Below are 72,089 nucleotides of genomic sequence, written 5' to 3' on the forward strand. Positions count from 1 at the left end.
AGTAGCTCTGAATTATAAGATAGTGTCTCAGAATAATGAGATAGTAGCTCTGAATGATAAGATAGTATCTCAGAATAATGAGATAGTAGCGCAGAATAATAAGATAGTGTCTCAGAATAATGAGATAGTAGCTCTGAATTATAAGATAGTGTCACAGAATAATGAGATAGTAGCTCTGAATTATAAGATAGTGTCTCAGAATAATGAGATAGTAGCTCTGAATTATAAGATAGTGTTTCAGAATAATGAGATAGTAGCTCTGAATTATAAGATAGTATCTCAGAATAATGAGATAGTAGCGCAGAATAATAAGATAGTAGCGCAGAATAATAAGATAGTGTTTCAGAATAATGAGATAGTAGCTCTGAATTATAAGATAGTATCTCAGAATAATGAGATAGTAGCTCTGAATTATAAGATAGTATCTCAGAATAATGAGATAGATGTTCAAAATAATGTGTCTCAGAACAAGTGTGTAGTATACAGTTAGTGTTTAGTGTGTAGATAGTGTAGTGTACAGTTAGTGTGTAGTATACAGTTAGTATGTACTGTGTAGTTAGTGTGTAGATAGTGTGTAGTGTGTAGATAGTGTGTAGTGTATAGTCAGTGTGTAGATAGTGTGTAGTGTACAGTTAGTGTGTAGTGTGTAGATACTGTGATAGTGTGTAGTTAGTGTGTAGTGTGAAGTTAGTGTGTAGTGTACAGTTAGTGTGTAGTGTGTAGTTAGTGTGTAGTGTACAGTTAGTGTGTAGATAGTGTGTAGTTAGTGTGTAGTGTACAGTTAGTGTGTAGATAGTGTTTAGTGTACAGTTAGTGTGTAGTGTGTAGATAGTGTGTAGTGTGTAGATAGTGTGTAGTGTGTAGATGGTGTGTAGTGTACAGTTAGTGTGTAGTGTATAGTCAGTGTGTAGATACTGTGTAGTGTGTAGTTAGTTTGTAGTGTACAGTTAGTGTGTAGTGTGTAGATAGTGTGTAGTGTGTAGATAGTGTGTAGTGTGTAGATGGTGTGTAGTGTACAGTTAGTGTGTAGTGTATAGTCAGTGTGTAGATACTGTGTAGTGTGTAGTTAGTTTAGTGTACAGTTAGTGTGTAGTGTGTAGTTAGTGTGTAGTGTACAGTTAGTGTGTAGTGTGTAGATAGTGTGTAGTGTGTAGATGGTGTGTAGTGTACAGTTAGTGTGTAGATAGTGTGTAGTGTGTAGATAGTGTGTAGTGTGTAGATAGTGTGTAGTGTACAGTTAGTGTGTAGTGTGTAGTGTGTAGTTAGTGTGTAGTGTACAGTTAGTGTGTAGTGTGTAGATAGTGTGTAGTGTGTAGATGGTGTGTAGTGTACAGTTAGTGTGTAGTGTGTAGATAGTGTGTAGATAGTGTGTAGTGTATAGTTAGTGTGTAGTGTGTAGATAGTGTGTAGTGTGTAGATAGTGTGTAGTGTACAGTGAGTGTGTAGTGTGTAGTGTGTAGTTAGTGTGTAGTGTGTAGATAGTGTGTAGTGTACAGACAGTGTTTAGTGTGTAGTTAGTGTGTAGTGTGTAGATAGTGTGTAGTATGTAGATAGTGTGTAGTGTACAGTTAGTGTGTAGTGTGTAGTTAGTGTGTAGTATGTAGATAGTGTGTAGTGTACAGTGAGTGTGTAGTGTGTAGATAGTGTGTAGTGTACAGTGAGTGTGTAGTGTGTAGATAGTGTGTTGTGCACAGTGAGTGTTTAGTGTGTAGATAGTGTGTAGATAGTGTGTAGTGTACAGTTAGTGTTTAGTGTGTATATAGTGTGTAGTGTGTAGATAGTGTGTAGTGTACAGTTAGTGTTTAGTGTGTATATAGTGTGTAGTGTGTAGATAGTGTGTAGTGTACAGTGAGTGTGTAGTGTGTATATAGTGTGTAGTGCACAGTGAGTGTTTAGTGTGTAGATAGTGTGTAGTGTGTATATAGTGTGTAGTGCACAGTGAGTGTGTAGTGTGTAGATAGTGTGTAGTGCACAGTTAGTGTTTAGTGTGTATAGTGTGTAGTGTGTAGATAGTGTGTAGTGCACAGTTAGTGTTTAGTGTGTATATAGTGTGTAGTGTGTAGATAGTGTGTAGTGTACAGTTAGTGTTTAGTGTGTATATAGTGTGTAGTGTGTAGATAGTGTGTAGTGTACAGTTAGTGTTTAGTGTGTATATAGTGTGTAGTGTGTAGATAGTGTGTAGTGTACAGTTAGTGTTTAGTGTGTATATAGTGTGTAGTGTGTAGATAGTGTGTAGTGTACAGTTAGTGTTTAGTGTGTATATAGTGTGTAGTGTGTAGATAGTGTGTAGTGCATAGTGAGTGTGTAGTGTGTAGATAGTGTGTAGTGCACAGTTAGTGTGTAGTATGTAGATAGTGTGTAGTGTACAGTGAGTGTGTAGTGTGTAGATAGTGTGTAGTGTACAGTGAGTGTGTAGTGTGTAGATAGTGTGTTGTGCACAGTGAGTGTTTAGTGTGTAGATAGTGTGTAGATAGTGTGTAGTGTACAGTTAGTGTTTAGTGTGTATATAGTGTGTAGTGTGTAGATAGTGTGTAGTGTACAGTGAGTGTGTAGTGTGTATATAGTGTGTAGTGCACAGTGAGTGTTTAGTGTGTAGATAGTGTGTAGTGTGTATATAGTGTGTAGTGCACAGTGAGTGTGTAGTGTGTAGATAGTGTGTAGTGCACAGTTAGTGTTTAGTGTGTATATAGTGTGTAGTGTGTAGATAGTGTGTAGTGCACAGTTAGTGTTTAGTGTGTATATAGTGTGTAGTGTGTAGATAGTGTGTAGTGTACAGTTAGTGTTTAGTGTGTATATAGTGTGTAGTGTACAGTTAGTGTTTAGTGTGTATATAGTGTGTAGTGTGTAGATAGTGTGTAGTGTACAGTTAGTGTTTAGTGTGTATATAGTGTGTAGTGTGTAGATAGTGTGTAGTGTACAGTTAGTGTTTAGTGTGTATATAGTGTGTAGTGTGTAGATAGTGTGTAGTGCATAGTGAGTGTGTAGTGTGTAGATAGTGTGTAGTGCACAGTTAGTGTTTAGTGTGTAGATAGTGTGTAGTGTACAGTTAGTGTGTATGTGGGGGGGGGGGGGGTTGGCGAGGTGCCAGCAGTCTAACAGCAGTAGAGTGATGGAGAGCCTCAATTAGAGACCCGAGGTCCAACTCAGGAGCCAAGGTCAGAGATATATATATATGTGTGTGTGTGTGTGTGTGTGTGTGTGTGTAATTGGTCACCTTGACCTCTATCAATGTGTGAACATCCTTTGATCTATTCACAGACTGATCACACACACACACACACACTCACACTACACACACACACACACACACACACACATATATATATATTTATATTGTGCGAAACAACATTGTATTAAAATGGCTAAAATACATGGTTTATTGTAATACTATATGTTGCAGTTTGAAATATATATATATATATATATATATATATATATATATATATATATATATTTATAGAAACCAACAACACAATGCATTTCTTTTTAGCAGCTTTTACCTGGAAATATAAATATTTTAATGTATTATTTATCATTAAAATATAACTAAATGTTATGATATATTGCTGCCATATACCGTCTACATAACAATATAATATAATATATATTTATATATATAAAAGAAGTTGTAGTAGAAAATATCCATTTGTACGGGCAATTATTGACACCTTTGCTAAATATATTCAGACATTTCTCTCTTTCTCACTGTATTTCTCTCTCTCATTCTCTCTCTCTCTCTCTCTCTTTCGGTCTATTTCTCTCTTTCTTTTTTCTTTCGTTCTTTATTTATCTCTCTATGTCTCTCGTTGTCTTTACTTCTATCTCTATATCTCTCTCCATTTATTCCTCTCTCTCTCTCTCTCTCTCTCTCTCTCTATTTGTCATGTTTTATCCATGAGTTCTTTCATTACAGTGGGGGAGAGAGAGAACAGAGAAAAGAGAGAGAGAGAGAGAGAGATAGTGGGGGAGGGAAACTCTTGGAGAGGGATAAAGAGAAACAGAGTAAAAGAGGAAGACACATATGTAAGTGTGTGTGTGTGTGTGTGTGTGTGTGTGTAACATTTGCATAATCACCATCCCAGAGGAGAAGTGTGCAGGGGGCGGGGCTAAACTTCAGACAGGTATTTGCATTTTGAGAATCATCAGGAAATAAAATATGAGAGGAGACTTTTAATCAGCTGACCTGAACCTGCTGATTCAACACTTTATATAAATGTAGGTTAATTAATGATATACACAGAGGCGGAGCTAAAGTCTTTCAATAGAGTTAATATACAGTTATAAATAGACAAGTCCAAGAAATGTGAGTGCATCCCTCATTTTACAGGGAGATCAATACAAAGTATATCATTTTGAAATGGAACTGAAGTGATAAATGGTTCTGTGGATCTCTGCAGCTCCTCCAGAGTGATCATGGTTCTCTCATCCTGCTGGAAAATGAAATCTGCATCTCTATAAAACCATCACTGATTGGTGGAAACTTCACACTAGACCTCTGGACAGATCTTTGGACAGTGTGTCTCTCCACTCTTCCTCCAGACTCTGCTGCCTTGATTTACAAATAAAATATATAAAAATATATAATCAATATATAAAACTTACTGATGATCAGTGATGGTTTGGAGAGTCATGTCTGTCATCTGCTGGTGTTGATCCACTGTGTTTTATTATCAAGTCAAAAGTCATAATCTTACAGCACTTCATGCTTCCCCTGCTGATAACAACTTTTATAGAGATGCAGATTTCATTTTCCAGCAGGACTTGGCACACTGCCCACACTACAGCCAAAAGTACCAATACAGGAATTGCAAAAAAATAATAAAGCTGGATATAATAGCATGTAATAAGACAGAGATTCAGACAGTGGGTCTTTATTTCATTTTCCTGTGTGTGTGTGTGTGTGTGTGTGTGTGTGGTGTGTGTGAGTGTGTGTGTTGAGTGGCTGTGTGATGGACAGGATAAAGAGGTAATGAATTGAGGCCTGTTACTGTTCAGTAACTGTCAACCAGATGCTTTTACACACACACACACACACACACACACACCTCGTAGCTGAAGGAAGGAAGGGTGTGGATAGAGTGATGGATGGACAGAAGATAAAACAGAGCGATAAACTGAAGGAAATTACATTAATCAATAAAATCAGTCTTTATTATTTAAATATGTCTCTCTGGGGTTTTAAAGGGGAAGTCCGGCCTAATTTTACAATTCTTTAAATATGTATCCCTCCACCATTATAAACACATTTAATCTGAGAACTATTTTCTGCCACATAACGCCTTGCATGAACAGTATCCTTCCACTATGTTAATGATATGTGATTTGGGGACTATTTTTTTGCCACACAACACACTAAATGTATCCTTACAATATTTAAAAAATATTCAATTTGGAGACTACTTTTTTAACCACAAAACGCCTTGCACATATCCCTCCACCATTTTATCGCTAAGCGATTTGGGGACTATTTTTGCCACACAAAACTCTGAATGTATCCTTCCCCTTCTTTATCGCACAAACCCTTGCACGTATCCCTCCACCGTTTTATCGCTAAGTGTCTTATGGACTATTTACCACACAACACACTAAATGTATCCTTCCTACCTTTAAGTAATATTCGATTTGGGGCTTTTTTTTATACCACAGAACACCTTGCACGTATCCCTTCATCATTTTAATGCTAAGTGATTTGGGGACTATTTTTTTCTTTTTTACCACAAAATGCCTTGCATGTATCCCTCCACAAATTTAATGCTAATCAATTTGGGACTATTTTGTTTTTACCACAGAACAGCTTGCACAAATCCCTCCACCATTTTTATGCTAAGCGATTTGGGGACTATTTTCTACCACACCATCCTTTGAATGTATCCCTCCACAACTTTAATGCTAAGCAATTTGGGAACTATTTTCTGCTACACAATACCTCCATGTATCCCTCCCCAAGTGATTTGGGGACTATTTCTTCTTTTTTACCGCAAAACACCTTGCATGTATCCCTCCACAAATTTAATGACAATCAATTTGGGACTTTTTTGTTTGTACCACAGAACAGCTTGCATGTATCCATCCGCCATTTTTATGTAATTTGAGAACTATTTTTTCTTTTTTGCCACAAAACGACTTGCATGTATCCCTCCACAAATGTAATGCTAATCAATTTGGGATTATTTTGTTTTTACCACAGAACAGCTTGCACAAATCCCTCCACCATTTTAATGCTAAGCGATTTGGGGACTATTTTCTACCACACCACCCTTTGAATGTATCCCTCCACAATTTTAATGGCAAACAATTTGGGACTATTTTGTTTTTACCACAGAACAGCTTGCATGTATCCCTCCCCCATTTTAATCATTTTTGATTCATTATTATTAAAATGGTTCCTTATCCAGGCCACACCCTAAATGTATCCCTCCACCATTTTTATGAAATGTGAATTGGGGACTATTTTCTGCCGCACAACACCCTGCATAATACCATTTTACATCATATGTGACAAAAATCTACTTATATCCCTCCACCATTTTAATAAAATATGTTTTTTAAACATGTTTTAGACTCTTATTAATATTTATTTTATTTTTAATATATCAATTCATCACTCTGTCCATCCTTCTCTCTCTCTCTCTGTGATCAGGTGATTATGAGAGTGTGTGACTGCAGCTGTGATGATGTCATGAACCTTTGGCCTATTATCCATTATTACCCCTCCCATCACACACACACACACACACACACACCACACAGCTTTGATCTGCATGTATAAGTGTGTATGGGTGTGTGAGAGCTGTCTGGAGCAGCTACTGATCTGGCAAACTATCAGCTCTATCAGCCAATCAGAGCAGCCCATTTCTACTGTGAGGTAACCTAATCGCCATGGCGATGTGTGAGTGGCCTCAGAAAGGGTAACACTGCGGGACGCCAACAAACGAGCATCATTAATTCATTTATCTGTGTGTGTGTGTGTGAGGGGGTGTGTGTGAGGGGGTGGGGGTATCTGTCTATCTATTCATGTATCTGTCTATCTGTCTGACTGCCCATATGTCTGTCTATGTGTCTCTTTATTTATATGTATATGTCTGTCTGTCTATTTATGTATCTGTCTATGTGTCTCTTTATTTACTATATGTATCTGTCTGTCTGTCTATTTATGTATCTCTCTATCTGTCTCTTTATTTACTGTATGTATATGTCTGTCTGTCTATTTATGTATCTGTCTATCTGTATCTTTATTTACTATACGTATCTGTCTGTCTGTCTATTTATGTATCTGTCTATCTGTCTGTCTTTATATATCTGTCTATCTATTCATGTATCAGTCTGTCTCTGGGTGTGTTTATTTAATGTGTGTATCTGTCTGCCCATCTCTATATCTGTCTGTCTACTTATGTACCTGTCTATCTGTCTGTTTATTTTGATCTATTTATTGTATTTATTTATCTGTCTGTCTGTCTATGTATGTGTCTGTCTGACTCTTTATTTACATTATGAATGTGTCTGTCTCAATTTATATATTTGTCTATCTGTTCATGTATCGATTTGTCTGTGTATTTCTCTATTTACTATATGTATCTGTCTGTCTGTCTGTCTGTCTATTTCTATATCTGTTTATGTGTCTTTCTATTTATGGTATTTATCTGTCTGTCTATGTATGCCTGTCTATTTCTGTATCTGTCTGTCTGTATGTCCCTCTATTCACTATATGTATTTGTCTGTCTCTCTATACATTTATGTACTTGTCTGTCTGTCTATTTCTGTATCTGTCTGTCTGTGTGTCTCTCTTTTTAATGTATGTATCTGTCTGTCTCTGTATCTGTATGTCTATTTCTGTATCTGTCTGTCTGTTTGTCTCTCTGTTTACTATATGTATCTGTCTGTCTATTTTTATATATTTGTCTATCTGTTTATGTATCGATCTGTCTGTCTATGTATCTGTCTGTCTATTTCTCCATCTGTCTGTCTGTATGTCTCTTTATTTACTGTATGTATCTGTCTTTCTGTGTGTCTATCTGTTTACTCTATAAATCTGTCTGTCTATCTGCCAGTCTATTCATGTATCTTTCTGTGTCTATCTATCTATCTATCTATCTATCTATCTATCTATCTATCTATCTATCTATCTATCTGTCTGTCTGTCTGTCTGTCTGTCTGTCTGTCTGTCTGTCTGTCTGTCTGTCTGTCTGTCTGTCTGTCTGTCTGTATATAATGAGTAAGCTGGAGTCGCTGGTCTGTGTTTGGCCTTCTAGCTTACCGGCAGTTACAGCCTGCATTATACATTAGTGCAGCAGCCTTTCAGTGTGTGTGTGTGTGTGTGTGTGTGTGTGTGTGTTTGAGAGTGTGAGTGTGTGTGTGTGTGTGTGTGTGTGAGTGTGTGTGTCATTGTCAGGTGTGACATTTGCAGCATGGCTGGGTTATTGGAGCGCTCCCAGTCAGGTCTGTGGGGGGAGGGTCACAGTGTCTATTGTAGAGCTACACATGCTAATAACCCACACACCGCTAACGCTAACGCTAACGTGTGTATGTGTGTGTGTGTGGAGAGAGGAACTGTCAGATGGGGCCTTACAAACACAGTGTGGATGTACACACACACACACAAACACACATACATATATATTCTACCTTAAAACATCGTCCTCAGCTCTAGCGCCTCTGCTGGCTGGTTGCAGTATTACGTAATGTGTGTCCCCGCCCATTTCCATATGTTCTAATGACAAAACAGCCCTGCCCATTTTTCCATCCTTTTTTCTTCTCTAAAATGTCTTTCCATCTCCACCATCCAACAATTCCATCAGTTAGTTTATTTAATTTATTACCGTATTCTCATATATTATCGTAAAAAAGGAGGCGGGGCTACACTTAGAAATGAAGTGATTGGCAGGTGGCCTTGGCTGGAACAGACCAATCATCTGCATCAGATGTAGAGTAATGCTAGAGAAGAGTCTAGTTGAAGTTGAACTGTCGGATAATGTAGATAAATATAGTTAATCAATATAATATATAATATATAATAATAATATATAATGTAATCAGCTGTTATATAATCAATAAAACTCAATGAAGGCAGTCTGAGACAAATGCGTCTACAGTTCTACAGTGAAGCCTCTACACACACTGCCTTTACATTACACACCATTATATACATCTGCTACCAAACACCACACCCAACGCTCCAACACACACACACACACACACACACACACACACACACTCACACACACACACACACTCACGCGATTTGCATTCATGACCACACCTCCAGTCATCCTGACATCTATCATGTGTCTGTGTGAGCCGACTGCATGTAAATTAACCTCCCTGCCCCTCCCCCACCCTCACCATTCAACAGCTTATACTACCTGTACCTCTCTCTACCGCTCTCTCTCTCTCTCTCTCTCTCTCTCTCTATTTAACTCTATCTATCTATTTGTGTATCAATCAATCAATCAATCTGTCTATTCTCTGTCTCTACCTCTATCTTATTCTTTCTCTACCTTACTCTCTCTTTCTCTTTATATCTTTTTCTCTCTTTCTCTTTAGCTCTCTCTTGCTTACTCTCTCTCTTTCTCTCTTTACCTATTTGTCTCTCTCTCTATTTACCTCTTTCTTTCTCTCCATCTTTGTCTCTTTCTAACTCTCTCTCTCTCTAGCTCTCTCGTTCTTTCTCTCTACCTTTCTTTTTCTCTTTACCTCTCTTTTTCTATCTCTCTCTTTCTCTCTCTCTCTTGATTCATCTCTCACTATAACTCTATTTAACTCTATCTATCTATTTGTGTATCAATCAATCTGTCTGTCTGTCTATTCTCTGTCTCTACCTCTATCTTATTCTTTCTCTACCTTACTCTCTCTTTTACTTTCTCTTTCTCTTTATATATTTTTCTCTCTTTCTCTTTAGCTCTCTCTCTTTCTCTCTTTACCTATATGTCTCTCTCTCTATTTACCTCTTTCTTTCTCTCCATCTTTCTCTCTTTCTAACTCTTTCTCTATACCTTTCTTTTTCTCTTTACCTCTCTTTTTCTATCTCTCCCTACCTTTCTCTTTCTCTTTACCTCTTATCTATCTATCTATCTATCTATCTATCTATCTATCTATCTATCTATCTATCTATCTATTCTCTGTCTCTACCTCTATACCCCCTCTCTCTTTGCCTCTTTCTCTCACTGTCTCTCTTTCTTTACCTCTCTCTTTTTCTATTCATCTATTCCTCTCTCACTCCATCTCTCTCTCTCTCTCTTAACCTCTTTTCTTTCTCTATTTCTTACTTTACCTCTCTCTATCTTTTTTTTCTTTTCTTCCTCTTTCTCTCTTTACCTTTCTCTCTAGCTCTCACTCTACCTCTCTTTCTTCCTCTATCTATCCTTCTCCCTTTTACTCTACCTATATTTATATATCTGTCTATTTGTGTATTTATATTCTAACTATCTCTCTCTCTCTCTCTCTTTCTCTCTTTCTCTCTTTCTCTCTTTCTCTCTCTCTCTCTCTCTCTCTCTCTCTCTCTCTCTCTCTCTCTCTCTGGGTCAGTGTTAATTATTGCTGGTTAAGGCCGCTCATACATAAATTTATTCAGGCAGCCAATGAGAATACAAGGCCTTAAGCCAGCAGCCAATCAGGGGACAGCTCAGTATTGGTAAAGCCCCGCCCCCTGACAGCTGGGCCTATTGTGAAGCGGGTCATGTGTGTGAGCCTCTGTGCTCAGCCAGTTCAATAACTAATCACACACACACACACTGTGTGTGTTTTGGGTGTGTGTGTGTTGCTGCACCTGCACCATTAATATCATCCCCTCCCCCAGTATCGCTGCCTAGTGTAGAAGAGCAGAAATCCATCCCATAATATAAACAAGCATCCCTCCTTCTACCTGTGGAGAGAGAGAGAGAGAAAGATAAAAGGATTGTTTGATGTGTTTTTTTTATGAGAAAACAATAAAAGCACTGTATTTTCAGATGTTTAAACATCAAACAAAACACTGGCCCCGCCCACCTGAACAAACTCACCTGCCCTTTAAAACACCTGTACTTTCACTTGTAGTAATAGTCCCTTAGACACGCCCCCACTACAATCAGAGGTGTGAAGTAATGAAATACAAATACTTAATTACTTTACTTAAGTAGAAATGTAAATAAGTCATTATTTTTACATTAATTTTACACAATTATCTGAACTTTCTACTCATTAAATAAAAAAAATATTTTAATACTTTTATACTTTAAGTAGTTTTGAAACCAGTACTTTTACACTTTTAGTTAAAGCTGATGTCTGTAAGTTTTGGGATTTGGGGGATTTAGTGCCTCTCTGGTGAGAATTGGTAATTACACTGAGCATGCGGAAGAATCATTTTAAACTGGGCGGGTGTGATGTGGTCTCCTTTCAGAGTAGATGAATCCGAATCCAGGTTATGTTCAGTCAGAGAGAGAGACGTCACTCCTTCCTTCATTTCTTTGGTTTTTACTATGAGTGAATGGAGGAGCTACTGATCTCTGAGTTTCCTCTTCTGAAGTCTCCATTGCTCCACCATCCGCTCGCGTTCAGTAAAACTGAGCCGGATCCTCTTTTAGAGGCTGTACGTGTGACGTAAGTACGTAAAGACGCGTGATGTGGCCAGAAGAAGAACAACTCACGCAAAAAGCGACCCAACACCCCAGTTTTTAGAATGAATATATAAGAATTAGGATTAGCAGGGATGGTGGTCCCAGCACACTGATACCATTAAACACTATATTTTATCCATATTCTTCTCCACTCAGAAATGCTTCTGCTTTCAGTTTAGAAACTAATAAAAATACAGACTGACACTTTAAAGAGTAAAAAGCTTAAGTTAATACTTTAACTTCTATAGATGAAGATACTTGGATACCTTCGTCTATGATGCATCAATGAGCCGAGAGAAGCAGAATGGTAATGTCAATGAATTGCCCGCCATTGAAGAATCTACAGCAGGGGTGTCCAAACTTTTTTTGTTGGGGGCCAGAAGGAGAAATATATTTGAAGTCACGGTCCAAAGACTGTAATAAAACAAATAATGAAATATACCACTTTAAATAATACATTTTCCTGATTATTTCATTTACACACTATTTTACTTGACTTACTATCTTTATCTTTGACAGTGTTGTGTAAACTAAGATTTTTCAAATTGATGTTTAATTTCATGATGTCACTTAATATTAAACTCCTTAATTACGGCAACTTTTAGACTCTTTGGCCCGTTTTTCTGTGCTAGAAATGTGCACTCTCTCCACTTTTAGACTCTTTGGCCCGTTTCCGACACCTAGCGTTCAAACTCTGAGTCTCACATTATAAAAACCTGCTTAACAGCGGGCCAACTTTCATTCTATTTCTAAAATACCTCGCGGGCCGCTCCAAAAAAGGAAACGGGCTTCAAATGGCCCGCGGGCCGTAGTTTGGACACCCCGATCTACAGCATCCTCAAGTCAGCCACTGTTTTTTTAGTTTCGTATCTATGATTTTAACAAATTGAAAACCTCTAAAATATAATCAAGATAAAATGCATAAAAAACTGTGATTAAAAACCAGGATTATTCCACCAAATATTGATTATTTCTGAACTCTTAAAACTTTATGAATATGAACTTGTTTTCTTTGCATTATTTGAGGTCTGAAAGCTCTGCATCTTTTTTGTTATTTCAGTCATTTCTCATTTTCTGTAAATAAATGCTCTAAATGAGAATATTTTTATTTGTAATTTGGGAGAAATGTTGTCTGTAGTTTATAGAATAAAACAACAATGTTCATTTTACTCAAACAAAAACCTATAAATAGCAAAATCAGAGAAACTGATTCAGAAACTGTATATCATCATAATATTCTAAAAACTATCGCTCTTTTAAAAAGCCCAAACCGACCAATCAGCTTCCAGAAAACAAGGCAGGGAGTGTTTGCCCCAGTTACTATTACTATAACATCCAAACATGATGATTTCAGAAAACAGTTGAGGGTCATAACATCCTTCTTATTACCCCCCCCCCCCCCCCCCTCCCTCTACTGATGCTGAATGTCTCTCACCCGTGTCGTGGTGTTGTTGGGCGGTTGGCGGGGTGTTGGGGGGGGTTCCCTCGTCCTGCCTGATCTCTCAGGAACAAAAGTAGGCAGCGTCTGGCCGCCCCGAGTACTACCCCCCCCCTCCCTCGTCCTACCCCCCTCCCCCCCGCTGGGGCAGATGGTGGCCGGGGGCCTGATATTAACACAAGAATGGGGAAGGAGAGGCGCGAGAGGAGAGAGAGAGAGAGAGAGAGAGAGAGAGAGTTTTTGAAGAGCCTTATGTCTCACCCCCCCTTCTCTCTCTTTTTCTTTTTTCTTTCTGTCTCTCTATATATAAAATTCTATGATTTTCATCTATCTATCTATCTATCTATCTATCTATCTATCTATCTATCTATCTATCTATCTATCTATGCCTATGTCTGTCTCTTTGTTCATCTTTCTCTGTCTGTCTGTCTATCTATTTATGTGTCTGTCTATTTGTCCATCTATCTGTCTGTCTCTTTGTTTGTCTGTCTGTCTCTTTGTTCATCTTTCTCTGTCTATCTATCTATCTATCTATCACTACCTCTCTCCCTCTTTCTCTGTCTCTTTAACGCTCCCTTTACCTTTCTCTCTCTACCTGCCTCTCTCTTTGTCTCTACCTTTCCCTTTTTTTCTCTATCTTTCTTTCTCTCTCTGTCTCTGTCTTTCTACCTCTCTCTACCTCTTTCTTTCTCTCTCACATTACCTCTGTCTTTTTCTCTTTTTCTCTCTCTCGCCCTTTCTCTCTTTACATCTCTTTACGTCTCTTTTTTTTCTCTCTCCATCTCTCACTTTCCCTATCTTTTTCTCTTTCTCTTTACCTCTCTCTCTCTCTCTTTTTACCTCTCTTTTTTCTCTGTTTCTTTCTCTTTCTCTTATCTTCCCTCTCTTTCTTACTTTCTCTCTACCTTTCTCTCTTTCTTAACCTCCCTCTTACTCTATCTATCTATCTATCTATCTATCTATCTATCTATCTATCTATCTATCTATCTATCTATCTATCTATCTATCTATCTATCTCTTTGTTCATCTTTCTCTGTCTATCTATTTATGTGTCTGTCTATTTGTCCACCTATCTGTCTGTCTGTCTGTCTCTTTGTTTGTCTGTCTGACTCTTCATTCATCTTTCTCTGTCTATCTATCTGTCTGTCTTATTTTCCATCTATCTATCTATCTATCTATCTATCTATCTATCTATCTATCTATCTATCCATCCATCCATCCATCCATCCATCCATCCATCCATCCATCCATCCATCCATCCATCAATCCATCCATCCATCCATCCATCCATCCATCCATCTATCTATCTATCTATCTATCTATCTATCTATCTATCTATCTATCTATCTATCTATCTATCTATCTATCTATCTATCACTACCTCTCTCCCTCTTTCTCTCTGTCTCTTTAACGCTCCCTTTACCTTTCTCTCTCTTACTACCTCTCTCTCTACCTCTCTCTTTTTCTCTCTCTCGCCCTTTCTCTCTTTACGTCTCTTTTTTCTCTTTCTCTTTACCTCTCTCTCCCTCTCTCTCTTTTTACCTCTCTTTCTCTCTCTCTCTGTGGCTCTCACTCTACCTCTCTTTCTTCCTTTCTCTCTACCTTTTCTCTCTTTCTTAGCCTCCCTTTTACTCTATCTATCTATCTATCTATCTATCTGTCTATCTTTAATTGAAATGTATTATGAATAAATATGAAATAATAATAAAATAATACAAATAAACAGAAAATAACAATATTAATAATAATAATACAAAATAGAAATAAATAATGACACAGATTAGAAATAAAAAAGGTAAGCTTAAAAGATTTAGTGACCAATAAATTAAGTTTGTAAAAATAGTTTCAAAACACATAAATAATAAAGTAATAATTAATCATTCTCTCTCTGTTTAATTTACTTTATTGACATGAAAAAAATACAATGTTAAAGAATTTCAATAAAGAAAAGAATCACAATTACTGAAATATGTACATGATTTAAATTTTAAAATAATATCACAAATTATACACTTAGAAGTGTGCAATAATAATCTATAAATTGCAGAAAGACACTGAAGTGTGTGGCTCTCTCTCTCTCTCTGTGTGTGTTTAGGGTGGTTGAGCTGGTACAGTGGATGAATAGGAAACTCAGAGTCATGCTGTGCTGCACGTGCTGTTCTATAGAGAGGCCTTTTCCCATAAATACCCTGCTTTAAACCTGTTTCACTAAATCAATAATCAATAAATTGTGCTTTTCTGAGAATCTCCAGCTTGAGCAGCTGATTGGCTCTGAGTCTCGGCTCCTGCGGTTCTTTATATACACAAATGTGTTCCTGTGAAGTAATAAAACATATCAGTCCTGCTTAAAATGATAATAAACATTTCCTAAACTTTAAAAAACATTTTTATTGTGGTTATTAATAATGTGGTAAAAGTGTCTCACCGCTATCAGAGGCTCAGAGAGCTCAGCCCAATCAGCTCTCCCACCTGCCCCGCCCCTAAACCCATACATCACCCAGTACCCCTCCCATTTTTAAGCTTTTTTCAAGTTTGAGCTGAGACTTGAGTCAGCAAACAATAAGGGGGTTTAGTTACCCTTTAACTCAGTGTTAGCAACAGTTTGTGTGTTCAAATTGTGTAGTAAACTAAAAATTCAGTTTCTGAATCAGTTTCTCTGATTTTACTATTTATAGGTTTATGTTTGAGTAAAATGAACATTGTTGTTTTATTCTATAAACTACAGACAACATTTCTCCCAAATTACAAATAAAAATATTCTCATTTAGAGCATTTATTTACAGAAAATGAGAAATGACTGAAATAACAAAAAAGATGCAGAGCTTTCAGACCTCAAATAATGCAAAGAAAACGAGTTCATATTCATAAAGTTTTAAGAGTTCAGAAATAATCAATATTTGGTGGAATAATCCTGGTTGGTTTTTAATCACAGTTTTTTTCATGCATCTTGGCATCATGTTCTCCTCCACCAGTCTTACACACTGCTTTTGGATAACTTTATGCTGCTTTACTCCTGGTGTAAAAATTCATTCTTAATTATATTCCAGAGGTTTTTAATTTGGTAAAATAAAAAAAACTCATAGTTTTTAAGTGCTCTCTTATTTTTTTTAAGCACAGCTCTATATATCAGATACACTATATCTAAAAACTGAAGCAACATTATTTTTTAAAAAGTCACCTCAATAAATGTAATATATTTAACTTTTATCATTAAAGTAAAAGTATATGTATACTATGTTTCTTCATACATTTCTGACATCTGCTGGCTGAAACACAGTATAACACCTCAGTCTGCCAGACAGAGTTTTGGCGCCACCTTGTGGCAAAAAATAGCAGTAACGTTCATGAGCATTGCATTATAATAATTATAATACTCTGTTACAGTTAGGGCTTCTGTAGGTAAAAGCAATGGTTCCATTTCTACATAGAACCACAACGTAAAGAACCATTAATTTCTCTATATATTTACTCTACCAGTCAAAATTTAGATACACCTTAAATTCAGTGTTTTTTCCATTATTTTATAATGTACTATATTATAGATTAATATTAAACTCATCCAAACTATGAAGAAAAACATATGGAATTATTTCATGAATAAAATTCGTTTTAAACAAACCAGAATATGTCTTATATTTTACATTCTTATTATTACAGATATTGGATGCATTTTCTCAGTCAGTTTTATGAGGTAGAGTCACCTGGAATTCAGGCTTTCAGTTAACAGCTGTGTTGAACTCATCAAGAGTTAATTACTTGAATTTCTTGTCTCTTAATAAAGTGTTTGAGAGCATCAGTTAAAGTAAAGTAGTGAAGAGGTAGAGTTACAGGTATACAGTGAATAGTGAATATTTGAGTAATGTTCGAATCCAGATTATGAGAAGCAAAAACTACTCAACTAAATAAAGATAAAAAATCCAAAAATAAGAATTTTAAGAAGTTTGAAAGTATCCTTAAGTGCAGTCACTGCAAAAAACCATCAAAAACTTTATGATGATGGTGAAACAGAGTATTCTGGTTTGTTTAACACTGTTTTTAAGTTACTACATGATTCCTTATGTGTTCCTTCATAATCTGATAGATCACTTCACTATTTATTTACTATGTAGATTATGAAAAATACATCATACATATATACTGAGTTAACACACTGTTTTATACAGAACACTGTGGAATAGAGCATGAATAGGTGTGTAAATATAATGGACAGATTTGGTCGGTATAACATTTATTCATTTAATTTTCTGACCGTTTTAGTGTTAGTGTATTATTTAGTTATTTATTTAGTTATTTGTTTAGTTTAGTGTACAAACATAATTTTTATCCTTTTTTTATTATAGTTTTATCATCTCAGCCCCTCACAATTGGAATTTCAGGAAAAATGAAAGAAAAAAAAAGATTTGCTTTATTTTCTCATTTTTCCATTTTGCAAGTTGGAATATACCATCAGATTTGTGTTACAAGATACAACAATAGACAAATCTGAAAATAAAGAAAAGATTCCCCTTTTTATATATTTTTTGGAAAATTCTGTTTGTGAAAGACTGAAATGAAAAACTAGATAATTAATAATTTGGATTTAAATCCATTTCTTATTCACTCTACTGAATGGAAAAAAATATACGATACGAAATAATCAATTACATTTCGATTACATATTATAATTTTTTTTTATATTTAAATTTAGCTTGATAGTGTTGGGAGTCTTGCCCAAGGATTGAACCCAAGTCTCTCACATGGTAGCTCACTGGCATGCGGTGGTGTTATCCACTGCACCACACCAACCATATATATTATAATAATCCAATCAGACGGATTATTGAAATGAAAGAGTGGCCACTAGGGGGAGCTCTCACTATAAACATCTTTCTTCTGGGTTTAGTTCTATCAGGCGCCTTCATACTGAGAGCGCCTCTGCTGGCCACTCACAGAACTGCACTCTGCCCTCAACCCAAATCCAGTACAGTGTGCAGTTCTGCTACCAGACACCAGGGGGAGACACCTGAACATCAAACAACATCTGCGGCCAGACTTCAAAGAGCAGATCACCTTTTTTTTTTTAAACACAGAAGAAAACACTAAATTTAACTAAATTTAACTAAATTTGACATTTTTTACTTTTAATTTGTCGAAAATGAATTAGTCATTAAGTGGATTTTTAATTTAATTAATCTGAATAAAAACATGTTTTTGGAATAAAGGTTTTTTGTCCAGTGAATTCTTGCACTGTCATACCCACTTTAATTTCCTCTACAACTGAGACATTTAAATAACTTTTATACATCTATATTTGCACTAATGTTTATACGGGTTCTGTTTATAATAGTACTGTCATTCCTCTCAGTCCCCCCATCACTATTGCACTATTGTCTTTTGTCCCACGTATGTCTATCTGTGTCCTTGTTGTATTGTACATATGATATTTCTAATTATTTTATATTATATATGTATTTTCTGTACTTTCTGTAAAATTTGGGAAGAAGAGTAACGTAATTTTAATTCTCTGTATGTCCTGAACATTTGCAGTACTGACAATAAAACTACTTGCCTTGGCTTTTATTCTGTTTTGTGCGCATAAAATATAAAAGTAAAAGTATAATTCAATTTACAATAAGTCAAATAAAGGGTCATCAAAAATATACAATATATATTGGACTTTGAAGAGAATTTCCTTACCCAAAAATACAGAACCTCCCAGAACCAGACAGATCCAGAACCCCCTGCAGGATGAGTGAATAATTAAACAGCTCAAGGCTGCTAAAAAAAAAAGAGTGAACAAGCTGCGATACTCATCATCACCTCAATGGGGCGCGGTTAGTCATGATCAGATTAGTAGTGGATGCAATTCCAGGCCCAAACACTAGTAGCGCTAATGAGTCTAATAGGAATGTACAGTGTAATTAAAGCTTAGGCTATGTATTTTTTTTTTTAAAGAAAAAGTAAAACGGTTTTTTTTTAATGAATAAAATGTTGTGTATTTCCCACGTGCACTGCGTTTGTTTGAGAGTATTTTGTCTATGTAATTAATGTTAAGTTGTGCCAAAAGTAATAAAATATAAAATTGCATATTATATTTGGGCTATGTTCACATTTCAAACCACACTGCTCACATCCGATTTTTTACTCAGATCGGATTTAGCTCTTCACACATTCACAAAGTAAGTGAAAAAGGTCAGGCGGTTTGCTTTTGCTGTTTGTGCAGCTATAGAGTAGGGTAGAGAGAGAAGCACGTAGGGCTAATGCTAATGCTAATGTGTAAAAGCAAACAGAGACATGAATTCAGATATGACCGTTCACATTCATGTTGCATGTCCATGAATCGGATATGTATCCGATTTATGACCACATATGAAAATGACTCAAATCTGATTAAAATATATATATATATATATATATATATATATATATATATATATATATATATATATATATATATATATATGTATGTATATATATATAAAATATAAAATCTCATATCCCAAATCCGATTAAAAGAAATCGGATTTGGTGCGTTCACACAGCCATGAAAATAACTGATCTAAGCCCATTGAGCAAAAAATCATATTTGAGTCACTTCAGTTTGGTATTGTGAACTAGCCGTAAAAGTACAAGAAATAAAGCAGAAGCAGAAGAGTTTAGCAGCAAAATCCACAAAAAAACCGCAAAAATAAAAACAAAAATGGGCAAATTCCAAACATAACAATTTTCAAATAACTTTAAAGAGTAATAAAGTAACCAAGTAAAGTTTTTTTCCCGCCTGTCTGTCTGTGTGTGAGAGAGACAGATGGGGCTCGTGCCGGACCGCGCAGCAGCTGCTGATCACACCTGTGCGTGAAGGTGAGAGATCAGAGCGGAAGTCTGGACAAGCCCCCCTCGCGCACTCACACACGCTCGCGCACCTCAGCTGCCTGTTGACTCCTATTCTAACGGCGTTAGGTGTGATGGCCTTTGATCTGGGGCTCGTGCCTCCTGTTGTCTCCTCTTTTATGTTATCCGGAGCACGAGCCTGCGTTTGTCCTCCTCGTGGCGTGGGAAGCGGAGCAACAGAGCAAAAGGCGCGCGAGCTGAGAGGATGCGGACAAAAGGTGTGACGGTGTGAACGCGGCGCGTGCAGCGGGACTTAAAAGGCAAGCGGGAGCCTTTGAAGTGCAAGAGGAGCGACAGAGGGTTATATATGGTGTGTATAATATATGTACTATATGGCTCAAAGTGTTGGAACATCTTGTATCTTGTATCTTCTGAAATCTTCTGAAATATTAAAAGAGTTAATGCTGATTTTTGTTGGAGTAACTGTCTTTACTGTATAGAGAAAACGTTCTACAAAATCTACTAGATTTTGGGCTTAAATTGCAGTGAGGATTCGATTGCATTCAGCCACAAGATAAGCATGAGTTCCTCTGCTCTACAGTGTTTCAATACTCCTCTATCTAAATGAATAAGCTGAGCTGTACAGGACTAGTATAGTAATAGTAGCTGAGCTAACATTGCATCAGTGTTTGTTAGCTTGCTAATGAGTTTTGGTTTATGACTTTAGCAACACTTGGCATTTAAGGCATGATACCAACAATACCTTTATGTTTAATATAGCATAATGCTATATATCCCTCTAAGAGACTATTTCCAAAACAATAGGACCAACTATATTTCCATTAAATGAGTTTTTAATTGAGTTTCCTTTTAAAAGAGTCATTCTGAATGTTAAATCTACTACACTACACACTATACATCCAAATATATATGTGAATACTGCTTCTAATGAATGTTGTGCTCAACTACTTTAGATTGCACCAATTGGTGCTGACACATAAATAGAAATACTGCCGATAGAATAGGACTGAGTTATCAAGAAAACTATAAAAATGATGGAGCTCTATCCAAGCATTTATGGATTTTATGGGTTGAGTTATAGTTATAGATGAGATTTGTTGGTGATCAATCTTTTAACCACCTCAAGCATATATATACCATATATTGTGTATACAGAATAAGTATATGTATACTCATGTGTGTAAATATGTATAGATTAAAAGACACAGAAGTAACAGAAGAGAAGACACGACTCTGTTGAATCATATTGGAATGTATTTGTGTTTATTTCTGCCTTCCGCGTGCACAGCTCAGCAGCAAAAAATGGACATATCAATAAATTAATGTGCAAAATACAGATAAATACGATACTAAAAAACAGTACCAGCAGAGGACGCGTCGGCGAAGAATAGAAAAATAAAAAATACATCTTACTAAACATCTTAGCGAGCTCTCGTTTGTACACTATTTACATACAGTTTTACGCACTGTTTACACACAGTTTTGCAGTCTGAACACTCAAATAAATACTCTTATTTTCTAATCTGTCTGATCCAGGATCATTATATCAATATATATTTCTATTTCCAATTTCTATTCATTTACTGCGTAAATAAAGTTTTTTATTGCACCCGTCCGGCTTTAAGTTCAGTTCAGTTCATTCAGTTCTTTAGACTCTACAGAGTCTCAAGGCCACGGCCGCCACACTCCCTGCCCCACGCTGACCTGCTGCCCGCACGCGTGGCCCGTGGCGGGACTGGAGGTGGCGTGTGAGTCTCTGTGGCGGTGTGCCAGGCTGGCAGAGTATGTGTGGCGTGGTGGCAGGCTGTACGGGTGTGACAGGGGTGAGGTTTTTCTTGTAGATTCGAGTCCGTGACTGTAGGACACCTTCTTCTCGGACGCGTTGGCGGCTCTGGACGAGATTTTGGCCCAGTTTGGCGCGGTTCCGGTGGTACCGGCGGTGCCAGCGGCGGGTACGTGGTGCGGGTGGCTCAATCGTTGGCACAGGCTCGCTGATAATGAGGCCTGTAGCCCCCGAGCCTCGCCCTCCGTCTGCAGGAAGAGCGCGGCCTGCTGAAGACACGCCGAGAACCCGTCCATGAACTGCCGCCGCTCCGAAGTCTCGTCCCAGTCTTGGTTCTGCTTGGTTTGGGTCGTGGAGTTCTGCAGGAACAGAACCGTGTGCTCCAGGATCTCAGCTTTCTCCACTCGCCTCTGGGATAATGCCTGGAAATTAGAGAGAAACGAGAGATTAGAAACTTGTTTTCGGGATACTCAAGATGATGCAAATTACTTTTGATACTTCAGTATGTCTCAAGTATTTTAGTTTGTCTCATTATAAGATACTTCACAATGTCTCTAGGTACTGCAAGGTAGAATTACGATCATCCTGTTATATATAAAGTGACTTTATAGTATTTCAGGACACTAATGAGAAGTATCAGTTTACTTTATTGCACTTATATTTGTACTTCAAGATACTTTGCAATGAATGTATCAATACTGTAGGTAGTATTTATTGAGTTACTTTATGGAATTTCAAAAATACTTAAGTGAGTATTGTAAGCTACTTTAGAACATATCAGTGTGCACTAAGGTGCTTCAAAGATACTTTGAGAAAGAGTTACAATCTACTTTGTGGAATTTGTAGATTATGATGTTTTAGGATACTACTAGGATAATTTGAAAAAACTTCAAGATGTATCTACACACTTAAATTTGCGTTATGTTATTTATGGTAATTAAAAATACTAGTAAAATGAGTAAACCCCAGTCAAGTTATTATTCCATTCCAGAAGGTTATATTACATGTAAAGGTGTGGTATCTCACCTCAGGGCTCTGCAGGAGTAAAGTTCTCAGACTCTCCAGACTCTTGTTCATCCTCTCGCGCCTCCTTCGCTCCACCTGAGGCTTTAATAACTGTGGGAAAAGCAGAGGTGAGAGAACCGTCAGCAGGGGGTCAGAACCTCGACTTCCAGAGCAGAAAATTTACATTTGTACACATTTACACTTCAATACTCTGAGACCTGACTGATCTACACCACAAAAAATAACCTACAAATAATACTTTCTTATATATACACAACTATTTATGTCTATATAACACTGACACTGGTGTAGCTCTACAGCTCTAGACTCTATAAACTATTGTAACTCAAGAAAATAGACCATATAACCTTTAAAATGATATATAACTAGAACTATAGTATATAAAGGATTATATAATCTTACCTTTCTGTCCATTTTCAGTCTCGTGCTGTCCTCCAGACTGCTCATAGCTGGGGTATTATTCCACAGCTCAGTGGTCATTGGTCTTCTCTTGAAGTTGGTAGATCAGTGTATGCTGGCTAGAAGAATCTCTCGCCCTACTTAAAGGCGTACGAGCGAGAGTGACGACACACGACACGCCCACCGTCGCTCTTACTGGCCAATCAGGAGCCAAGGAACTCTTTGTATCGTTTTGTTTTTGTTGTCAATGGAAGTGCTGGAAAGGTCCATTATATTGGTAAAATACTGTTTTAAATACCGTAAACACTGTGCTTTTACAGCTATAAAACAAAAACAAAGAAAACTAAAAAGGTTTTTAATGGAGCAAAAATATTGGTGCAACAGAAAACAACTGACTGAAGCAAAGGAGGGAAGTGTGAAATCAGAGCCAAAGAGATGCAAAAATGGTCTAAAACAACCCAAAATTTCAGAAAAACGTCATTGTATCAGTGATACTGATTATATTTTTACACCCAAAGCAAAAAAAGTCGAGTTTAACACAACAACAGATCCAAAGTACTGGTACAGCAGTGAAAGAAAGAAACGAACTGCAAGAAACAAAGTTTATTAATTGTTAAAGTAGGTTAAAAGTTCCAGAAATGGTTCCAAAAATGCACAAAAGCGCACTGCCCCAAAACATCCAAAAACAACGTCTTAAAAATAAAGTATCCAAAAAGTAGCTTTAAAGTTTTAGAAAGTCTAAAAAAAGGTCCATAAAATGTCAAATACAGTCTAATAAAGTCTAAAAAGAGTATAGTAAATGTCAAAAAATGTTGTACAATGTTCAGAAATGTCAGAGATATCAAAATTATAGAAAACAAGGCAAAAGTGGCAAAAAATACTTTACTTATAATAAAAAAAACTAATAATAATTAATAATAGGCATACAAAGGTCAAAAATGTCCCAAAACAACCAAAGATCCAAAAAAGTCTAAAATAGTTGATACGTCTCAATAAAAAACTACAGAAACGGGTTCAAAAAAGGTCATACGAGGTTAAAAACAACCAAAACTAACCAGAAAAGATCAAATGAGATTAAACCAATTCCCCAAAACACCCCAAATAAGTCAACAAATGCCCAATAAATGTTTAAAAAGGTCCAAAAATAACCAAAAGAGTCACTTAAAAATAAAGTTTCCAATAGAACTGCATGAGTTAAGCTGTGTTGTATTTTATTCTTTCACTTTTTAGCACATTTTTAGTGTAGAATAAAGAAAAATAAGGATAAAGCACTCCTTTAGCTACAGGTTGAGAGAGGAATGATCTACACTAATCAATCCACTGTTGATCAGTCCTGGAACAGATTTATTATTGGTTATTGATCGGGTTTGAATCAGTGTTGTATTAAAACTGGTTTATTTAATACTCGGTTCAGAGCTTCACAAGATCGTTGTTTTTTTTTGGTTCTGGGAAAATCCAGAGATCAAAGCTTTGGGAACACTCCGGCACGCGCGCTCTCTCACCTCCACATCCGCCGGCACGCGCGCGGGAAGGTGTTAATGGCCCTCGTGTGCCGCGCGAGCGCGTGCGATCAACAGAAGGCGCCAAGTGGGATTAAAGAGTAAAGTTTACCCAGATCTGTAAATTACACAAATTACACTGTAAATTACATAATCGTTTATTTCGTTTTAGATCAGTTATTGGACTCTCCACAAGGTTTAACATTTAAAACACGTAAAAACTAATTTTAAATTACAGCCCAAATCTACCGCACATACTCTTTCTGTAACGATCTTTTTTTGGATCAGTTTTTACAATTTTAATTAACTTACAATGTATGCATAATAACATGTTTAAAAGTCAAATTAACAAAAGTTAAACATTTTTTCAAAAAAATGAGGGATTGTGTTCATATTACAATAAAATACAATATTTACAATTACGCTGTTTCTGCATTTAGTTTGCATGTACAGTATTTACACATTTTCGTATATCTTATTTAAACAATTTGCAACTGTAATGCATGGACGTACAGTTGTACTCATATATTTAAAGACTTTATTTATTGACGTCATTAGCCTACGTTTATGTATCTATACGTAACTTTGTCTTTATCTTTATCAGGTTTGTAAATGTTTACTCGTGGTTAGGTTATGTTTGCGCGTGCCTCTCTATACCGCTGAGCAGCGCGTGCTTCCTGCTGTCGTACTGTTTTGCATGACAGTAAATAAAGAGGAGCCGCGCGCGCTAAAAGAAAGGCTATCTAAGCTTATTTACACATGAACGCGATCTCGCGCCTTTTTTGAAGCGCCTGATGGTTGCAGCGGTGATGGCACGTGCATTTACTGCACAGTATGAGGGCAGCGTTGTAAAGAGGTGTGAACACGCGCCAAACACCTATCAATACACCCCCACCCCCAACCCCCATACACACACTTATTTCTATCTTAATATTAGTACAATCTCTAAATTAGAAAACGATTGAATAAATACAACCAAATTAACCCAATGCATTTTTATTTATTATCATTATACATATATTTCTGCATTTCGGACCATTTTATATTTGCTTTGGCTTGTATTTGATTTTATCTGCTTATTTTAAAGAACTGTTGTCATTGCTTCTCACAACATTTAAAAGACGTTTTATCACTAAACATACCAAGTGATGAAGAGTTTCTATTTTGCACAGTAAAGTTTTAAGTAGTATGTTTAAGTAGTAGCAGTATATTAAATGTAACTCTAATGCTTTTAGAGCTTGTTGACGAAGGTTTGCAAAAGTATTGCAGGTCTAAAATGCAGGAATGGATGTTTCTTTTAATAAATGAAAGTTGAGAAGATACATTTTTATAAAATGTGAAATATCTACAGTGTACAGTTTCTACAGTGTGCAATCAATTGCTAATGCATTGAAATAGTGTCGATCTAATAAGTTAAGTGATTTATTTGTGCACATAATTTTAGGTTGATTCAACATTGATTCAAATATATGGTTTTAGATGTATTGTTTATATTGAAAGTGTATATCTTGTTTGTATCACTGTAAGCCTGGATAAGTTGAATTTACTTAAAAAATTGAGGAAACCGGTTGCCTTAAAAAAGTTAAGTAATGGGTAATGAAAACTTAAGTTAGCATAGCTTAAGAACATCAAGTTATTACAACTATAGGCGAAGTTGGTTGAACTTTTTTTTTTATTTTTTGTTATACTGTGAGACTGGATAAATTGAGTTACTTAACTTTTTAAGGCAGCTCATTTGCTCATTTTCTTAAGTAATGGTGATTGAAAACTTGAGTTAGCATAATTTAAAACATCAAGTTATTACAACTAAAGTGGGACTTTATTTATTTCTAAGGTAGCCCAGGGGGAATCACTACACACTGATGGTGAGTGTCTGTCAGAAACTGTTGGACACACCCAGTATGCAAATAGATTGTGACAGAAGCCAATGGAAAAGAAGCTGTTAATGACAACAGACTAAACTCAGTTATTATAAGTTGGTTAAATTCAAAGATCTCAGTTTGATACGTATGTGCCCACAAATGTTCAACTAACTCAAAATAGTTGAGTAATGTTTAGAAATATCCAATTTTATGTAAATCAGACTTAAATCTTTTGAGTTCCAACAACTTCTGGGTTTACAGTTCTCATAGCTTGTTCTTTGTTCTTGCAATATTATCTTTTATCACTTTTACCTTAAGGCATTAATTACTAGATTAAATTTCAAAGCTTTAACCATTCAAACCCTTTTAAATGAACGTTGAAATGAATGTTACAATTCCAAAACTAACCGATGATACCTATAAATGCAATGTGGTTGTTTTTCCATCATCAACCCTTAAAAAAAGACTACAAACAAAGCTTTAACGTTTTTTTTTTTTACGTTCTTTGCTATCAGGGTTATTTCCACGCTGTCTTAGCTTTTCTGACATAGGGTTGTACATAAAGAGTCTCGCACTCTTGTTGCTTTATCAAAGAGTTTAACGAGTAGAAACTCTCGCTGACCGCTGAGGTTCAATCTCTCACACGTGCAAATAATGTGCGGCAGATCAAAGCAAGCGGCACGCGCTGGGCGGAAGAATGGGGCGCGCGTGCGAGGTGTGAAGTGGCTTAAGGTGTGAAGTACATCGTGCGTGTGTGTGCATGGTTATGCAGGGTGGGGTGGTTTATGAAGCATGTGTCTATTGCAGTCTATAGCTCCGCCCACATAATCTGATTGGTCGAGAAGCGTCCGACTTGTGTCCTTATATTTTGTAGACAGCGCGTGCACTCTTCACCATACAGTCACCATTCGAATAAACATCGTTAACAGCGATATCTTTACGAAAAACTACCGGGCTACTTTTTTTGCTTTACATTGCACCCATTACTGATAATTAGAAAATACTGCCAAAAGAATAGGACCACTCTCTGGAACATAAGATAAATGTACATGAATCTATTGTTGGACCCATGCCTAATGCCAGGCCTGGGCTAGAAGGGTTTAAAACCCCATTATTGAGAACACTGTAGAGCAGTGGAAGAACTGAGTTCTCTGGAATGATGGAGCTATATCCAATACTTTAAATATACAGGGAGGAACTGAGGAATGAGTTAGGGCGATAATGATCCAACATCCAGACAGTCCAGAATCTAGTAGAAAGTCTTATCTGTACAGTAGAGACAGTTACTCCAACAAAAACAGAATAAACTACTGTTTTGTATTGCATTGCATTGTTTTGTATTCTATTGCATTGCATAGTACAATTTATATTTTGCATTAAATTGCATTGCATAGAATTGCATTGCACTGTATTCTATTACATTGCACAGTAATATATTTATATTGTATTCTATTGCATTGTATTGCATTGCTTTGCATTGTATTGTATTCTATTGCATTGCATAGTAATATTTTTATATTGTATTTATTTAGTTGGATTACTCCATCAAATGTTGCCAAAAAGAAAAAAAAATAGAAAAAAATTAAAACGCCATTTGTTCTGCACTGTACTAAACTGAAAAAAATACATATTTTACATGTTTTACAACCATTTTTCTATTTTTGAATTTAGCCTGAAATAGTCAGAAACTGGACTGATAAGAATCACACTGACCCAAAAACACCCTTTATATTATAATACTGACCCATGGATTAAGTCTAGTCTTAATGGCGAAGTCTATATATCTAAATGTATAATTCTGTAAGAGTTAAGCTTGTGTTATTGAGTTGGTGAGTTAGTGAGTTGGTGAGTTGGTGAGTTGGTGAGTTGCTGAGATAGTGAGTTAGTGAGTTAGTGTCGGTGAGCAGGTGTGATCTGCAGCACTAGTGTTAGTGTTGGTCTGGGAACGGACTCCTGATCCGGTTCTCTGTGCAACTTGTGAGATCTCCAACACCTCAGAACCATCAGCCCTGTTCCACACGTCCTCACCATCACACACACAAACACACACAAACACACACACACACACACACACACACACACACACACACACACACCACTGTTAACTGCACGGCTGCAGGAGGAGGTGTTAGAAAGGCCATTGGCTGTGCTGAGGATTCTGAGCTCGTGCTTGCGTCCTCACAACGCGGGAGGTTCGGTGTTCACGTGTCTTCGGTGGGGGGCAGTTCAGTCGGTGGGAGCTGCTCCCGGGCAGAGTGCTGCGGACATGTGGCTCCGCGTTTCTCCGTGAAGAGTATTTAGTTAGCCTTCTGGAGTCACTTTTTGTTCCTTGTGTGCGTCATTGAAGATTTGTGAGTAGTTTTTGTCCTGTTTTAATGTTCAAATGTTTGATCATTTAGTCCGTTTTGATAGTGTAATTTTGCTAGCCTGAAAGTGAAACTGAAAGTAATGTAGAGCCTTGTAGAATATTCCTGCGTCTGTGATTGTAATCTGTAGAGCCTTATTTTCAGTTCATTAAGCCTTAATTGTTCGTTTAAAGTGCTAATATCTGTCATTTGTGTTAGTATAGCCTAAATACCGCCGTGTGTTTAATGTGGAGGTTTTCACACCAGTAATGGCTGTTTTAATGGGCGCCATTATTATGTGTAATGACTGTGTGTTGGCCACCAGTTGGCAGTGTTTCCCCAGCAAATAGCAGCCTTATAGATTTCTAGTTGGAAATTAGTTGTGCTTTAAATAAGCAGCCTGGATGTATTTATTTCAGAGTTTGTTTATTTACACAGAGTTTGTATATTTTGCTTCCTTCCTTTCTTAGACCACACCCACACACCCATACACGTATTTATGATCATCTGTAAAGCCAAATTTGACCCTTGTATTACTGTGCTGTCTTCAAGTTCATTAAACTGCCTTAAACTTCATTCTCGACTCTTCTGCGTTCTTACCGACGCACCAGGAAGACACCATACCATCCACCAACACCTATACAGTCCACCCACCTAACCACCTGAGAGAGAAATAACTTTCAAGGTCCTTCGAGCCGGATGGTTTTAGTGCCTTTTTGGAACCTAAATCTACAAGATGCAGCGTGCACATAGCATAGCAGACATCCCTTTACCTGTGGTAGCCCGTCCCGCGCGTCAGTCTCGTCAGCCTGCCTACCTCAGAGACTATGAAGTTCAACTTGTGGGCCGAAGACCGCCAGCACAGTCCGATGTCACTGATGCAGCACAGTATACACAGGGTCAGGAAGACAAGCACCAGGAGATGAGGGAAGGTGCTACGAGGAAGACGTCGCAGACATCCCACTCAGTTAGCCCCATTAGCCAGTTGGATTATGCATTGATTGATGAGTGGCCTGCTGCACCTGCAGCTGGGCATTTTCAACATCCAGTCAAGCCTAAAGCACAGCTGGGGAAACCCCCAGGACTGGACCACAGACCTGCTAGACCATTGGTGGGCCATGACATGCAAGGAGCACATGCAGATGCCTACAGTAGATCAAGTGAAACCGTGCATCGTGAACAGTTAACTCAGAGTCCCTTTGCTGGTAGAATAGCCTATCACCAGCTTCCTCTCGATGCCCAGGTCTCAGCACCTAATCCTCATCTGCAACAATGTGTTGCTTCAGCATTTCAACCCATACCTCTACAGGCTAGCACACCTGCTCCTAGGGCTAACTCGGCGCCGTTATCACTCAGTGAACCATCGTATAATCATCCAGTTTATCGGCCACAAGTCGCTCCTGTTGCACCACCGTCTTCGCCCGCCGACACAAGAGAGCAGTTCCTGATGGACACCATCACCAAGATGATGAGTGAGCTACAAGCAATTAAAGAAGCAAGCAGGCCAGCAATCCCTAGCTATCAGCCTGCACCTGCTCAGTCTCTAAGTCAGCCTTATGATAGCAACCAGTTCCAATATCCTGTGAGTCAGTATCCTTCTAGTAGCCAGCCCTATGCCTACGGATATCCACAACCACCTGGGCCTTATCAGTACCCACCAATGTCTTCATTTCCATTACAGCCAACCAAACCCCCTCAGCAGACATATGCGCCTATTCCTACCGCCTATGGTATGCCGGATCGGAAGCCTTTTGCGTTTCTCAGCGAGAGAACCTACAGAGGACCCATACCTACCATTCCAGACTTCACAAAGCCTGATCCTAGTCAGTTCACGCGCCTTAAGCAGGCTTTAGGCAACCTCCTACCTCCTGATGCCACTGAGCTGTTTTGCTATCAAGTTCTGCTGGATCATCTAAAATTAGAAGAAGCTCGTCTGGTTGCGGACGCCTACTTGCACTCTCTTACTCCGTATACTGATACAATGGTGGCTTTGACAGAAAGGTTTGGAAGACCCCAGAAGCTGGCACTGAAGAAGATAAGTATGGTCATGAATGCCGCAGACATCCGTCAGGGAGATACTAAAGCATTCCAGAGCTTTGCCCTGGATGTATGCGCCTTGGTGGGGATGCTGAAGACACTGGGGCAGGAAGGAGCCGTGGAACTCCAATGTGGATCGCATGTGGAACGGCTGTTAAGTAAACTCCCTACAGACCTGCGCTCAGCATTCCGCAGGAGCATGTTCCTGCAATCACGGAGGCGCTATGACCTGATGGACTTCTCAGAGTGGCTGAAGCATGAGGCATGGTGCCAGGATAGTGAAAGCCAACCTAGTCTCCGGGAATCCAAGCCGGGTACTAAGCAGTCTCAGAAGTCTCAGAAACCTAACTCTAGATCTGATCGTTTTGCTACGGTTCTCCACGGGAGTGAGGAGAGTCCTGCCAAACAAGGTGTATCCCCAAGGAAGCCTGAGGGCACAAGCAAGAAGAAGTCACAGCCCTACTGCCCATATTGTGACTCCAGTGAGCACTTCCTTAGTCAGTGCGACACTTTTAAGTCCTTTGATAATTCCCAAATCGCTCAGTGGATAAAGAGCAACCGACGCTGTTGGCGGTGTGGCAGAGGACACACCGCAGCGGAGTGTACCCTCAAGAAGCCCTGCAGTAAGTGCCAAGGCAAACATCTACAGATACTGCACAGTGTCAACACCAAGCCTGTGAAGGATGGGCCACCTCCAGTTACCTCGGCCACTGAAACTCTGTACTTGAACAGACCAGGTGAGTGCAGTCGAGTCCTCCTGAAAGTAGTCCGGGTCCTCCTTCAGCATGAGAACAAGACGTTCGACACCTATGCAGTGTTGGATGATGGCTCCGAACGCACCATCCTGCTACCTGCTGCCGCACAGAAACTTGGCCTATGTGGACCCTCTGAGACTTTAGCCCTGCGTACCATTCGTCATGATGTGCAGACCCTGCCTGGCATGACAGTGACCTTCCGAGTGTCACCCATCACTCAACCTAACAGAGCCTTTGTGATCATGGACGCATTCACCGCAGATCGCCTCAGCCTTGCAGACCACACCTACCCAGTGGATAGCTTGAAGCTGAAGTACAAGCATCTCCAGGACATCCCGCTGCAAGCCTTTGACAGAGTGAGCCCTACCCTCCTTATAGGAGCAGACAATCCTCACTTGCTAACCCCCCTTGAGCCTGTTCGTCTTGGACCCCCTGGCGGCCCAGCTGCGATCAAGACAAGACTGGGTTGGACTCTGCAGGGACCGTCCAGGCTTACCGAGCTCCGGTTATCATCTCAGCAGTGTCTGTTCACCTCACTCAGTCCGCTAGAAGTGGAGCTGCGCCGGAATGTGGAGAAGCTTTGGCAACTAGACACCTTACCACAGAGGTGTGAGAAGCAGGTGACACGCTCGCGAGAAGACCAACAAGCCATCGATCTTCTTGAAGCCAAGACCATTAGAGTAGAAGTTGATGGTGTGCTCAGATATGCCACCCCATTACTGTGGAAGAAGAACTTCCCAGCACTTCAGGCTCCCATGGAGGCAGTTATGCCAAGGCTTAGAGGATTGGAGAAACGCCTGTCTAAGGATCCAGAGAGCGTAGACATCTACATTGCCGAGATAAAGAAGTTGGAGACATCTGGTGTTGTAGTCAAGTTACCTGCACAGGCAGTTCCAGCTGGTGGTGATAGTTGGTACATCCCTCATCATGTTGTGCAACACAACGGCAAACACCGTATTGTGTTCGACTGCTCCTTTCAGTACCAAGGAGTCAGCCTAAACCAATCCCTGCTACCTGGTCCTACACTGAGTCCGTCCCTACTGGGAGTCCTTCTGCGGTTCAGGGAGCACAGCGTGGGCATAAGTGGTGACATCAAAGGCATGTTTCACCAAGTGATGCTACTGCCTGAAGATCGACCCCTTCTGCGCTTTATCTGGCGTGACATGAACCGGGAAGAGACGCCTCAGGTCTACGAGTGGAGAGTGCTGCCATTCGGCACTACCTGTAGTCCATGTTGCGCTACGTTTGCGCTGCAGCAGCACGTTCACAACCACACAGATGTCAACAGCGTGGAGCGCTTCTCAGTAGACCGCTGCTTCTATGTTGACAACTGTTTGCAGAGCCTACAGTCTGCACCAGAAGCGAAACAGATGGTCGACCGCCTCAGATCTCTCCTTGCCTCCGGAGGGTTCGAAATCCGTCAATGGGCCAGCAACCAGCCTGAGGTCATCAACCACCTACCTGCCGAGGCCAGGTCCGACAAGCTTGACCTGTGGCTGGCCCATGACAAGTCAGAGGCACACGAATCAACCTTAGGCCTGACCTGGTATTGCAATGTGGATGCTTTCAGTTACAAGAGCAGAGTAGTCACCTACGACCAGATCACAATGCGCAACGTGTATCGTGTCTTAGCCAGCCAGTATGACCCACTCGGGTTCATACTTCCCTACACCACACGGGCGAAGATACTGGTCCAGCGCCTGTGGGACCAGCAAAGAGGTTGGGATGATCCCAACCTCCCTGAAGATCTGCTGGCTGCATGGCACACCTGGGAAGGGGAGTTAGAGTACTTACCTGAAGTCCAGTTGCCAAGATGCTACACTCCTGCTGGCATGGACCGTCCAGACACCAAGAGAGACATTCACGTCTTTTGTGATGCCTCTGAAAGGGCGTACGGAGCGGTTACGTACCTGAGGTCTGAAGATGTCCAGGGGAGAGTTCATGTTGCCTTTCTCCTTGCACGCTCACGAGTTGCACCCAGGAAACAGCTTTCGATGCCTCGATTGGAGCTGTGTGCAGCAGTTACAGGAGCTCAGTTAGCTAGGCTCCTGAGGTCAGAGCTCACCTTGGAGATCCGACAAGTCGTGCTCTGGAGTGATTCAACAACAGTCCTCACATGGCTTCACTCAGAGTCGTGCCGCTTCAAAGTATTTGTCGGAACCAGGGTGGCCGAGATTCAAGACCTCACTGACCTCAGGGCCTGGCGGTACATTGAGTCCTCCGAGAACCCAGCCGACGACCTCACAAGAGGTAAACCGTTGCAAGAGCTGGCAACACCTAACAGGTGGTGTGATGGACCAGAGTTCCTGAAGTTGCCACCAGATAAGTGGCCAACTCACCCATCATCCACCGACCTGGTCTCTGGAGATCCAACTGAGCTGAAACGCTTTACCTTCTGCGGACTGAGTACTGCCACCGACTCAGACATGCCAACCTTCAAGTCATGGAAGGACCTAGTGGAGTCTCTTGCTCAGGAACTTCACGGGGCGGCCAACCATTCTGGACCAGTCCCTGCTAGTACTTACCAGGCTGCAGAAAGGCTTGCATTCCAGAAAGCACAGAAAGCAAGTTTTCCAGAAGACTGTGACCTTCTCCAGAAAGGGAAACCAGTGGCATCGTCTAGTCATCTCCTTTGCCTCTCACCCGAGTTTGACTCGACCCATCAAGTCATCAGAGTGGGAGGGCGGCTCCGTAGAGTGGAAGGACTGGATCCGGAGGCAGTACATCCCATCGTACTGGACCCAGCTCACCCCTATACGAGGCTGCTGATTCAGGAATATGACTCCAAGCTCTGCCATCCTGGACCTGAGCGAGTCTTCGCTGAATTGAGACGCAGAGTCTGGATCCTAAGAGGCCGTGAAGCAGTCAAGCGTCACCAACGCAGATGTACCGAGTGCTGCCGATGGAGATCCAGACCTGCTGTCCAGAAGATGGCAGACCTACCCCCACCACGACTACGACTGTTCAAGCCTGCTTTTTACTCCTGTGGCATGGACTGCTTCGGTCCACTGACAGTCAAGGTGGGCCGGCGGACGGAGAAGAGGTGGGGACTTCTCTTCAAATGTCTAACCACAAGAGCAGTGCATGTGGATCTGCTAACCTCAATCGACCTTGACTCCTTCTTGATGGCTCTTCGGAGGTTCATAGCCCGGCGGGGCAAGCCATCCGAGCTATACTCGGACCAAGGAACCAACTTCCGAGGAGGAGAGAATGAGTTAGTGGAAGCCTTCTCCAAGCTAAGCCCGGAAGTCCAGCAGCACCTAGCCTCCCAGCAGATCTCGTTTCACTTCAACCCGCCAGCAGCACCGCATTTTGGCGGTGTGTGGGAACGAGAAATCCGCTCCGTGAAAGCTGCGCTGTATACCACCATTGGATCCCAGACAGTGAGTGAAGAGGTACTTCAAACAGTGCTCATTGAGATTGAGTCCATACTCAACTCCAAACCTCTGGGCTATGTCTCGGCTAATATAGCTGATTTGGATCCAGTGACCCCGAATTCCTTGTTGATGGGGCGGCCCGACAGCGCCCTACCTCAGGTGGTCTATCCACAAACCGAGCTGCTTGGACGTCGAAGGTGGAGGCATTCACAAGTGCTAGCAGACCGGTTCTGGACTGCCTTCATCCGGAACTACTTACCTGGCCTACAGATACGAGGGAAATGGACAACTCCGTCTCCTGACATCACCATCAACTCAGTAGTCATGGTGGTGGATCCTCAGCTGCCGCGATCCCTCTGGCAGATCGGGAAGGTGGTAAAGGTGTTCCCGGGTCCTGACGGTCGAGTGAGAACTGTGGAGGTGCAGATCAAGGACAAGGTGTATACCCGACCCATTGTTCGCGTCATCGTCTTGCCCCAGATCCCCGACGACGAAGCCAACAGACCCTGACCGGACTGGTTGGTGGCCTTTCTGGGTGCACATTCCGTTCCGAATGTGGGGGCGGCTGTGTTAGAAAGGCCATTGGCTGTGCTGAGGATTCTGAGCTCGTGCTTGCGTCCTCACAACGCGGGAGGTTCGGTGTTCACGTGTCTTCGGTGGGGGGCAGTTCAGTCGGTGGGAGCTGCTCCCGGGCAGAGTGCTGCGGACATGTGGCTCCGCGTTTCTCCGTGAAGAGTATTTAGTTAGCCTTCTGGAGTCACTTTTTGTTCCTTGTGTGCGTCATTGAAGATTTGTGAGTAGTTTTTGTCCTGTTTTAATGTTCAAATGTTTGATCATTTAGTCCGTTTTGATAGTGTAATTTTGCTAGCCTGAAAGTGAAACTGAAAGTAATGTAGAGCCTTGTAGAATATTCCTGCGTCTGTGATTGTAATCTGTAGAGCCTTATTTTCAGTTCATTAAGCCTTAATTGTTCGTTTAAAGTGCTAATATCTGTCATTTGTGTTAGTATAGCCTAAATACCGCCGTGTGTTTAATGTGGAGGTTTTCACACCAGTAATGGCTGTTTTAATGGGCGCCATTATTATGTGTAATGACTGTGTGTTGGCCACCAGTTGGCAGTGTTTCCCCAGCAAATAGCAGCCTTATAGATTTCTAGTTGGAAATTAGTTGTGCTTTAAATAAGCAGCCTGGATGTATTTATTTCAGAGTTTGTTTATTTACACAGAGTTTGTATATTTTGCTTCCTTCCTTTCTTAGACCACACCCACACACCCATACACGTATTTATGATCATCTGTAAAGCCAAATTTGACCCTTGTATTACTGTGCTGTCTTCAAGTTCATTAAACTGCCTTAAACTTCATTCTCGACTCTTCTGCGTTCTTACCGACGCACCAGGAAGACACCATACCATCCACCAACACCTATACAGTCCACCCACCTAACCACCTGAGAGAGAAATAACTTTCAGGAGGGGTCTGTAATATACTTGGCCTTGGCAGAAAACACAATTCCAGCAGTTACATCTTATTTGGCCAATCAATAAACAGAAAGTAACATTTAGCAAATCAAAAATTTCCATTACTTTTTTATTTAATGTAACCTATATGGAATACCTTGATGCACCTTAAAAACATGAGATTTATTATTCTGTAATAAAGGAACCAGATTAAGCCAAAACATTCAGATTATATTTGCATTGCATTGTGTTTATATTGCATTCTATTTCATTGAATCAAATTGTATTGTAGTGTATTCTAATGTGTTGCATTGCATTGTATTGTATTCATATTGTATTTTATTTTTAATGCATTCTGTTCCATTACATCTCATTACATTACATTGCATTATATGATATTGTATTGCATTGCATTGTATTTATATTGTATACTATTGCTTTGCACTGTATTACTTTGCTGTGTATTGTATTGTATTGTATTGCATTGCAGTTTCTTGTCTTTTCTTGTATTGTTACCTACTGTACTGTATTTGCAATGCACAGTTCTGTACTCTGCTGGATTTGATTGTATACTTGTGTACTGTAATTGTGGTTTAGTACATTGCATTGCACTATATTTAATTGCATTTTGTACTGTTTTGTATTTTCTTAAATTATTGTTTATTATTGCATTGCTCTGTGCATCACTTTATTGTGTGGTATTGTACTATACTATACTATACTGTACTATAGTATACTGCATGGTATTGAATTGTACTATGTTTGTACTGTATTGTACACTACTGTATAGTTGTATTGTGTTGTATTGCATTAATATTGCATTGCATTTCATTAGAATCTATTGGATTGTTCTGTAGTCTACTCTACTGCATGTGTCTTGTATTGCATTGTATTACATTTATATTATATTATATCGGATTGCATTGTATTACATTTATCTTATTTTCTATTGCATTGCATTGTATTACATTTATATTAAATTCTATTGCATTGCATTGTATTACATTTATATTAAATTCTATCGCATTGCATTGTCTTGCATTGTATTACATTTATATTGTATTCTATTGCATTGCATTGTATTACATTGTATTACTTTTATATTGCATTACAACGTATTGTATTGTATTCTATTGCATTGTACTGTATTGCATTTTATTCTATTTATATTCTGTTTTATTGCATTGCATTGTATTGCATTGTATTACATTTATATTATATTATATTGCATTGTATTGCATTTTATTATAGTTATATTGTATTATATTCTATTGCATTATATTGTATTGCATTTTACTATAGTTATTTTGTATTATATTCTATTGCATTATATTGTATTGCATTTTATTATATTTATATTGTATTCTACTGCATTGCATTGCATTATATTATTGTATTATTTACACTGTTCGACAGAATGTAAGAGAAGTTCTGGAGAATTTTTGGGTCTACAGATCTGAATCTTCACCAGAATATGAGTTGAGGTCAACAGTCGGTCAGAATTTCTCCATCTCTACTGGTCTCCAGTACTGGTTTGACCTCATGCTGCACGTTCCAGTAATATGCACTGGTTTAAAGGAGTGTTATTATGGGTTTATGGTTCTGGAGCTCAGTTCTGTTTATCCACCAAGTCGCCTCCACACCACCCTCCTCTCTCCACACTGACACACTTACGGTGTGTGTGGGTGTGTTGGAGGTTCAGTTGTCACCCAGACACACACATCCAGTCATGGTAATGAAGATCTCACCGGCTGAAGGTGTGTAATCTCACCTTCTCTACGAGTTCCCACGGGAAATTTGGATTTGGGTGTTTTTTCAGTAAAAGAGGAGCTGGGGTTAAAAAGGCAAACTCTATGTGAACTCTATAGAAAACAGAGTTCAAAGTTGAGAGAAATATACAATGGGCCCTATTTTAGGAATCTATAGGCTTTGCTATCGTAACGATGGCATATGTTATTTTATTTACTGTTCTGTTTATTGTTGATGTAAAAGGTGGGCTTGTGCGGCTGCGTTGCCAAGATAGCGATGAGCGTCTAACTGTAGACTGTTGTCAGGGTTTTAACCAGTCAGTGGAGCTCCTGTGTTTTCTGTTACCAAGATAAACAAGCAAAACTCCAGAAATGTACCTGAACACACCTCATTTCCAGAACACCACGCCCATCAGTGTGGATATATTCAGAAGCTCTGCTGCTGTTTAAACCAGGCAGGAGGAAGGAGTGTAAGATAGAGTGTTGGTGAGGTGTAAGATATCGATGAACATCACAATGCACCTTGCACAGGGTGTAAAATAGAACCATTTTTGTTCAAAAGCATTGGGAATCCAGCACTTAATACACTGCTCAAAAAAATAAAGGGAACACTCAAATAACACATCCTAGATCTGAATGAATGAAATATTCTCATTGAATACTTTGTTCTGTACAAAGTTGAATGTGCTGACAACAAAATCACACAAAAATCATCAATGGAAATCAAATTTATTAACCAATGGAGGCCTGGATTTGGAGCCACACACAAAATTAAAGTGAAAAAACACACTACAGGCTGATCCAACTTTAATGTAATGTCCTTAAAACAAGTCAAAATGAGGCTCAGTATTGTGTGTGGCCTTCACGTGCCTGTATGACCTCCCTACAACGCCTGGGCATGCTCCTGATGAGGTGGCGGATGGTCTCCTGAGGGATCTCCTCCCAGACCTGGACTAAAGCATCCGCCAACTCCTGGACAGTCTGTGGTGCAACGTGACGTTGGTGGATGGAGCGAGACATGATGTCCCAGATGTGCTCAATCGGATTCAGGTCTGGGGAACGGGCGGGCCAGTCCATAGCTTCAATGCCTTCATCTTGCAGGAACTGCTGACACACTCCAGCCACATGAGATCTAGCATTGTCCTGCATTAGGAGGAACCCAGGGCCAACCGCACCAGCATATGGTCTCACAAGGGGTCTGAGGATCTCATCTCGGTACCTAATGGCAGTCAGGCTACCTCTGGTGAGCACATGGAGGACTGTGTGGCCCTCCAAAGAAATGCCACCCCACACCATTACTGACCCACTGCCAAACCGGTCATGCTGAAGGATGTTGCAGGCAGCAGACCGCTCTCCACGGCGTCTCCAGACTCTGTCACGTCTGTCATGTGCTCAGTGTGAACCTGCTTTCATCTGTGAAGAGCACAAGGCGCCAGTGGCGAATTTGCCAATCCTGGTGTTCTCTGGCAAATGCCAAGCGTCCTGCACGGTGTTGGGCTGTGAGCACAACCCCCATCTGTGGACGTCGGGCCCTCATACCATCCTCATGGAGTCGGTTTCTAACCGTTTGTGCAGACACATGCACATTTGTGGCCTGCTGGAGGTCATTTTGCAGGGCTCTGGCAGTGCTCCTCCTGTTCCTTCTTGCACAAAGGCGGAGGTAGCGGTCCTGCTGCTCAGTTGTTGCCCTCCTACGGCCTCCTCCACGTCTCCTGGTGTACTGGCCTGTCTCCTGGTAGCGCCTCCAGCCTCTGGACACTACGCTGACAGACACAGCAAACCTTCTTGCCACAGCTCGCATTGATGTGCCATCCTGGATGAGCTGCACTACCTGAGCCACTTGTGTGGGTTGTAGAGTCCGTCTTATGCTACCACGAGTGTGAAAGCACCACCAACATTCAAAACTGACCAAAACATCAGCCAGACAGCATAGGTTCTGAGAAGTGGTCTGTGGTCCCCACCTGCAGAACCACTCCTTTATTGAGTGTGTCTTGCTAATTGCCAATAATTTCCACCTGTTGTCTATTCCATTTGCACAACAGCAGGTGAAATTGATTGTCAATCAGTGTTGCTTCCTAAGTGGACAGTTTAATTTCACAGAAGTTTGATTTACTTGGAGTTATATTGTGTTATTTGAGTGTTCCCTTTATTTTTTTGAGCAGTGTATATTGTTTCTTCTAAAATCAAGAGTATTACAAAGAGTTTGTGTTATTTTTATTGGAGTAACTGTCTCTACTGTCCAGAGAAGACTTTACACTAGATTCTGGACTCACACTGATTTAAAGATTTGATTGCATTTAATAACGTTTGCTTTTGCTTGACATTAGGCATTAGAGCCAATAGCGTCATGTTTATTTTATATATTTCAGAGAGTGGTCCTATTCTATTGGCAGTTCTTCTTTGTCTATGGGGATCCAATGGTTGCAAATTAAAGTTGACCAAGTCATGACCATTTAAAAATTTTATTATACAGTATTTATATTATTATTTATATAATTATAATTCTACCTAATGCATTCTGAAGCTTTTCCAAATGATTGATAGAACAATTAAAAAGAACCCAGCACTGAATCTTGGGGAATCTCTTAGGTAAAAATGGTCAATAAATCAGAAAGCACAATATTAATGCATGCATATAGATATTAATAATCAAAGTATCTTTGTAACCATTAGTTTACAATCTCTTCCATCCTATACATCTCCAGTTTCTCTGTTAATAATCCATAATCAATAGTATTTATTTATTGAAGTTCAACTATTTTCTCCAAATTTCAGATTATCCTGAACTCTTAATCCAGGTTGATCTTCCAGGCTGTGGTGGGAAAGCTGGTGGTGATATAGTGATATATTTAAAGTGACAACACACACACACTCCTCCAAAAGTGTGTCTCTGAGCTTATTATGGTCTGTTTGACACGTCTTCTTAACACTGAATGTGGCGCGAGAAGAGGACAAGCGCTAAAGAAGCTCCAGCTCCACTGTGGGAACGATTCTGTGGAAGTTCTACCTGATATACAAACAGAACCAAGCTTCAGAACCATAAACCCATAAACCCATAACAACACTTTAATACAGTACATAATAGAAAGTGCACCATGAGGTCAAACCAGTACTGAAGACCAGTAGAGATTGGGATGATTTGACCTGCTGTTGACCTGAACTAAAGGTAAATTCTGGTGAAGATTGAGATCTTGAGGTCAAACGTTCTCCAGAAGTTCTGTTTAGTTGTGTAGAAATGTCCATGACCTACAGAAGGTTCTCCAGTAGAACCACAGCAACATCCAACATCTTCCAGTGTTGGAACTTCATTAGAGCTCATGGAAACAGTGATTAACATTGACTGATTTCTTCTGACCTTCAGACTGTTGGAGTTCTGACAATTGGTCCCACCAAAGCCTGATTGATGGTTTGAGATGTGGGTCTGTCCGAGGGACAACTTACACTCCTCTTGGTGGATGAACAGAACCGAATTTCAGAACCATAAAACCAATAAACCCATAAGGAAAAAGTTCACCATGCAACCCACTTTTATAAAATTCAAACCAAACAAATTTATTTTTGGAAAAAAGCCTTCAAAAACACATTTATACATACATATGCATGTAAAGTAAATTTAAGAGCATTTAATTTTAACCCTCCTGTTATGTTCTGGGTCAGTGTGACCCGTTTTAAAGTTTGAAGATGGGAAAATGATAGGAAAAATAGTTAAAAGTATTTTTTCACATTGAAACTTCTTCTGCTTGCCTTAATTAATGTATGTTTTTTTATGAAAAATGAGTGAATTATCCTTAATGAAGCGGCCAAGCCACTGTTTCATTGGTTTATAAACTTGTTCATTGGTTGGTTCAGCAACCAAATAGTGCTAATAAGTGTTATGTGCAACAAAACATTTAAAAATAGAGAAAATACATGATTTTCATTGTAATGGATGCAGGGTCTGAAAGGGTTAAAGAACACGAATATATATTATGGTGGTCTACTCTACATACTGCAGCGCCCCCTATTGACAGCACTCAGAATAACCAAATATGAGAATAAACAGTGTAGAATCAATGTCGACTATTTGATGGTCTACATTAAATCTGTAGAGTTTTTTAGACTCGTCACGTTACTTATAAATATTTTCTTCTATCTACCAGATTCAGATGGTGTTGATCATTGGTTCCACCAAAGTTTGACCCAATCTGCAGCTCCGTCGCTGCGCTAGGGGGCGTGGTCTAGCAACGCTGATTTATACCGCAGGTGTGGAGGAGCGACCTAGCCACGCTTATTTTAACACCACAACACAATAAACGAGGTGTGAAGCACGAGCCACTGGGACACAAAGGTGTTTAGTGTGTGTATTGTTTATTTACTGTAGAGCAGTTTAAAGCAGTTTGGCTCGTGCTGGTTCTGATTGGGCAAAAATACTCTTTATTCTTTTAAAATCAAGGATATTAAACTGAATCCAACCATTCCGTTTCGATTTAATTGGGATTTTTTTTATCATTCTGGTTGATGGCCTTGGTTGACTGTCGTGGGAAAGATGTACAACTGTGGTGATGTGTGTAAAGTGACAGCACACACACGTCTACAAGTGTGTCTCTGAGCTTATTATGGTCTGTTTGACACGTCTTGTTAACACCGAGTGTGGCGCGAGAAAAGGACAAACGCCGAGGAAGCTTCAGCTCCACCGTGGGAACGACTCTGTGGAAGTTCTTCCATAAACCCATAACAGCACTTTAATCCAGTGCATGCTGGAAAGTGCACCATGAGGTCAAACCAGTACTGGAGACCAGTAAAGATTGGGATGTTCTGACCTGCTGTTGACCTGAACTCAGTTTGGTTCAAGATTCAGATCTTGAGGTCAAAAGTACTTCCAGAACTACAGAAGGTTCTCATCTTCCGGTGTTGGAACTGCCTTTAGGAGCTAATGGACACTTAACATTTACTACATACATTGACTGGTTCTTCTGACCTTCAGACTGGTGGAGCTCTAGTTATTGGTCTCACCAAAGCCTGACTCTGTCTGAAGCTCCAGCTCTGCAATGATGGGTTAAAAATCTAATGTTTATTCTAAAATATTCTAAAATGGATCTACATTTCTGACAATGTGAATTTTCTGAATCTGCAGGATAATAAAAGAGATAAAACAGATAAAATAAAAGAGAACTTCCCCAAATGTTACCATATTCCAACAAAAGTTTTCTAGCTCCAAATCAGTTCACAAAGAAAATAGTTCATAAAACAACTATACATTATAAATATTATTTTATTTTGACTCGTTTTAATGCTCCCGTTTCTTACAGTATTGTAAGTATGGTGCAACCATACTCAATGGAAGCCTTTACTTTAATTCATTTAAAAACATGGAATATATTGGCTCCAAAAGTAATGACTGTATTGGTCTAAATACATCCCACAAGCAATTGAAATATTGGGTGTGTATGGGTCCAAAATGGTTTAAAGTATTGAGCTATACTCCCCCCAAAATCAGTTTGGGCTATTTTGGCTCCAAAAGCAATTGGGTCAAAATGCAAGTAAAATATCAAGCTATACTAACTACAAAAGCAATTGAAATATTAGAATACACTTGCTCCAAAAGCAACAGAAATATTGGGCAATATTGGCTACAATGGCAATAGAAATATTGGAATATACTGGTTCCAAAAGCAATTGTAGTATTGGGCTATATTGGCTCCAAAACAATTGAAATATTGGGTTAATATGGGTCAAAATGCAAGTAAAATATCAAGCTATACTGACTCCAAAAGCAATTGAAATATTAGAATATACTTGCTCCAAAAGCAACAGAAATATTGGGCTATACTGGTTTAAAAAGCAATTGAAATATTGGACTAAACTGGCTCCAAAAGCAATTGAAATGTTGGGCTATACAGCTACAAAAAGCAATACTGGACTATGCTATCTCCAAAAGCAATTGAAATATTGGGTTATTTTAATATTTGACTATACTGGCTCCAATGGCAGTAGAAATATTGGACTACACTATCTCCAAAAGCACTTGAAATATTGTGTTATTATAATATTGGACTATAGCGCCTTCAAAAGCAAATATTGGGCTATACTGTTTCCAAAACAATGTAAATATTGGGCTACTGACTCCAAAAGCAATTGAAAAATTACTATTCTGGTTCCAAAAACTATTTGAAATTTGTGCTATTGTAATATTGGACTGCATTGGCTCATAAAGCAATTGAAATAGTGGGCTATACTGATTCGAAAAACATTAACTATTTTGTTGATTCTGAAAATATGACCTAAAGTGGACTGTACACTCATTCCAAAAGCATGGTTGCAGGTAAATTAAACGGATTATTTAAACTGGATTATTTATCTCTGTTCTCTGTAGAGTTCAGCTGGAGTTTGTACTTTTAACCCCAGCGTGTTTTTTTACTGAAAACACCATACTCTAATTCTCCAGTGGGAACGCGTACAGAAGGTGAGCGCGCGCGCATCAACACACCTTTTGCGCGCGCGACACCTTCTTTAGCACGGTGATCGTCTTGACACGCGCTGCTCCAGCTGAAGGCACGTTCCCGTGGGAATGGTGGATAGGTGTTGGACTGTGTAGGCGACAAATTGCACCCCTCGCGCGCATTTACATCCATCGTTTAGAGCCGCAAAAGTGCGGCAGTGTGAACATTGAGTTTGGTATTTATAAATAAACAAGAGTTTCAGAACCATAAATTAATCGTATAACAAGAAGGTGCATCATGAGGTCAAACCAGTACTGGAAACAGGTAGAAGTGCGTCTCAATAATTGACAACTTAAAAATGACGCGTTTCTTTGATTTTACCAAATGTAAAACCTCTGGAATAAAATCAAGAGGAAGATGGATGATCACAAACCATCAAACCACCAAACTGAACTGCTTGAATTTTTGCACCAGGAGTAAAGCAGCATAAAATTATCATAAAAGCAGTGTGACTGGTGGAGGAGAACATGATGCCAAGATGCATGAAAAAAACTGATTAAAAACCACCAGGATTATTCCACCAAATATTGATTATTTCTGAACTCTTAAAACTTTATGAATATGAACTTGTTTTCTTTGCATTATTTGAGGTCTGAAAGCTCTGCATCTTTTTTTTGTTATTTTAGACATTTCTCATTTTCTGTAAATAAATGCTCTAAATTACAATATTTTTATTTGGTTGTTTGTAGTTTATAGAATAAAACAACAATGTTCATTTTACTCAAACATAAACCTATAAATAGCAAAATCAGAGAAACTGATTCAGAAACTGAAGTGCTCTCTTTTATTTTTCCATACTTTTAATGTATATGTTTATCTATGTATGCATTTGTCCTGTATTTTTGTCTCTGCAAAATAGCAGAATATGTACGATATATAAGATACATGATTATGTTCTGTTTATTACCAGATTTTAGCTGGCAACTCTAACAAAACTAACCATGAAATAAAAATTAGCTGCAATTTTAATAGATAGACTCTAGTCGGAAATCTGATGGTGATTTTTTAAAGGTGGTCTATAGTCAGAATATACTCAAGCGCCCCCTACTGACAGTTCTGACTGTCCTCTTCGATATATTGGAAATGTTTGTTCTTGAACTTGTGGACTTTGGTGGGACCAATTGAAAAAACAACACAGTCTGAAGTTCTGAAGAACGTCTCAAGAACGATTGACCTCTAGATCTGAATCTTCACCAAACTATGAGTTCAGGTCAACAGCAGGTCAGAACATCCCAATCTCTACTGGTCTCCAGTACTGGTTTGACCCCATGGTGCACTTTCCAATTATACACTGTATTAAAGTGTTGTTATGGGTTTATGGGTTTATGGTTCTGGAGGTCGGTTCTGTTTGTATATCAGGTAGAACTTCCACAGAGTCGTTCCCATGGTGGAGCTGGAGCTTCTTCAGCACTTGTCCTCTTCTCGCGCCACATTCGGTGTTAACAAGACGTGTCAAACAGACAATAATAAGCTCAGAGACACACTTTTGGAGGAGTGTGTGTGTTGTCACTTTAGATATATCACAATATCACCACCAGCTTTCCCACCACAGCCTGGACGATCTGAAATTTTAGAGCAAATTATTGATGCAATTCATTAAAAACAAAAAATATAGATTTAGAGCACCCCCATTTAAGATCCATAATCAGAAATTATACAAAATCTTGCATTAATAATTGTCAGGGCCTAAAAACTAAGAACCAAAAAAATAATTTTAGTGTTGTAAAAAAAAAGCGGGGGTAATTTTTAGCAAACAGTTCATTAATTTCTAACAGCAACTTCAGCTACTTAACAAATAAAATATAGTGGTGTTCTAAAACCTTTTTTGTAGATACATATCATTGGACAACAAAGGAAATACTTGGTATATTTGAAATATATGGGCTTAGAGAGACTGCATACTCTTGGTTACTAAGATACATTGAAAATGAATATCAATTATGCATGCATTAAAACTGCGCAATCTGATTTACTGAATGTTAATGAACTGTGGGGTTCCACAAGGTTCAGTGCTGGGTCCTTTTTTATTATCTTTTTATTAGGTTCAAAATATAAAAAGTATTTTTTATATTATATAAAATGTTGGGTATTATTTATATAATTTTAACATTTAAGTAAAACAAGGTACAACTACAGTATAGTGCTATATGGACAACAGTATTCAGGAACATCTGATTAATAATCGTTTTTTAACAAGACTTTATTTCTTGTTAAAAGAACGAAAACAGAATAATCTGAATTTAAATCAATCTTAATTATATTAGAATAGATTTTCCATCTAGAATCCAGATTTATTCCCAAATGTTCAGTCTTAGAGCTAAAGGTTGGTGATGATAAAGGGTCTCAAAAGGTGTGTAGGTGTTTAAGGGTCGTGGGAATCTTCTACAGGTGTCTCAGGTGATAAAAAATGGGGTGTTAAATAGAGAGTGTGAACCATTCCCAGCATAGCACTCCTCACACTCCTGAAACTCACTCCAGAATATAATCAAGAGGAAGATGGATGATCACAAACCATCAAACCAAACTGAACTACTGGATTTTTTGCACCAGGAGTAAAGCAGCATAAAGTTATCCAAAAGCAGTGTGTAAGACTGGTGGAGGAGAACATGATGCCAAGATGCATGAAAAAAAAACTGTGATTAAAAACCATCAGGATTATTCCACCAAATATTCAAAGATTTCTGAACTCCTAAAACTTAAATAAATGTGAACTTGTTTTCTTGGCAATTGTTTTGCACTATTTTATTAGAAGTTTGAGAGAAATGTTGTCTGTAGTTTATAGAATAAAACAACAATGTTCATTTTACTCAAACATAAACCTATAAATAGCAAAATCAGAGAAACTGATTCAAAAGCTGAAGTAGAGTGTTAATTTTTCTAGAGCTATATATATATACTTTCTTTATATACTTTATATACTTTCAACATATATGTACTGTATATGTATGTATGCATTGTTCTTGTATTTCTGTCTCTGCAAAATAACAGAATATGCAGTTTATTTAAATATGTTTTACATTATTTATTTCAGATTTTTTTGTTGACCAGATTTACCAGATTTTATTATAGCTGGTAACCCCAACAAATCTACCCATGAAATACAAAGTATCTGGAATTTTACACACAGTTACTGTTATTTGGGCACAACACTGTCAAATACAGTTCCTTACTGCAAGAAAAGATATATTTTTTATATTTGTTTCATATTATAATGTATTTTAAAAGGCTGCAGCACATTTATGAAAAGAAAAAATATATTTTTTGCGCAATTTTAAAACATTTTTAAATGTATTTAATTAATAAATAAGTATATTTGACATATATTTCAATAATAATTTAATAATCTATTATTAAATGTATTTTTAAGTATATTGTAGATAAATGGTAAATTATCATGGTATATGTTTTTTTTTTCATACATTAACATTTTTAAAAATGCATTATAAATGCATAAGCCATTGAAAAAAATATGTTTACATATTCATAATTAAAAAGTTTATAAATGCATAGAACGTTATTTTTAAATATTAAAACCTTACAATGTTCCACATTACAATATCCAATATACTAGCCTAACAGTTTTTACAGTATTAAGATTTAGTATCAGCTCCATAATAAAGTTAAATATTAAAGTAATTAACAAGGACATTAGATATTTCAGCACTGTTACTCCAACAAAACCAGGGTAAACTGCTTTTGACACCCATTTTAACTGATTTCAGAAGCAACAATGAACATTGCAGATTCAGAGTTGGAACATCCAGGTGTCCCAATACTTTTGACCAATCAGAATGAGCTCGAGACAAACTTCTCCTCCACACTAAACCAATAAACAGAGTTACAGCTACAGGGTTGATTCCCAGTGGCTCGTGCTTCACACCTCGTTTTATAGTGTTGGGGTGTTAAGTTAAGCGTGCCCAGGTCGCTCCTCCACACCTGCTTTGTAAATCCGCGCTGTTAAGCCCCGCCCCCTAGCGCAGCGATGGAGCTGCGGATTGGGACAAACTTTGGTGGAACCAATGATCAGTACCTCAGGAGTTTGATGGATACATGAAAATGTCTAAAAGTAAAGTAACGAGTCTAAAAAACTCTACAGATTAAATCAGATGGTCTATATTAATTCTACACTGGTATTCTGGCATGCGGTAACGGTCAATGCTGCCAATAGGGGGCGTTGACGCATGTACAGCAGTCCACCTTAAAATAAATAGTGTTCTGGCTTCGATCTGTAGAATAAAATGAAAGTTCTGTCTCCAGATCTGAAATTTCCCCCAAACTATGAGTCTAAGCTGACAACAGGTCAACAATAGGTCAGAACATTCCAATTCCTACTGGTCTCCAGAACTGGTCTGACCTCATGGTGCACTTTCCAGTATATGCACCATTATAGGTTTATGGGTTTATGGTTCTGGAGTTCTGAGGTGTTAGCTGTCACCCAGACAGACCTACATCCAACCATCATTCCCACGGGAACGTGCCTTCAGCTCGATCAGCGCGTGTCAAGACGATCACGGTGCTAACGAAGGTGTCACGGGCAAAAGGTGTGTTGATGCGCGCGCGCTCACCTTCTGTAAACGCGTTCCCACGGAAGATTTAGAGAGTCTGGTGTTTTCGGTAAAAGATGAGCTGGGGTTAAAAGGACACTTTACAGAGAACAGAGCTCAAATGGTCAATTTCAAATTTTGCGGTAGTTTTTTTACTACCGCATAATATGCATAACCGCATTTAGATCAGTCTAATTGAGCTTATTTTCCTAAAACCATGCTTTGGAAACCAATATAGACAATTTTTGGAACTGATATAGCTCAATATAGCGTTAACGTCTGGATTAAATAAAACTAATCAATCACATTTTTGAACTAATGTGTAAGTTTAGCGTTTGTATAGTTCAAATTGCTTTTAGAACCAAAATAAAAACTAAAAAATAAATAGTCCTTTAGTGTATAACAGATTGCATTCCACACTTAATTTGACTATATTTACATTTACATTTAGGCTTACAACAGCATGACTTTCAAAAACCTTATTGTTTGTCCAATGCCCAAAGAAATGATAATGTAAAGATTGATTGTTCTAGATAATGATTCACATTGTGGATTGTTGTGAAAATGGAGCGGTTTGAACAAGTTCTCACTGTTTATGAATGATTTCTGACAAGTCTAGGCAAATATTCCACCAGAGAAAGAAAAAAGTTATTCTACCAGAAATGAGAATATATACATATTATCTTACTTAAGCTTACTTTTGACACATATGAAATTGACGATTAATATATATTAGTAAATATATTTTAATATAGTTTTAGTTTTCAAATTATCTGGCTGTAAAAGAAGTTTTCTCTTTATCTTAAATGTATATGTGTCAATACTTAACCTTAAATCCCATTGATACAAGAAATATATTTATTTAAATGTATGTATTTATATATATTTTTAATGTATGAATATGGCAAAAAAATGTGTCCTTTATTTCTTGTTTTTTAAATACACGATGAAATGATGCAATATATATTTTGTGTCACATACAAAAAAGACATACTAAATAATATTGCTGCATATCTATGTTTAATGTTGCTGCATACATTTTTATTAAACAATTAAACATATTTAATTCGCAAAATTCTTTTCTTTCATATACTTTTGAATTAAATTGAAATTGAAATTTAAAATCTATTCAATATATTGAATTATGTTGCATTATGTAGTCATTTTGGTAATGAGGTTTTCGCACGAGCTGCTTCAGGTGCGTCGTGATGGTTAATTCACTATAATCCACACATATTCAGATTACTTTTTTTTCAGATTATTATTGCTTATAATACGAAAATAACTGCTTTAAAGTTGTAGTATTTTATTTTATTTTTTATTGTGTTGTCATGTTTTCCGCACTTAAATCAGACATTAATCTGATTTTTCGAATCTGCTCTAGAAGATTCCGCGGTGAAGTTCAGGCCGTGTTTCTATTTGATTTAAACCGAATTACTGACCGTATTAAGGAGGATATAAACATAATGTTGTTGTGGCTAAATGTATTGAAGGCTAAATCTTTTTATTTGTGTATTCCTTTTACCGTCTCACGCGGAGGCGCGAGCGATTAGTGAGCGTGTGATCGTGTTCAGTTTTACACATCGGAGCCCGTGTTAGTGTTCAGTTCCCACGAGAAACTTTCTACCGTTCTAATCAACCATTCTTCCATTTTTCTCCATAATATATAAATCTGCCAGTTGTTCTTTATATTTTATCAGAATTTTATAATTAATTGCTCCAAAATACCTGAAATAAAATATCTGTACACAAACTTTTATTGAAATATAAATTTATATGTAAAATTATGCATTATAATGTGAACTATACATCATATTATAGATTATGAATAATACATACAGTTCGTAAATATACATTTTTAAACCAAAGAGAAATATATGTGCATTTGTTATAAGTGAGAAACATTTAAAATATGTTGCGTAATATTATGATGTAAACGGCATTTAAGTACATTTAAGAAAAACATATTTATGTGCAATTTTAAAACATTATTAAATGTATTTAATAAATGATTCAGTATATTCGACATATATTACCATAATAATGTATTAATACATGATTAAATGCTTTTTTAAGTATATTATTGGTACATTTTCAAATGCATATGTTGTTTTTCATTTACAAAATGCATTAGAAGCCATTGAAAAAATGTTCTTTTTAGTTGAGTATAATATTCAATATACTGTCCAACCAGTTTTTATAGTATTAATATTTAGTATTATTATTTAGAAGTGTAAAAATCACTTTTGATAATCATTTTTAAATAGATTTCACAACTAAAATACACATAATGAAGTTAAATAATGAGTTAAATGACAATTTTAAAATACATATGATCAGCGAAGCCTCAGGTCATGACCCCAGGAGTGTGACTGGTGTAATATACTGCAATAAACCAGTACAAACTGGACCATAAACACACAAACTAATCATCACCATCTACAGCATCCAGCTATAATCACCAGTATAACCCATTATAGCAAGTGGGAGAGTTAAAAAATGTATTTTAGTAACAACTAGGCTTAAATTGGGTAATTTTATTATTTATTATGGATTTTTGTTTAAATAAAGCAAGGTACTTCTTTTAATGACCAATTATGATACACATTCCAAATAATCTCAATATATATTCAATCATTTAGCACTATATACAGTTTCTATTGAACCGGCTGCAGCACAACCCAACAGTCCGCAGTAGCTGCTTTACATTAAAGCAAAATAATTGGTTTATTGTTGTCTTATCTTGAATATTATGGGATGGATTACTGTAGGAGGTTCTTAGGGGAGCTAAATGTTTGGAGGTGTGTCTTTAGCACCCTTGGCTCCACCCACCCACCACCTCCAGCCCAGCCCCTATAAATAAGAGCAGATCCTCCAGAGCTCCATCTAAACTCTACACTGAACTTTTCCACTGGTCCACTCGGGTTCTGCTGAACCATTGCTGTGATTTTCGGGGCTTGGCTCCTCCGTTTTTCTTCTTTTGCTGATTTAAGAAAGGAAAGAAAGGATATTTATCATGGGAACACCAAAAATGGCCAACCGCAGAGCTTCCAAAAGAGTGAGTACAATTACTAATTTAGATTTTTAGATATATTAATATATATTTTTTTAATTTAGTTTGCTCAGTTTGATTGTGTTAAGCTAATAAATAGCTTTAATAGTACACTGAATAGAAGATAGGGATTTGGGCATTTTTTTTAGTTTACTTTATATATTTGAAATGTATTTCATGGCATTGAAACACAAGGTTTTGTAAGGTTTTCTTTTTTTGTGTAACTGTTTAAAATGCTTAAATATAAAATATTGCTGTTTATTTAAAAAATGCTTAAATATAAAATATTGCTGTTTATTTCAAAAATCTGTAGTAGAACAAGATTTTTGGGGTAATTTTCTAATATATTTTTTTGTGTTAAAGATTTAAATATATTGCTTAATTTTAAGATGTATTTTTAAAATGACCTTTTAACATGCATTTTGAAATATGTTTATAAATACATTTTACATATAGTTCATTTTTTTGGGGAATATTGAAAAATTACACAAAACAAAAAATCTTAAAAAAAGATCTAACTACATTTTACAATTTCTGTTGAGTAACTTTTAAGGAATTTTATATAAATGTCAGATGCTATTTTTTATTGGAAAGATATAAAGCATACCGTTATAAAAAGAAATGTATGTAAAATGTGTTCTTCATGTATTTCAGTTGTTTCAAATACATGTTTCATTTTGTACACAATTTTAAAATAACTTTTTATAACCTTTCATAGATAATGTTCCTAATGTTTCTAATTAGATTAAATATGTTGATATATTTAGTTTAATACATTCTGAAAGACAATCTTTATTTAGTTTGTATTTTTTATTTTTCCTTCATTAGATATTGAAGCCAGTGATTGAGAAGAAGAGGAGAGATCGGATTAATCAGAGATTAGACGAGCTGAGGACTCTTCTTCTGGACAACACGCTGGATTCGGTAAATTCACCCTGGATTTATTACTGAATTCATATTTAATTTCACTTTTCTTTACTCAGTAACGTATTTTACTCAGTGTGACTGGGCCCACAACTGAACCCTGAGGGACTCCAAACAACATGCGAAACTAAACTTTATAAATTAAAATTCAAATAAAACAAATCTCCCTAAATATGAGTTAATTACTGAAAAATAAACCTATTAACACACTTAATCCAACTAACCTGAGCAAAATTTGAACTTTTTATGTTTTTTTTTACACAAAAATTAACAATCATTTTTCTATTATTTTCGTTCTACAGAGACTCCAAAACCCCAAACTGGAGAAAGCTGAGATCCTGGAGCTCACAGTCGATTATATCAGGAAGAGATCGAGCATCGGGACAGAAAGCAAAGGTAAGATTAACATTTATACACATATCTTTTTACTCTTTATTTATTTTTAGAGATTAAACCATATTTTACAACATTATCAAATTGTTAAAAGTTGTGTATAGTTATATTTAGTTGTATATTTAATATTGTCAATGTAAATAGGTCAAAAAATCACGCTTTTCATAAGAGATACACTTAAATAAATACAAACAATAAAACAATAAAACAACAAAATGACAAAACAATAGAACACAAGTTAGAAAAAGGGTTATGGTTCATTGTCATTTTTTTTTTCAAATTAGTTTTATTCAGTTACTACACAGTAATTATATATATTTACTTCGTATTAATTTTAAGTATTCTAGAAATTAGTGCCATATATAATTTGACCATAAATTTTAATTTTGCCAAGAATTTCATCACATTTTTACACAAGACTCTAAATGACTTATTTATGACTAAAGATTTATTTTAAAGCAAATACATTGATCAGCGGTGTTTAACCCTTTGCATAAAACTGTATATAATGTAGATATTATTTATATTATTAGGTTTTTTTTTTGTATTTTTTATTTTAAAAAAATGAGAAAATTTGACCAAGAACTTCCAAAGTTTTATACTTTTCTACTTAATTTCTAATATATTTTACATTTAAAATGACTTAAAAAACAATTACATGGCAAAATAAAAAAATAGGAAATAACTATTTACAGAAAACCTTCTTTTTTATACATTTAGAAAATGAAAAATGACATAGAATTTTTAATTTACAAACTTTAGCACAAGCCAGATCATAGATCAAGTGAAAGCTGATCTAAGATCAGTTTTGGATCTCAATCAGATTTTCAGGTTTTGAGATTGAGATTGAGTTCTCTATAATGATTGATTGATTGATTGATTGATTGTTGTCAAAAGAAATCAAAATCCATACAGCAATGTGAGTCCAAAAAGGTTCAGGCTCGATCACTTGATCAGTAGAGACAGTTACTCCAACAAAAGCATGATAAACACTTTCTAAATACTTTTTAACACTTGATTTTAGAAGAGGACGTCTCAATGCTTTTGATTGATTGAGTGAATGTTTGATAGATTCTAATCTATGTTCTCTCTTTTCTTTCTCTTTTTTTGTTCCCACCACATTATCTTCCCAACATGCAATCTCTTCCTTTTCTTCTTTTCTCTTCTGTTTCTGTGAAATTCCTCACTATCCATTCTTTTTCTTTTTTGCTTGTTTTTCCAAACAATTAAACAATTCCCAAATCCCCTCCAACTCTACTCGAATTCCCAATAACTTTCCAATCTGTTAACCTGAAACACTTTTTCTTCTCCAACCATTTCTTCTTTCACTTCCTCTTCATCCTTCTCCACTTCCTCCACACTTCCCACCAGATTCCAACAAGGATTCGCTGGATGTCGTCGCTCCGTTACCGACTTCCAGGAAGCCTCGCCTTCCCTGCATCTCCATCCACGACCCAACCAGTCTCCAGACCAACAGCTCGCTCTACACCGCCGGATTTCAGGACTGCATCTCGCGCCTCACCGGCTTCATCGACTGCGTGGAACCATCTCAACGCGAGAACTTCGTCCAAGGACTACGACACCACCTGGACTCGCATTCCCTCCGAGTTCCCAGCAACCCTTGGGCCTGCGGAACGCCGGAGCCGTTCTCCTACACCGGCAACCACCAGCTGTACCCCAATTCGTTCGTCCTCCATCACCCCCACCCTTACCCTTCCCCACCGTACTCCCTGTCCCCGCCCCCATCACCCTGCTACTCCACCACCTCCCCCACGTACCTCACCATCCCCTGCCACTTCCCCTTCCCCCCGTCCGTATCTCCTCTATCTTCCGATTCCTGTTCCTCCACGTCCCCGCCATCCTTCTCCTTCGCCACTTCCACTCCAATCCTCAACCTGGCGTCGGCCCCCAAACCTCCACCCAGCGCCAGACCGCCGACGCCGCACCGGTCCATGGATCCCGCACCGGTTCCGGCTCTGACCACCAGCTCCTGCCCCCCACAGAGGACTCTGAGGAGAGCCTTGTTCCAAAACCAGCAACAGAACATGTGGAGGCCGTGGTGAATAGTGATTAGTGATTGGACACTACAAATGACACTTCGCTTCAGTTGACTCTAGTCGGGCCGGGTAGATCATGTTGGTCAATGGTCTTTTGGTCTTACGTTTTTTGGCGGTGGTCAAAAGGTTGCATTCAGGTTAAAAATGGTGCCCTACTGAAAAAGAATGGCTTCTGGGACTAAGAAAGTCAAGGGATTGGGCTTGAGCTCGGGTTTGGGTTTAAGCTTGGATTTGAGCTTGAGTTTGGGCTTTGGCTTGGGTTTGGGCTTGGGTTCACACCTAGGTTTGAGCTTTGGCTTGAGCTTGGGTTTGAGCTTTAGCTTAAGCTTGGGTTTAAGCTTGGGCTTGGGTTTGAGCTTGAGTTTGGTCTTGGGTTTAAGCTTGGGCTTGGGCTTAGGTTTGAGCTTGGGTTAACGTCTAGGTTTGAGCTTGAGCTTGGGCCTTGGCTTGAGCTTTGGCTTTGATTTGGGTTTGAGTTTGAGCTCGACCTTTGGCTTGGGCTTAGGTTCAAGCTTGGGCTTAGACTGGCGTTGAGACTAAAACCTAGACTAAAAATGTTAGAATTCTTGGGGAATCTTAAGTAGAAATTCGCTAGAATTTTATTCTGCAATTTCTGTTATAAATTATTGAGAATTTACTTGGGAAAATTTACGTAAGTTATGTAACAATGTATTAAAGAAGAACGTAGGGGGTGTCCCAATTGCATATTAATAGGTATTACTAAATTATTATATGAGTTTTTGCATAAAAATGCAAAAAGTGTCAAAGTTTAAATATTTAAATATACTTAAATATCCACTAATTACGATACAGTCTTCAAACTACTTAGAGTGAGTTTTTATTTTTTTGCAAAGGATACAATTGTCCCACAATGCAATGTGAAATGCATCCATGCACTATTAAGTTTACTATATAAACCATGATTTACAGTATGAGTAGTATGTTATATGCAATTGAGACGCAACCCTTAAGTTAGAATCTTGCAGCTCATTGGTCAGTTTACCCCAGTGTCCCAGCACTGCTGTCATTTCCTGTCTACTGACCTGTCTGACCCCGCCCACTGTCCTACCTTATTTTATATGATGTTATGTAAATATATTTATTCTTATGCTTGTGTACAGACATGTAAATTAATTGTACATTTTACATTAATAAAGCTCTAATTTTGTTATATTACAAAGTATATTGTGTTTCCCTTTCCGTTTTTCTTAAATATATGTCTTTTAAACTCTTTTAATACTTTCAACGGGTGTCCCAATACTTTTGAAAGTTATGGGTAATATACACTATATGGGACTTTTGTAGGTTATGAAGAATTATGGTTAATCTTTCCCAATTACCATATTTCATTGCGTCTTCTTCTCCAATACACATTATATAGAGCTCTATCTCCCTCTAGTGGACGAGGTGGTTATGATTACACAGCATAATGTCTCACAACTTTAGTTCTGAGAAGACTTTAACTCTAAATTCTGTTTTAATATAGAATTAACATTAACTTCTTTCTATTTGAGATAACTGGTCTGGTTCTGGTGGGTTTAGATATAAAATAAAATCAGCATGTTTGTGTTTATTCATGATAATTCAGTGTTATCTCAGACAGTGAATGGTGCAGAAATTTTTAAAACAATTCTGAAAAAAAAAAAGAATTGAGTTTTAGGCTTGTTTTAAGTATTAAGCTTTAACTGTGAAAAATACAAAGATACATTAAAAGTAAAAATAAGTGTATCAAGTATTTTTTCAACTTATGTATAATTTTGATTTTGATTTTTTTTATTTTCACTTTCTTGCGTATTTTGAGATATATGATATATTTTTCAGGTGCAGATTTTATGTTTTTGGGATCAGTTTTTTTTCACAGTTTTGAATCTTATTTCTCAGGGTTTAAATATTTTTTTTCGCTTTCAGGTCACAGTTTTCAGGTTTCAAATAAAAATAGTTTAAAACAATTCCTGAATTTAATCAAAAGAATACATAAGCTGAAAAAATATTTGATACACTTATTTTTTATTTGAAATATATTTTTTGTATTTTTCACAGTTCAAGCTAAATACTTAAACTTTCCGTTTCAATTTATTATTTTTTTTTTCAAATTGACAAAACGTTTGTCCCTCATTTGGCTAAATAAAACAGTCTTATGTTAAACTAGAATTATATTGTAGAGTTTTGGACATCTGCTAAAACTACTTCTAAAGTCCTATCCAGATGGGTTTAGTTTCTCAGGGGGACGTCTGTGAAAAATATTATACACTTCTACTTAGTGATAAAACAGAGTAGATAAAAAAACAGGAGGACCAGTGAGTTTTTAGGCTTTAGTTTTTTCTCATACTAGTGTGTATGCAGTCACTCCCACATCTGGGCTAGTAACAGTACCAGTACCAATGTGCTGCTCACTATTTCACTGTGTTCACTAGTTTGTGTTCTGAACGAGTTCATGTCAAACCCCCACTCTGAATGAATTCACCAAAAAAAATATTCATTTATAAGTATATTTTTATTGTATACAAATGTTGTACATTTCATATTTAACACACCAAGTGCGCTGGATCCCCAGCGCTGTACCCAGCCCGTACTCTCTCTCTCTCTCTCTCTCTCTCTCTCTCTCTCTCTCTCTCTCTCTGACTCTGGCTGCTGATGGAAAAGCAGCATGACCCGGAATTGAAAAGAGCCTCAGTGCGTCAGCACCTTCATCTGCTGAGCTACTTCCTTTATCTACAGGTGTAATCCTGTGAGTGAGGGAGTGATGGGAGTTGGAGTACAGGTAAATACATTGTGTTGAAAGTGCACAAACAAAACAAAAAAAACCCATAAAAATATTAAATATTAAATATATAATAAATAGGCAGGATAATGCAGGAGGAAGGAGTGAAAATAGACTCCTAAACCGGAAGTTCATAGGCAGCATGGTAGTATTTTTAACTTTTTTAAGTTAAATACTAAAATTGAATACTACTAGGGTACCACGATTTGACAAGGTAGCAAAACTCGACAGAACACCAGAGAATATATCCACCAGTTTAAATGGTAGCAGCGCCTGTGTGGAAAAATAATCACACCTCTAGGATACATGTAGATACTAAAAACCTGACACTCAGAGCAGCCTATATAGTTTTATATACTATAAAAATGTAAACTTTTTAGTCTAAATTAATAAAAATGTAGTTTAGTGCAGTAAAATAAAAACTATATAAAGTAGTGCGCACACCATACCTAGCTTTAGTTTGAGTAAAGCAGGTAGTTTCACACTGTTTTTTCTGTGGACACTTTTGAGTCTTTATTTACTGCACACCCCATATCACCCAGTCTAAAGGGTGTTTAGACAAACGGAATAAAATGACTGTATCTCAGAAAGCTGTGGGAGAGCGGAGGTGAGCTATTCAACCAAGGTTAGTACCGTTTATCATGTTTTACTACACTAGAAATTAATTTTACACCAGAGTTATCCCCCCCTTTAAGGCATGTATGTGTTTAGGGGGAAATGGAGTGGTCAGTCCAGTTCCTGAGTGTTGAGGAGTCTGATGGTCTGGTGAGAGAAGCTGTTGCAGAGTCTGGCAGTGATGGACTGAATCCTCTGGTATCTGGTACCGTTTCTGATGATCTTCTCCGCTGTCTTCATTATCCGGAACAGGACCGTGCAGGCCGAGATGTGGAGGTAGGAGGGATGATGTCTGGGGGCAGGTAGGCTGGTGTTGGGGTTAATGATGACGTTTTTGAGGAAGAAACGCAGCATTGATCCAGCAGTACTTCCCAACCGTTCTTAAGCATTTCTACAGCAGTTCTGTGAAGAAAGAACCTCTTTTTAGTAGAACACAGAACCCGTTCTACTCCAGAACGTTTAATACAGTAGGAGTTAAAACATTTAACAGGAAAATTATTTACGTATAAACATCGAAAGCTGTGATTGTGTATGGTTCCACTGCATTTCCTCAGCAACTGAGAAGATCGTCTCAAAGAGGTCTGGAAACAGTGCAATGAAGTCCACATCTACAGTGTCTTTAAATCTGTAGAAAAAAAAAAAAAAAAAAAATATATATATATATATATATATATATATATATATATATAAATATATTTATATACATATATATTTACATATATATATATATATACTCACAGATCAAGCATAGCATTATGGCCACCTCTTTGTTTCTACACGCATTATTATATATATTTATAAGGGGGAATCAGCTTTTATGCTCCAAAAAATTGGTTCAGCTTACTTGTTGAGATAAACAGACAAGCAGCATCAGAAAACAGTTTCAAAGAGCAGCTGAAGACATATTTTTTATAAACTTTGTTTTAATAATGAAGCCATTTGTATTATTATACATTGATACATGTATTGATTCACATTTTTATGTTTTCTTTTTTAGGTTTTACATTTAGAATTTATCTATTTGTGTTATTTTATTTAATTTATATATATTACAGTCACAAACGTTTGTAATTCTACTTGACATTGTTATTTTATTTGTCCTTTCTATACAATTGTTTTAAATATTTGTTTATAATTTTATGTTATTTTCTATTTTCCTATCTTAGTTTTTAAATTTAATTTTACTTTTACTGTGTTTTTTTGTCTAGGTTCAACAACAGTATGTGCTGAAAGAATGAGGTCAGCTGACTACCTGTGTGTGTGTGTGTGTGTGTGTGTGTGGAAGTGTTTGGTATGGGGGAGGGGGGGGGGGCATCTGCCACTGGCTACAGCAGTCTAATTTCCAAACACTGGAAAGAGTTCCTCACCTTTCGCTCCCCACTCGAAGCTTACATGGGTTGCCAGATTGACACACATTAGCAAGCTATGGAGAGACTTACTCTGTCTTAAGCTGATCAGCGAATGTTCGTGTTATAAACAAACTCATGGATTTTCAATAACTCTGTTAGCTTGATGCACCTCATACTGCATTAGCCAAACCTATGCCTATCATTAAAAAAAAAACATGTGGTGTCTCTGCTGCTGCTCCATGCTGTTTACACACTGAGTGCTCAGTATGTGCTGTGTTCACTGCTCACATCTGCGCTGCACGTCTTATTAAAAACACTGTGTTTAAAAGTGCAGCAGCAAATTTCTAGTGTTCTGTGTTAAAGCAGCTTCACACTGCACAGATATACAGATATACACACTGAAACACAGAATCTCTGGAAAATCTCTGGAGACAATGTGCTCGTGTATTGGTGTGCACTTTGGTGTGTTTAGGTTTAAGCCTGTGATAAAAGCCAGCTCGCCTGTTTCCATGGCTGCAGCACACTCTTTGCCTGCTATTGTGTTCTATACCTGGCAGGCTGGGGTGTGGAAATGGGACTGGGGGAACGGAGGTGAGCAGGTTCGTAAACCAAACCACACAGATTTCCATTTGTACCACAGAGTTCAAATAAAACATACTGACTGAAGCTCTGCTGATGCCGATGATTTAATTGAAAAATGTTTTCTTAATATCTGATCACAAAACCTGTTTAAATTATGAGTTATGAGTTATAACAGAATATAAAATCAATAAGTGTGCTTTAAATCTTAAGAAGAATAATTTATTGGGATAAGTATGATATTTTAGGGTAATAAACTCCACGTTTTTAGGTAATTAAACCAACCTGTGTTGAAATGCATTGCGTATGAAGCGCAGAAGCCCGACGGTGCATTCAGAGTAGTGTTCTTTTCTGTTTTTATGTTCATCCATCTCCTTCAGAAACCTAGGAAACTTCTCTTTCATCTGAAATGATACAAAATCAGTTAATAATTTAGTAAACTGCCAATTTTGTGCAATTTCCCAAATCTAGGTAATCAGACCAGGAAAGTTCAGTACTTTGTTAACTACACACTGTCTTACACTGCCTGGCCAAAAAGAAGGTCTCATACTCTAATATTTGGTTGGAGCACCTTTAGCTTTGATTATGTTAGGTATTCACTGTGGCATAGTTTCCACAAACTTCACTACATTTATTTCTGTCCAGAGACGCATTAATTTCTCTTCAAGATCTTGCAGCAGCATTGATGATGGTAGAGTCTGACCACCGCACAAAGCAGCTCTTCTCCATCCAGCACATCCCAAAGATCCTTAATGAGGTTAAGATCTGGACTCTGTGGTGAACTCTCTCTCAATCCATGTGTGAAAATGATAAATGATGATCTGATGCTCCCTGAACCCAGAACTCTTTCACAATTTCAGCACCATCAATCCTGAGATTGATCATGAGATTGTCATCTTGGAATATGAAGAAAAAAATCCATTGATGGAATAACCTGGTCTATATTCAGTATATTTAGGCAATCAGCTGACCTCATTCTTTGGGCTCATTACGCTGACCAACAGAAGTACTAGGCATGATGGATAATCACTTTTGCCTCCTCTTTTCTTACCCTGATGCTCCATCACTCTGGAACTCTGGGTAAATCTGAACTCATCAGATCTTCACCTGACCTTCTTCCACTGATCCAGAGTCTGATCTTTACTCTCTCTAGTAAACTGAAGCTGTTTTTACTGGTTTTCCTCACTGATAAGAGCTTTTCTTAAAGCTACAAAGCTGTTCCTTCAGTTCCCTTCATTGCGTTGTGTGTGGTAAAGCTCTTACTTTCACTATTAACCCTCCTATTATGTTCATTTGTCAGGAACAGCTGGGTGCATGTTTAATTATCCAAAAGATGTCTGAAAAAATATAACTACTAACTCCATTACTAATTATTATCAATATAGTCAATATGTAATGCAATAATGTTCCTTACCTATAATAGGTAATGATTCAATTAGAATAGTTCACTTGTTTTTCATGAAAAAATTCATGTTCAAACTTTTTTAATGTTTCACTACGTTATGACTTTTGAAAGACTAACATATAAAACAGTAGTTTTACATAACATTGAACATAAAATTGCAATTTTGTTTTAGTTTTTGCAGGGGGTGGTTGTTGCAAATATGTGAGATGAACCATTTTTGTATTATATGTTGATTAAACTAATAAAGGCAAACAAAATAAGTTTTATACTGAAAAAAATACTTTTAACTATTTTTCCTAGATCTCCAAACTTTAACATAACAGGAGGGTTAAACAGCATATCCCTGAGTTCTAGTGCTGTTTTTTTTTTTTACCATTTGTCCGATTTCACCAAATGTTTAAGTGATCGCTGATCACCATCATTCCAGTTTTTTTTTCACCACATTCCTTCCTGGAAGATGAAGTTTCTCCACTGTTCTTCCACTGTTTAATAATAAAGTGTTGCACAGTTTTTAACCCAATTTTAGTAGTTTCAGCTACTTCAGACTCCTTAGATGTTTTCTCTGCTTGATGCTGCTGATATATTGACCTTAACTGAAACACATGAAGATCTTTTCCAGGACCACAGGATGAGTCTTTCCACGTGGTTGTTTAACAAATGAGAAGCTACTCCCTGCATCAGCTGAAACATAATCAGCCATGCAGTAATAAACCTCACATAAGTTGAAAGTTAAAGATTTAAACTCACTATTTGTCTCCAGTTCTTGAAGGACTTGCCCTTTGTGCTTTTCTTAATTGCATAACATCTGAGGGAATGGCCAGGTAGATTCCCCACAGTTTGCAGGTAGCACAGCTTTCTGTGGAAAACACATTCAGAAAGGAGAAATTGTTCCAGATATAAAGATTATTAGATATATGCAGAATTTAATTCACACCTGGAAGAAACAGCCTTTTGCTTTTTAGCTGTCGGTAAGCATTTTGACATAACGTAAACATTTAAACTTTTATAACTCAAATGCCTGATTTTTTCCTGCCATGTGTATTTCTTTATCTGTAGGTTTATTATATACACATTCCAAACAAAGTTGGAACCTGGGCAATTTAGGGCAAGAGATAAAAAAAACTGTATTTTGGAAACATAATTTATTGTGCAAAAGTTTTATATCTATTTTTTCCCCCAAAATAGATTCCAGCATATTTAATGTAAATTTAGATACACCATACAATCTAAGGTGTTTCATGTCCACTTTAAAGCTCTATCCGGACAGGATTAGTATCTCAGTGGTTTCTAGGGTAATTTTCTCTGTGATTTTATTCCCGTCCAGAACGATCATCTACGTGTTTTTCTCAGACGTCCTCTGAGAAATTTACAGGCTGAATTATCTACTGTTTTTCTCTGAACTCCCTGCTCCTCCGGTAATTTTAGTCCCGTCCGGACGCACATCTCTGAGTTTCGTGTCCTCGCCTTTAATAAAATAGATATTTGTCCACTGCCACCCACCGTAATTACACTTTGGACGTGTGAATATTTTTTTACACCTAAAACCTGAAGTGGTAAAGGCCTGTGTTTTGAATGTGTTTTGGGTCTAAAATGCAGAACTGGATGTATATTAATAAATTAAATTAATTTAAACATATGAAACATGTAGTATCTTGGGTTTGAACTACCTGCAATCAAATGCAAATAAATGTGTATTTTTAGTTGCATTTTCCATACTGTCCCAAACCTTAGTCTACTTTGGGGGTTGAATATAATATTATGGGGTAAATATTGGTGTTAGTAATAATGTTTCTGCTCAACAGTAATCAAGCCTGTGGTGAGTCTCTTACTTGAAATCAGTATAGAAGATCGGGTGAGATAATATGTCCCGCAAATTTATTTGGTCTTCACGGGTAACCAGTTTTTCCAAGTCACTGGAAAGGCAACTCTTCCGACCACCCGATAAAATATAACCCGCCATCCTCAAAGCTTTCTGAAAGAGAGGAACATACTCAGTAGTTTGTGTAGCGTAGTGTTGAGGTAAATGTCTGGTAACAGAAAACACAGGAGCTCCACTGACGGAATACAACCTAGACACACATCAAATACCCCTCATTTCCTTGCTGTCTCGGCCGAGTATTCTGTCACACTGGCCAGATGCATGACAGACACATGCAGATACCAAACACAGTATTTATTAAAGGGGCTAGACGAGAAGGAATCATGAATGAAGGCCGATAACAAAAAGGTAGCAATAATAAGCAACATAAAGAATATAAGGCAATCCAAGGTCATAAACAGGAAATCCAAAAATACAAGGGAGTAGGTAAAAGCGGAGTCAAATAAACCAAAACGGGGTAGTCAACAAGACAATCAATAGAAGAGGCAAGGCAAGAGAGTTTTGAAATACAAAATTGATTGATAACGGAAAACAAAACAGGGAAACATGCTGTATCAGAGCTAGTAAACTAGATGTACTACTCGGCAAGGGCAGCTAGGAAGTGAGGGGTTTTTATACATGGGAAAACAGGTGTTAGCAATCAGTAGCAATAGTTGAATGCTTGTGTATAAATCACTAAAATAAAGCCCTATATGTTATTCATGAAAGCCTATAAAACCTATAAATTCAGAACTTTACCTGGAGTTCATCTGCAATCTCTCTCCCTCCATACTCCACTTTTTTGCTTGATTGGATGTTAATCAGTTTGGCACGGCCATGTTCATCTGATTGATAGAAATACAACACAATTAACAAACAGTTTTTCATGTGAAATAATGAACTCTTTTATTATTCCATGATCACTGTCTATCTCTCTATGTATTTATCTGTCTGTCCCAACTTGTTTAAAATCTAATCTAATCTTTTTATTCAAATTTTAGTAAACATTTACGTGTTCTAAAGAGCATCATAAGATTTAATAATAATAATAACTGTATAATAACCTAATAATAAACTGTTTCTTCTGTATGTATTTAATTCTTGTTTTCCAAATACTCTTGATCTGTACTCTGGTATTTAAATGCTATTGACACTGATATTAAACCTGCAGTTTCAGGCTTGTTGAATGTGATATAAATGTTATTATTGTAAATCTTACCTACTACAACATTCTCCAGACACACATCTCCATGAACCCAGTCCCTGCGGTGCCAGAACATTACATCACATAAAATATCCGTTTCAGCAGAATGTCTCGTCGTGGTTGGACGTTCCTGATATGTTCTTTTAGAGGTGTTTCCCCACGATTATCAGACTCTGTTTCACACAGGTTCCACGGAAAGACGCTGGAGACGCCTTCAGCTGGTCCTGCGCTCGTCTCCTGCACTGAAGTCTGGATCTGTTCAGGATCTCCATCTGAGGACCCTGTAAAAATTCCTCTCATAATTAATATAAAAACTGCTAAACTTGCATTTCAATAAAAAACTTTAAAGTCAAACTTACAGGTATTTTACTCCAAAATTATTCTCAATCTAGATATTAAGATAATATAATCTATCTGTCTGTCCGTCCATCAGTCTGTCCAGCTCTAGGAAAGTATCTCCTGGCAAATTTGCATATTTCCCTAATTAACTGAAAGCCAAGATTCACCTGAAAATTTCATTAATTTAGGATAAATGACGAAAATGTACCAAAAAAGTTTCATAGAAATGTATAAATTGTTATTAGAGATTATGACAAGAACTTCTATAGAAGTTCGATCTATGCTCTCTGGGACTCAGACATAGCCTGAAAGACAGGACCCCTCACTCATTTCTCATTACTTACTGAGATATTCAGATATATTATTTCTCTTTTTAATTCTGTAATAAAAGCGTTTGCAGGGATTTCTGACACACCCTGGTTAAATATTATAGTGTATATCTTACCAGCTGCAGCAGTGCTGTGAGTGATATCTCCATGAACAGCATCAGTGAGGTGAAGACCCTCTAAATCATCCAGCAGCTGCGCCTGACCCTCTGATGGAGGCTGGAGAGTCCTGGTGTTTCCTTCTAGCTCTCTTTTACCAGGTTCCCCTACATACAGAGCCAACGGCCGAACGCTGGAGTCCTTCCGCTGGTCGGAGCTCGTCTCCTGAACTGAGATCCGAGACACTCCATCTGAAAAACAAATTTTTAGTTTTTCAGTAAAAACAACAAAAGAAGTAATAAAAGTATATAAATATAAAATAACTGCCAGACAAAAGATCAACTTTCCATTTGTATCTTATTGGTCAAGTTTCACCAGCATATAATGGATTTTGGTAAAACCGTATTTTCTTGGGTTATTCCTTTCATGTGTTTCTTCCTTTCCTTTGTTTATATTTTTTCTGGGTCTTTTTGTGCAAAGTTTACTGATAATTAATTAACATAAATATAAACTGTTAAAAGAAGTTATGTAGTGATATTTATTCATTGCTCAATTTGTCTGTTTTAATTCCTAAATGTTTAATCTGTCTCAGCTGGGACTCTGATTAGCCCCTGTGCCGGATCCCTCTGTTTATATTAGTCTGTTTGTATTTAACTTTGTGAGGTATTTTCAGTGTTTACCTGTTGTGTATTGAGTATTTGTGTTTTATCTGCCTGTTTTTAGACTACTGTTTCTCCTGTTTGTTTTTGTGTTCTGGATCTGTTCCTGTGGATTTTTTGACGTTATGGATATTAGACTCTTTGCTTCGTTAGTGTTCAAAATTCTGCTTTGTGTTTATATTTCTTCATTGAGTCAGTGCGCTGTCTACGGCGTAGTCTGTGTGAGCACCCTATGCAGCTGTCTGTGCTTGTACTTCTGCGTTGAGGCAATGCGTAGTTACATGCTAAATCTATTAGTCTCTATCTATCTATCTATCTATCTATTTGTTTTATGACAACATGTTCAGCACTTTTGCATGGAATGATCGAGGGAATGACGTAAAGCCTGATTGTTTTGGAGAGCGAGACAATTAAACAGATAATCAGTACAACACATTTTGATAAGCATGAAATAAGCAATGGTTTATGCTTGACCATTTGCATTACAGTTTTTCTCAGTCGCTTTGATGCATTTCTCAAATCAGAATTAATATTTGCACCACACTGTGAGCATTTCTCAAAACAGTTTGTACAAACAGCACCACATAATAGATGAGCAGCAAATGCCTGTACTGCACTCTAAATCCTTTATCCCTGATCCAAAGGTAGATATTTATATCAGTGAATGTGTCAGAGTAAACAGTTCTTTAGTAACTGATTATGAACAAGTCAGTCAAAATTATTAGTCATGTGATCGTCTTTCAGTTTACTCTATAAGGACTTTACAAAATAAAAGTTTTGATGTCTGAGTGAGAATTATTTAAAAAATCTGCACTTTTTCTTGTGAATCATAAATTAGTTTCAGCAGTACAAAATTACACATTACTGTTTATAAGAACCTGACTACAAGAAATTGGACAGAATTCACTTGACCATTGGCGTAGGAACCTGGGGGGATGGGTGGGACATGTCCCACCCAATATTAGAAACAGGTGGATTTGTCCCCCCAAAAAATTATATCGTTTTGCTCAGATCAGCTGTACTATTAATGAGGAGACAGACCGGACCAATCACGGAGCCGGTTCAGGTATTAAGTCCCGCCTCTCAGCTCAAACAGCCAATCAGCTTGCTGCTTTTGCGGCCCGCAGTGTGCTGTTGGGGAAGCCCCGCCCCCTCGCTGTGAGATTTAGCAGCGGGATCGGGACGCAGCAGCTTCAGCTGATTAAGATCTGGATATACGGGGATTTTTCTAATAGAAAGGTAACGGTAGGTTAACCACTTCAACTGTGATGATGTTTCTGATAGCTGGTTAAAAATACAAGACTCTAAATCAGCACACAGTTTAAACCCACTGTGATTAATAAACTGCAGCTGTGTTAGTGAGTTAGCTTATCTTTGGAATTAGCTAGATTGGAAGTCAACGTTAAAGAAAAAATAAACTATATACGTAATGTTCAACTTGCCCTGTACCTGATCAGCTAATTACTGTTTCATTTTTAAACTGTCTTTATTAATTTAGGATTACAGGATTTACTGTGAGCAATAATGAACAAAAATTCATTTAGTTAACTAGTTATCTAGAAGCCAGATAGTGGATAGTCAGAATTTAGTACAGTACTTTATGTTTGTAGTTTAAAGCAGTTACTTAACCCCGATCACTGCCCTAAAACTGTGTTTTCCACCTGACCCAGCTGATCAGCTAATAAACAGTCATTTACTGAGTTTACTGAGTTTAATCATGTATATCCAGCAGTGCATTAGACACATCATACCACCACTTACTTTATTAAATGTCTTTAAAGCAGAGAAAGCTCTAGAATATGTAGAACAGTGTTAATATTCAGTAGAATATGTAAGAACAGGGTTCACAGTAAGGCCACATGTCCTGACGTTTATAATTAAAATCTTTATGAAACGTAAAGTTACATTCTTTTACATAAAAGGACACCAATCTTTAGAAGAGCTCTTACAGTTTTTCTCAATTGGTTTGGCTCATTTCTTGAAACTGAGATGACATTCCTATAACTAAAAGGTAAATTGGCCAAACAGACTTACAGTTCTTCACAACACTTCAGATAACCAGCAAAATGTCATATGTCTCCCAAAACGTTCATTCTTGCTTCAAAATGAAGTCTTTCTCCCATATAAATAGTCAGTACCATAAAAATGGCATAGATCCTTCTCAATTGCTTTGGCACATTTTCATTAATTTTGTCCATCTGTCAAAATAAACTGAACGGTGCAGCAAAACTACATGGATCCTCATCACTGCTCATATCGCTCCAAAAACAGTTTACCCACGTGTCAAAACTGATTTCCTTTCTCACACAAATCATCAGTGCCCCCAAAATGCATTGTCCCTTTGGCATTGTGTAAGTACTGCAAGTCAAAAAGCTTAGATGTTTTGTCTTTATGGCAGAGGTCTAGCTAAAGGAATACAATGTTCACACCACACACTGCACTCTTTCTGCTGAGGAAATTGTAACTATTTTTATTTACGAGTACATTTTTACACATTACTGTAGGTAGAAAGAAAAGAAAATACTAAGGAAAATGTATCAAATATACTATGTATACAAATTACAAAAACCTGCAAAAACAAAACAAAATACATTACAGTAGGTAAAAAAATAGTCAAGCATCACAAATGCAATACAGTAACATTCTGACTACTCTGTGTCACTCCCCTCTCTCCATCACCTTCCTGGCCATCCATCCGCTGCAGTCTGTTTGGCCATAAATTCTCATCAACATTGCATCTGATATGTTCTTTAGCAATGCACTGTGGGAAGAATGCCTGAGCCATCCTCTACACTGATCGCCACAGGACTATATAATCATTATATCATCACAGGACTATATCATCGTTATATAATCACAGGACTAGCATCAAAGAACTAGCACCAGGCCAAGATGTATACAGTGGATAGAAAAAGTCTACACACCCCTGTTCAAATGGTAGGTTTTTGTGATGTAAAAAAAAATACAATAAGACAAATAATTTCTACCTATAATGTGACCTATAACCTGTACAATGCAATTGAAAAACAAACAGGGAGGTGAAGTAAAAATAAACAACTGAGATATTGAGGTTGCATAAGTGTGCACACCCTTTTATAACTAGGGGTGTTGCTGTGTTCAAATTTAACCAATAACCTTCAAACTCTTAAAAAACTTAAATTGGAGTCAGCACACACCTGTCAACAATTAAAGTGCCTCTGATCAACTCCAAATAAAGTTTAACTGTTCTAGTAGGCTTGTCCTGATATTTTTGTAGCCACATCTTTCAGCACAAGCCATGGTCCACAAAGAGATGCCAGAGCATCAGAGGTATCTCATTATTCATAGATATCAGTCAAGTGAAGGCTACAAAAGTCATTAAATATACCATGGAACACTTTGAAGACTGTCATCATCAAGTGGAGAAAACATGGCACAACAAGACATTACCAAGAACAAGACATTTGACAAAAATTGATGATAAGACAAGAAGAAAATTGGTCAAGGAGGCTGCCAAGAGGCCGACAGCAGCACTGAAGGAGCTGCAAGAATTTCTGGCAAGTACTGGCTGTGTAGTACATGTGACAACAATCTGCCGACTTCTTCATATGTCTGTGCAAAACAAACATCCAGAAAACATCTAAGCTCTACTTAATTTTCCAAAAAATCATCTGATATCTACCAAACGCATGTGGGAAAATGTGTTATGTACGGTGGCCGAGAAAGCCCAGCGCAGTGCAAATTGAAAAGCGCTGCAAAAGCACAAAACACATCCATCAAAATTACAACACAGGCGCAGCAACTAGAAAAACGCGCTGCAAATAGAACCACAACACAACGGAAGTGAGTCACAACACAACGGAATTTTCCCGGGGGACCTTAAAAGATGCTGTACCAGCTGTATACAAAGGACCATAAGTGGCAAACAAGCTTCTGAAAAGTAAGTTATGTTTATTAAAAGTTCTGCTTCACAAAACGCCTTGTTTGCCACTTATTGTCCTTTGTACACATAGTGAAGTCCGAGACGTTACTGAAGACGCAGCTTAGCTGGTACAGTATCTTTTAAGGTCCCCCGGGAAAATTCCGTTGTGTTGTGACTCACTTCCGTTGTGTTGTGGTTGTATTTGCAGCGCGTTTTTCTAGTTGCAGCGCGTTTTTCTATTTGCTGCGCCTGTGTTGTAATTTTGATGGATGTGTTTTGTGCTTTTGCAGCGCTTTTCAATTTGCACTGCGTTGGGCTTTCTCGGCCACCGTAGTTATGGTTTAATGAAACCAAGGTTAAACGTTTTGGACATAATTCCAAAAGGTATATTAGGCGCAAAAGCAACACTGCTCGTCACCAAAAGAACAGCATACCTACAGTGAAGCATGGTGGTGGCAGCATCATACTTTGGGGTAATCTGAAGAGGGCTGGGCACAGGAGATGCCCTCACATTTTGTCAGATTTTGAGCAGTTGATGCAAAGAAGAGTGGGCAAATTTTGCCACATCAAGATGTGTCACGCTGGTTCCTACCCAAAAAGACTGAGTGCTGTAATAAATGCAAAAGATGTTGCAACAAAGTATTAGTTATATGCATTTAACCAGGTGATTTTAAGTTTTTTTTTTATATATTTTTTCGCTGTAAAGATTTATGTTGGTTTTTCAATTGCATTGTACAGGTTATAGGTCACATTAAATGTGAAAAAAAGTTATGAAATTATTTGTCTTGCTTTAATTTTTTTACAACACAAAAACCTGGCATTTGAAAAGGGGTGTGTAGACTTTTTATATCCACTGTATATAGAGCAATGCCAGCATTCAAAATAATAGACAACAAACTGATGGATTGGTCACCAGTAATGTGGGACACTCATTTTCGTCAAAACCTGCTTTCACCTGTTACCTACTCACCTGATTGTAATGAATTTATGAAATGTTCCAAAATATGTGTTCTGTATTGTATTACAATTTCTTAATTCATTTTGAGAATTGAGCAGACTATTCTGCAGATGATGACTTATATGATGAAATTGTGCTGACATGTTTTGAAGAGAACAACCATTACACTGAGAACTAACCAATTAAGATAGATCAACAAGATGCATTCTTTTGGAAAATGTACTAAATGTAGGATGATTGTGTTAAGTGTAGGCTACTTGTACAAAACCATTTGCAAAGATGTACTAAGTGCTTGAGACATGTACAAAGCATTTGAAATGTGATGAAAGCAATGAGAAATGCCATTCTGTTGTGAGAAACTGCAAGTTAGTTTGGGAATTTGTCCATGTTATTTTGAGAATGTCATCTCAGTTTCAAGAAATGAGCCAAACCAATGGAGAAAA

At 37.7% G+C, this 72,089-nt stretch overlaps 3 protein-coding genes across 3 annotated transcripts; 2 read left to right on the plus strand and 1 right to left on the minus strand.

The window, feature by feature from the left end:
* Positions 1 to 21,108: 21,108 nt before the first annotated feature.
* Positions 21,109 to 23,179, minus strand: her7 (hairy and enhancer of split related-7). The gene is made up of 3 exons (XM_007239635.4): positions 23,066 to 23,179; positions 22,664 to 22,753; positions 21,109 to 22,059 (listed from the first exon to the last, which is right to left on the minus strand). Exons 1-3 carry the CDS (start codon positions 23,141 to 23,143, stop codon positions 21,520 to 21,522), a joined length of 708 nt encoding a protein of 235 aa, XP_007239697.2. The 5' UTR covers positions 23,144 to 23,179; the 3' UTR covers positions 21,109 to 21,519.
* Positions 23,180 to 28,580: 5,401 nt separating this feature from the next.
* Positions 28,581 to 36,402, plus strand: LOC111190943 (uncharacterized). Its single transcript, XM_049465203.1, has 3 exons — positions 28,581 to 28,774; positions 29,239 to 35,730; positions 36,195 to 36,402. The coding sequence occupies exon 2, from the start codon at positions 29,505 to 29,507 to the stop codon at positions 35,445 to 35,447; it is 5,943 nt and encodes a 1,980-aa protein (XP_049321160.1). The 5' UTR covers positions 28,581 to 28,774; positions 29,239 to 29,504; the 3' UTR covers positions 35,448 to 35,730; positions 36,195 to 36,402.
* Positions 36,403 to 52,061: 15,659 nt separating this feature from the next.
* her1 (hairy-related 1) lies at positions 52,062 to 56,416 on the plus strand. Its single transcript, XM_007239640.4, has 4 exons — positions 52,062 to 52,225; positions 53,048 to 53,143; positions 53,446 to 53,539; positions 54,908 to 56,416. The coding sequence occupies exons 1-4, from the start codon at positions 52,184 to 52,186 to the stop codon at positions 55,597 to 55,599; spliced, it is 924 nt and encodes a 307-aa protein (XP_007239702.3). The 5' UTR covers positions 52,062 to 52,183; the 3' UTR covers positions 55,600 to 56,416.
* Positions 56,417 to 72,089: the final 15,673 nt, after the last annotated feature.

The sequence above is a fragment of the Astyanax mexicanus genome, chromosome 1, assembly GCF_023375975.1.
Source record: "Astyanax mexicanus isolate ESR-SI-001 chromosome 1, AstMex3_surface, whole genome shotgun sequence".
Classification (NCBI taxonomy): Eukaryota; Metazoa; Chordata; class Actinopteri; order Characiformes; family Acestrorhamphidae; genus Astyanax; species Astyanax mexicanus.

Coding starts and splice junctions, on each gene's coding strand:
- her7 (XM_007239635.4), bottom strand. CDS start 23,143: ATGACCACTGAGCTGTGGAATAATACCCCAGCTATGAGCAGTCTGGAG. Junction 22,754..23,065: donor GACTGAAAATGGACAGAAAG/GTAAGATTATAT, acceptor CTTTTCCCACAG/TTATTAAAGCCTCAGGTGGA. Junction 22,060..22,663: donor TACTCCTGCAGAGCCCTGAG/GTGAGATACCAC, acceptor TCTAATTTCCAG/GCATTATCCCAGAGGCGAGT.
- LOC111190943 (XM_049465203.1), top strand. CDS start 29,505: ATGCAGCGTGCACATAGCATAGCAGACATCCCTTTACCTGTGGTAGCC.
- her1 (XM_007239640.4), top strand. CDS start 52,184: ATGGGAACACCAAAAATGGCCAACCGCAGAGCTTCCAAAAGA. Junction 52,226..53,047: donor ACCGCAGAGCTTCCAAAAGA/GTGAGTACAATT, acceptor TTCCTTCATTAG/ATATTGAAGCCAGTGATTGA. Junction 53,540..54,907: donor CATCGGGACAGAAAGCAAAG/GTAAGATTAACA, acceptor ACTTCCCACCAG/ATTCCAACAAGGATTCGCTG.